This window comes from Molothrus aeneus, chromosome 24, assembly GCF_037042795.1.
Source record: "Molothrus aeneus isolate 106 chromosome 24, BPBGC_Maene_1.0, whole genome shotgun sequence".
NCBI lineage: Eukaryota > Metazoa > Chordata > Aves > Passeriformes > Icteridae > Molothrus > Molothrus aeneus.
In genome coordinates this window covers 4,402,282-4,474,370 of record NC_089669.1, presented here as the reverse complement: position 1 = coordinate 4,474,370, position 72,089 = coordinate 4,402,282, and the positions used below count along the sequence as shown (strand labels likewise).

Below are 72,089 nucleotides of genomic sequence, written 5' to 3'. Positions count from 1 at the left end.
TAAATATTCTGACACCAGAAACTCTGATTTTAAATATTCTGAACCAAAAACTCGGATTTTAAATATTCTGACAGAAAAACCTATGATTTTAAATATTCTGAACCAAAAACTCTGATTTTAAATATTCTGAACCAAAACCTCGGATTTTAAATCTTCTGACACCAGAAACTCTGATTTTAAATATTCTGAACCAAAACCTCTGCTTTTAAATCTACCCACACAAAAAACTCTGATTTTAAGTATTCTGACACCAGAACCTCTGTTTTTAAACCTTTCAACACCAAAAACTCTGATTTTAAACATTCTGAACCAAAAACTCTGATTTTAAATCTTCCGATAGAAAAGACTCTGATTTTAAACTTTCCAACACCAAAAATCCTCCTTTCACACCTTCCAACAGCAAAAACTCTGATTTTTAAACCTTCTGACACCAAAAACTGATTTTAAACCTTCCAACAGCAAAACCTCTCATTTTACACCTTTGGACACCAAAAACTCTGATTTTAAATCTTCTGACACCAAAACCCCTCATTTTACACCTTCCCACACCAAAAACCTCCCACACACCTCAAGGTTTGCTGATCCTGAGCAGACAAATTCCCAGTGAGAGGCTCCTTTCCAGCCACCCACGGGTACCTGAACCAGGAGAAATCTCCATATGAGGCACCCTCAGCGATCCTCAACGCTGATCCCAGGGGATACCTGATGTGCTTTGGGCAGAAATTAATATCATTCATATTTTTACCTCGTGTATTAATAAAAACTACCAAGCAGAAGTGTCCCAGGCCAGGTGGGCCAGAGCTTGGAGCAGCCTGGGACAGTGAAGGTGTCCCTGCCATGGCAGGGGTGGCACTGGGTGGGCTTCAAGGTCCCTTCCCACACAAAGCACTCCAGGATTCTGTGATCCCTGCAGCTTTTAACAGTGTCAATGCTGATGGCGCTTGGTGTTTCTCCTCCTTGGTGTCTCAGGGAGAGCTCTGGGGGCAGGAAGGGACCCCAGGTGCTGTGAGGTCCCAGCAGGTGTCAGGTGTTGCCCATTTCCCCTCTCAGAAGCTCTTTCCTTCTCTGCAGGCTGCCCTCACCTCCCCAGGTACCCCAAAGACGCCCAGGCCTGGCTCCATCCCAAGGCAGGTCCCACCTCAGAGCTCTGTGCTTGTCCCGTGTGGGATCTCCTCTGCAGAGAGATTCTCTCCTTTCCATTTTTAATGGATATTGGCACTAACTCTGTGCAGGATGAGAGCCAGATGGACATCTCTTTAATTAAATCAAAAATACAGTCTGAGAAACGTAATTAAATTAAAAATACACACTTCCAGGTGGAAGCCAGCCTTTATCTTGAGGAGACAAGGCACAGAAAGTTCTGACATGTTCTCAGTGTTAGGAGATTCCTGGTGTTTTCATCACAAAGCAGCTTTTCCTTTTGTTGCTGACACGAAGTGGTGGAGGAAGAAATGAAGAGCTTGGAGGGTTTGTGCCACACCACACTGACTCTGGAGTTGTCCACTCGCTCTCTGTAAATATTTCCTCCACCACACTGCCCCTCTCACAGGGTTACTGTGACATCAGTTCTGCCCAGATTTTGTGAAAAATCTGCAATAAAAATCACAAATTAGTGCAGAGAGGAAACACATTAAACAAGCTCTAAATATACAGATTATACAGAAAATAAAAGAGATTTCCTAACAGAGTTAGGTGGACATCCCAGGGCTGTATCAAACAATGCATTTTGAATTTGCTGTCAGTTGTAGAGGAGGCTCTGCATCTTTCCTTTGTGTTTGATTGGAGGTTGGTGGGGTTTTGATGTTTTACATGGTGTGATTTTTTTAATATGTTTCTTGCTTGCACCATCTTCCGTGCTTAGGAAACTCACCATAAACATTTGGGTTTCCTTGTAACACAAACCCTTTTCTTCTTCTTAAGGAATAATGAGCATAAGGAAATCATCACCAGTGGCTTGGGCTGAGTGAACTCAAACCCACTGCATCCACACCCTTCCCAAAAAGCCACTCCTGCACAGAAATCCACCTCATGTTCCATCCAAGGTTCTTCCTCCCCTCTCCTTCCACGCTGGTGCCAGATGGGGCAGCTGGAGCAGCCCAGCCCCACCTGCCCTGCCCAGGGCTCTGCCTTCCCTGCAGCACCACAAACACCACTGGTCCATACTGGGAAGGATCAAAAAGGGCAGAAGAAAAAGCTGGGGAGGAAGAAATGGCCCACCCAGGCTGGCCTGAGGCACTGCTGGGTGGTCTCAGCCTCCCTTTCCCCAGCACCTCTGCTGGGTCATTCTCAGTGGGTGGGAAAGAGAAATCCTGATCATGAAGGGGAATGTGTTTGCCACAGCCCTGATCCAAGGAAAAGCTGACCCCAGACTCCACCAAGGCTCAGTTTTGAGTGTTTTGTGCTTCCTGACCTAAAGGGGATCAAATAAACTCTGGGGTGGGTTGGATTGTTGGAATGTGGCTGGTGAAGAGGAAGGACAATATTGGGAGATAGGAAAGGGGCTTCTGGCCTGAGAGGCCAATTCCTCAAGTTTTCCTTCAAAATCATTGAGATTTTACAATTTCAAAGCTGTCTGTGGGTCCCTGTGGGTGAGTAACCACCACAAACCCTGGAGGTGCTGCCCTGCCCCATTCCAGGCTCCTGTATCTGGGCTCCCGCTCTGGCTCTGCAGAACCTCAGAAATGGGGAACCCTGGAATCCTTTGGGGTGGAAGGGACCTCAAAGCCCCCCCAGTGCCACCCCTGCCATGGCAGGGACACCTTCACTGTCCCAGGTTGCTCCAAGCCCTGTCCAATGTGGCCTTGGGCACTGCCAGGGATGGGGCTGGAATTCCATCCCAGCCCCTCCCCACCCTCCCAGGGAACAATTCCTTCCCAAAATCCCATCTAAACCTCCACTCCTTTAGTTTCAAACCATTCCCCATCATCCCATCCATCCCTGCCCATGAGGATTGATTTCCTCATGGTTTCCTCCAACAATTTAGGAATTTCCTGAGAGGTTTGAGTGTGGAATGACCCTGCCCAAACCTGAACCAGGGCACAGAGAGAGCCCTGGGCAGTGAGGGAGGGATTGCAAACCTTCCTTAGGGGTCAGAGTTCCAGATCTGGGTTTTTCAGGAGTTCATCATTTACTCTGGCAGCCCCCAAATGCTGAACATGGAGTGTGAATCCTACAGTGGGCACTGAACCACAGGGCTCAGCCAGAGCAAGAGCTCAGTCAGAAACTCCTGGCAAAGCCAACAACTCCTAAAACTGGGTGAAAACCTGGAAATGTTGTTAACAGTTGTTTTACAGCTACTTTGGGGTGATTTTTTGGAGGGGAGACAAGGCAGAATAGTAGATCCTGGCTGCAAAATGGGATTTCTGAGAAGTTTTTTGCACTAAAACCACATTTAACATGTTCACAATTCCAAAAATTCCCTCTCCTCAATTAAAGCATTGAGTGGTGCTTCCTATGATGAGCCTCAGGAAAAAAGGGGCCAAAACAGCCTTGAATATTAAAGGAAATCAAAGGTTAGTTTAGCATTCAGAATGAGCAGGTTCAGGAAGGCAGGACAGGGAGAGACTGAGAGCTCTGCTGGGGCAGAACTCTGGGATGCTGCAACATCTCAGGCAGAAAAGATTTCACAGTGAATATTCCTCAATGGGCTGAGGAGAGAAAGCTGATGACAACAACAAGGGGAGCAAAAACCCAACCAACACAGCAGCTTTAGTCATCCTGTGTAGCTGACACTTTCAAAATGAAGCTGAAATGAAAAATAAATATAAAATAAAGAATTGAAAATATAAAAATGGAATAAAATTAAATATTAAAATAAAAATAAAAATATAAATAAATGAAAAAAGAAAATAAGATAGAAATAAAAATAAAATAAAATAATGAAATTACATAAAATATTAAAATGAAAAAAATTAAAATAAAAAATAAAATAATATAAAAATAATAAATAAAATATAAAAATGAAATTACATAAAATATAAAAATCAAAAAATCAAAATAAAAATAAAATAATATAAAATAATATAAAAGATAAAAATGAAATAAAATATAAAAATGAAATGAAATAAAATAAAATAAAAAATGAAAATAAAAATATAAATAAAAAGAAAAATAAAATAATATAAAAATAATAAATAAAATAGAAAAATGAAAAAGCCTTTACCTTTGCAATAGGTGCTATCCCAAAGTGAACCTGATAAAGAGCCAGTGAGGATTTTTGGTTTTTGCTGGGTCACTGATTTATGCTCTGTGCAGCTCAGGCTTGGGGCAGTCTGACAGAGCTCAGGCACAAACCCCACATTGTGACCAACGTGAGGCTAAGGCTGAGCTGTGACCCCAGAACTCATCTGATGGAACACAAAGAATTCAGGCAGAGCCAGGGGTTTGCTGATGCTCCTTTCCCTCCAAACAATTCCTTCATTTTTCACCCAGCAGCACCATCCAGCCTCAACAGCTAAACTCGACAGGCATTTCTGCCTGCTGGGGTTTTGCAGGGGTTACTTTGACTGCTGATAAAGCCTTTAGTGTTATGAAATTAAGTCACATTAAATGGATTGAACAGAGAGCATTAATCTGGGCAAATTACTCCCAACCATTAGAAAACCACGGCTGTGGCAAAGTCAGACAATGGTTTCCATTAGAGAATAGAAAATTAATGCCATATATAACCTCCTTTCTCCTAGACCCTACAGCTCAAGGAAGCTTTTTGTTCTACTGTGATACAATTTAGAAAATATTTCCTAGATCTCTGGCAGAGCAGATGATTTGTTTTCCCTGCTCAGTTTCTGTGAGGGGCTGGCATGATGGGTGAGAACATTTTTCTTCTGGAGAGCCCTGAACTCCAGCTGAGGGGAGAAGGTGTGGGGAGCAAAGGGATATGTAGAATTCTTTTATTTGTTTTGTTGAAGTGTCACTGGAAGTTAAACCAGGCTGGTTTCACAGTCCTGCTGTGCATTTCCAAGCTCTCTTTGCCATCTGCAGCAACATCTGGGCAGGAGAGAGGTGTGGAAGAAATGATTCATTCTGCAATTAGGCTGGAGATAATCAGAAATAGGAGAAGTTTCCTCAGGTCTAAAGCTCCTCTTGTCCTCTGAACTCCCTCTTTTGAGATTTTTCTTCCATATTTCAGCCATCCAATAATCTGTTTCCAGCCAACCACTGTCCAAACTCTGTTTTTCCACCTATTCTTGTGTTCTTATCATTCATGGATCCTGACACCTGCTGCCTCCAGTGCTTCCCTCTTCTTTTCCCTGGAAAAATATCTTTGTATTCTGCTAGGAACAGCTCCCTTATCTCATAAAAACACATCAGAGACACACAACCATTGCTTAGACAGCCCTTATTTCTTCTTACAGTGACCCTTCCTTTAGTGAATTTGTAAATGAGTTTTCATTTCAATAATTTATCATCAAAAGGTTCTTTTTTTCCCCCCAGACTGAATCCATAGTGAGGGAGAAAGTTATAAAAAAAAAAAAAAAAGGAAGCTCTTATCACTGTGTTTATTTTCTCTAGGGCCCATATTCACAGGAAATTAAACATCTGAGCAGATCAGTGTAGACTGAAAACAGTCACCCATGTTATTTATCTTATTATCAAGAAATGCCTTTAAAAATTTTTTTGAGGAAAATTTACTGAAGGTCCTTGAGTAAGTGTTTCTCTCCCTGAGTTTCTCTGAATTTCCAAGGACAGAGTTGAGCAGTTAAATGCACTTTGTATGCAGTACAACAATCTCAAGCATCCAAAAGGGCACTGAAAAATCTTCAAATCTTACACAGAATATCAGAATAATCTTTAAATCTCAAGAATCCAGACGGAGACTGAAAAGTCCTCAAATCTTACACAGAATATCAGAATAATCTTTACAAATATTATAAATAATCATTATAAATAACATTTATAAAGCATCCTTGGTGGTTCATATGTAGAGGAAAAATCCAGTGGTTTTATCCAAGTGCTTTCCATCTTTCAGCTCCATCCTCAGTCAGAATATTCCTGTGCTGGCAGCCTGAGGAGAAAATTCCATGTTTTTCATTGTGATCATCAAAATCCTCATGCTGAGTGTTGAAGACCAAGACAAAGCCTTCATTGAGGCAAACAGGGAGAGTGCCTCATTCATTAGGGCAGGGAGAAGGAGTCAGGAAGATAAAATGACATTTTGCAGGCCTGTGGGCAGCCCTGAATGGTGGCATGGGAGCAGGCCCTCAGTTTCTCTATAAAAACAGCCCCTCAATTCCTCCATCCAAGTACACCCTCAATTCCTCTATCAGAACAGACCCTCAATTCCTCCATCAAAACACACCCTCAGTTCCTCCATCAGAACAGACCCTCAACTCCTCCATCAACTTTTCCATTTTCTGCAATGAACACAAGAAGAGAATTTGCATTGTGATCGTTCCTTCCAGTCTCTTGATTAACTTCCACTCAGCCAAACGTGGGTGAGCTTCCTCCAGCTGAGTTGTAGGAGTTGAATATCTCCTCTGGAGCCAGCCTGGAGAGCTGGGGGGGGCTCACCTGGAGAGGAGAAGACTCCAGGAGACCTCAGAGCCCCTTAGAAGAGACTGAGCCTTGCAGTAAATCAGTAATGAACTTGTCTGACCCATTTATTCATGACCCATAGGTGAGATTCTGCATTCTTCTGGAGACATCTCCCCCACACACAACCCCACAGTGGTGCTGCAAAACCCCCAGAAGGCAAAACAGACCCTCAGTTCCTCCATCCAAGTACACCCTCAGTTCCTCCATCAGAACAGACCCTCAATTCCTCTACAAAAACACACCCTCAGTTCCTCCATCAGAACAGACCCTCAATTCCTCTACAAAAACACACCCTCAGTTCCTCCATCAGAACAGACCCTCAATTCCTCTATCAGACCCTCAATTCCTCCATCAACTTTTCCATTTTCTGCAATGAACACAAGAAGAGAATTTGCATTGTGATCGTTCCTTCCAGTCTCTTGATTAACTTCCACTCAGCCAAACATGGGTGAGCTTCCTCCAGCTGAGTTGTAGGAGTTGAATATCTCCTCTGGAGCCAGGGAGAGCTGGGGGTGCCCAACTGGGTCACGGTGCAAGGAAAAGGAATTTCAGTGCTTGTTCCCAAATACACATGTGCACAGGAGCAGGGATCCTCACTGCCAAGCCTTGCAATAAACCTTGTGACTTTTATAAGAGATACAAGAAATTTCCTTTACAAACTCACTGTAATAAATAAACTTCCCATTGGTTTCAATTTTCAAATAAAATATGTTTGTAGGGGGTGTTTAAATTCCCCCATTATTTCTGTGGCAGTTTTTTGAGCTGTTACATAAAAAAAAACCAAAAAAACCAAAAAAAACCACAACAACCAAAAAACCCCTCAACAACCCAAAATCTCTTGTTTCTTGCTGTAAATGATGACATTATGCTGAACTGGCACTGATGAAAACCAGGATCACAGGTACTGAATACATTTGGTGCATGAGATTTGGCTCTGACATATTTATGAAACACTGCAGCTAAAGTGCTTCATGTGGGGTTTATTTCAGTCAGTGCTAGACTTCCAGAAAGCAATGGGATTTTGGGAATTTGCTGTTACTGGGAGAGTGCTCTGGTAAACTGGTCTGTGTCCTTTGTTAACTGCACCTGTAAACTCATATTTATTCAGGATTTCCTATAGGGAATGATGACAAAGAGGAAATGTCACTGGCAGAATAAATCTTGAGCACTGCAATGCAAACGTTGCTGTTTTCATTGGTGAAAAATACACATTTAAATTGTACCTAGCTCAGAACACAAACATCAGCATGCTGCTAAATCCCAAATTATTGATCAAATTGAAGCAAACTGGGGGTTCTGAGGAGGTCAGCCTGGCTGCAGCACGCCAGAGCAGCAGACAGCAAATCCAAAGCTAAATTGCTTTTTCCACTCAAGCGATCCCAGCACAGCCCATGGCCCCAGCAAGTGCAGGGTTTATTTAAAGTGGGTGTTTGTAAAGCAGTGGTCACCAGCTCTGGGAAAAGCCACAAGTTGCCTCAGATATTTAAGATCACAGTGAAAAGACAGCTTAATTAGCCCCAAATTGTGATGAACTTACAGTCTATTAATTCATACAATGGACACAGGATACCCCAGGAGCATCAGCACAGGCTCTGGAAAAACACATCTCTCACAGTGACCTGCTTTGATAGTTATTTTTGGCAAATCACACCTAATCCATAGACTGACAATAGTGAATTGACTCATGGATTATAACCAAAAATGGGGTTTGGCTACAGCTCTGCATCAGCAGGTTTTTGTGTTTAAAGCTTGGTAAAGGCTTATTTAATATCAAAATTTTAAAACTTGATAAAATTGATAAAATTTAAATATTTTTGATATGTAATATCAAAGCAGTTTGATAATTTAAATTTGATAAAATTGATAAAATTTGAGTATTTTTATATTGAATATCAAAATATTTTATATTTAGATTTTGATAAAATTGATAAAATTTAAATATTTTTGATATTCAATATAAAATATTTTGATATTTTAAATTGGATTAAATATATAAAATTTAAATATTTTAAATTTTAAATATTTTTAAAAATTGATAAAATTTAAATATTTTAATAAAAATATTTAACTACATTTCCTGTAGGATCCACAGTGGATGAGGAACTTCCCAGGTTTTATTTCCAGCCCCTGCCCTGGCAGTAGCCCCTGGCAGGAGTGTGGGGATCAATACAAACCCTGCCCCTGGCTGGCAGTTCCATCAGCTGCTCCATGCTCTGAGCAAGGCACAAAGCCATGGAGAGGCTGGAAAAGCACCCTGGGATGGATGGGAGGGGGGAAATGAGCAGAGCAAGAGGAGGAACCTTCCTGCTGGATATAAATCTGTGTGTGACCCTTCCTCCAGCCAGAGCTCAGCAGAGGGATGGACACAGATGAGGAAATGCTGGGAGAGCTGGGGGTGCTCACCTGGAGAAGAAAAGGCTCCAGAAAGAACTCAGAGTGTTGTATTGCAGTGGTTTCTTTAGTTATTGTTTTGCATTGGGTGTTTGGTGAGAATTTAGAGCCCCTTGTAGGGCCTAAAGGGGCTCCAGGGGAGCTGGAGAGGGATTTGGGACAAGGGATGGAGGGACAGGACACAGGGAATGGATTCCCCCTGGCAGAATGATGGGATTTTGGGAAGGAATTGTTCCCTGGGAGGGTGGGGAGGGGCTGGGATGGAATTCCAGCCCCATCCCTGGCAGTGCCCAAGGCCAGGCTGGACGGGGCTTGGAGCAACCTGGGACAGTGAAGGTGTCCCTGCCATGGCAGGGGTGGCACTGGGGGGGCTTTGAGGTCCCTTCCACCCCAAAGGATTCCAGGGTTCCCCATTTCTGAGGTTCTGCAGAGGAGCCAGGTTAAGAGTGGGAGCCCAGGCACACAGGGGTGGAACAGGATGGGCTTTGAGGTCCCTTCCACCCCAAACGGTTCCAGGATTCCAGGATGTTAAACACCCCTTTCTGAGCACAGTCCCACAAACCCCAGCCCTTCCATGCTCCCTGTTCCCTGCACCCAGCCAGGTCCTCCCAAGCCCAGAATTCTCATCACACTTTGCTCATAATTCACCCAGCACCTTCTCCAGCTGCTGGTGGAGCTCCTGCAGCTGCTCTCCACAATCCACCCTCCAGCCACACATCCCAGCAGGAAGGCCAAGTGTCTCCCACAAATCTCCAGTTTTCCAGGCCAAAACCAGCATGGCTCTGGGACAACAGCAGCATTTTAAGAGGACTTTTCAAATAAACCCATTTCCAGAGCCTTTCCTCAGGAGAGGAGCACGAGATCTGCTGGCCACAGTCTGTGCCCAAGCCTTCATTATGTTAATAAGGTCAAAAATAAAACTCAGGAACTTTACTACTGAATAATTTAATATTAAAAACTCATTCTTGCTATCAATAACCATTCAAAGTCCCTGCCTGGCATCAGTGCCCCTTCCAGGCTGTCCAGGTGCAGAGCCACCACCCAGAGCAGCCTCCTATGCTGACTAAATGAGGTTTAAATGAGTTTTCCAGCCCCTTTTCCAAGAGCAGAGCCTCCAGCAGTGCCTGCTCCTTCCAGGTGCAGCTCTGAGGGGCAGCCAGAGCCATTCTGCACCTACTGGCAAAGGGTTTTGAGCACTGGCTTAAATATTATCTCGTTTATTTAGGCAGGTTAAGTGGAGATGACAGCATAGTGTATATATATAAAGATATAAATACAAAATATATAAATATATAAACACATATATAAATATATGTTTAATGTATAATAATATGTATTAAATACATAGGTGTATATATATACACCCCAGCCTCAGGGGCTTCAAAAAACCTGTTAAAATCCATAAGAGGCCTTAGAACACACAGTAAAAATACAAAAATAAAAATATAAAAATATATATTTTATGTATAATATTATGTATTAAATACATAGGTGTGTATATATATAGAGATATAGATATAGATATATAGAGATAGAGATAGAGATAGAGATAGAGAAACACCCCAACCTCAGGGGCTTCAAAGAACCTGTTAAAATCCATAACAGGCCTTAGAACACACAGTAAAAATACATAAATAAAAATATAAAAATATAAATTATTATATATATTCAATGTATAATAATATCTATTAAATACATAGGTATATATAGATATATATATATACACCTCAGCCTCAGGGACTTCAAAAAACCTGTTAAAATCCATAAGAGGCCTTAGAAAACACAGTAAAAATACAAATATAAAATATAAAAATAGAAAAAAAATATATTTAATGTATAATATTATGTATTAAATACATATATACACACCAGCCTCAGGAGCTTCAAAAAACATGTTAAAATCCATAAGAGGCCTTAGAGCACACAGTAAAAATACAAATATAAAAATATAAATTATCATATATATTCAATGTATAATAATATGTATTAAATACATTGGTATATATATATGTACACTCTAGCCTCAGGGGCTTCAAAAAACCTGTTAAAATCCATAAGAGGCCTTAGAGCACACAGTAAAAATACAAATATAAAAATATAAAAATATATATTTAATGTATATTAATATGTATTTAATACATAGGTGTATATATATACACCCCAGCATCAGGGGCTTCAAAAAACCTGTTAAAATCCATAAGAGGCCTAAGAGCACACAGTAAAAATCCTCATGAAAGGAGCAGTGAGAGATCAGTGCCAAAGCTGTGGCAGGGAAGCCCAAAGGGAAGGAATGTTGCTGTTCCAAGGGCCCTTTTCCTTTAAGTGCTGGTCCCCAGCCTGGCCCGAGTCAGCAGGGCAGAATTCTCTGTGCCTTATATGGCTTGTTCTGAAATATTTTTTTTTTAATGACTCCACAGATATTTTTTTTTTTCATCCTATAATCACACAAAAAACTTGTTCACATAATTGTCTTCATTAAGTGAAATCATCAGGGCGCGTGAGAAACATCCTGGGCCTGACTGTGCTGTGGAAAACCTTCCCATGGAATCCTCACCAAGTGAATTTGTATTTTTTGAATCCTCACCGTGTGAATTTGTATTTTATTTGAATTTCAGTGCCTATCCCAGTGGCTCTCAGAGGGCCTTGCCCAGCACCCCACAATGTCCTGGGGCTGGTTCTTGAATAAAGGGGGTCCCAGTTATGAGGCTGCTGGTTTGGGGCTGTTTTAGGGCTGGTTTGGGGCTGTTTTGGGACAGGTTTGGGGCAGGTCTGGAGATGATTTGGGGCAGGTTTGGGGCTGGTTTTGAGGTTGTTTTGGAGCAGGTTTGGAGCTGGTTTTGGGCCTGTTTTGGGGCTGTTTTGGACTTATTTTGGGGCTGGCTTGGGGCTGTTTTGGGTCTGGTTTGGAGCTGGTTTGGGGCAGGTTTGGGGCTGGTTTGGGGCAGGTTTGGGGCTATTTTGGACCTGTTTAGGGGCTGGCTTGGGGCTATTGTGGGCTTAGTTTTGGGCCTGTTTGGGGACTGTTTGGGGGCTGGTTTTGGGGCTGTTTTGGAGCTGTTTTGGGACAGGAGATGGGACTGGTTTGGGGCTGTCTTGGAGCAGGTCTTGGGTCTGTTTTTGTGCAGGTTTGGAGCTGTTTTGGGGCAGGTTTGGAGCTGTTTTGGGGCTGTTTTGAAGCTGGTTTTACACCCCCTGCAGAAACCCAAAGGGGTTAAACCCAGCCCCATGAGGGACCCAGGCCTTGCCAGGCTGTGCAGAATCCCCTCCCACCACCTTGTTCAGAGCTCCAAGTGCTGAAAAGAAACTCCCAAAGTCTTCCGCTTGTTTGGCAAGCGACAGAGAAATATTTCTGTTTGCACTTAGCAACACCCCGAATCAGAATTTATAGTACAAAATCAGTTTAGGGAGCCTTTCCTGGTATTCCAAGCTCTTCCCAACAGTTTCTCTCTGGCTTCTTGCCTTTTAGAAATCTGCAGGGCTGAGAAATTTTTCAGGGGACTCCACTCAGGGAAAGATGTCCAGAGCTTCCCTTTTGCTCTTTCAGAGCGTCTTGCTTGGTTTTTTAAAAATAAATTTATAGGAAAGCCAGGATAGCACTAAAAATACCTCCAAATTAACATGGGAGCATGGAAATAGAAGTATGTAAAATGACTGCAGTATGTTGGGGTTTTTTTGCTTTATGACAGAAAACAGAGTTGTGCTGTCTGCACACAAAGATGGGAACTTTACTATTTTCTGTCTCAAATATGAGTTATATAGTAAGTATTTCATACTTTATATTACATACTAGAACAAATATAAATTATTGACTCTAAATACTGAATATAAAATATTAAGTACTCAAATAATTATATTGAACTGTTTCATATAATATCATAGAGTATAATATTTATATATGGAAATTATATATAATATTCTATATTTCCACATATAATATACAATATACAATATACAATATACAATATACAATATACAATATACAATATACAATATACAATATACTATATACTATATACCATATACTATATACTATAAGGGTATATTTTAATATATAATATATTATATTATAATATATATTATAGTATATAATAATATATAATATTGGAAATATTTTTAAATTATGAACTCAATTAACGCACTTATTAAAAGGGATAATGTAAAAATGGGTAAAGTTTGTACCTTCTCAAGGCAAAGTTGCCCTCTGAGCTGCCATCTGAATTCACACAGTTTCTCATCTACTTTGGCTTAGAATTAGAGCAAGGAATTTAAGAGCTGACCTTGCTGCAGTTCAATAGAAAAACATTAAATATGCATCCCAATCCTGAATATTGTCTGTAACTATCTGAAAAGTTCTTGCTTTATTAAAAAAACAAAACAGGGCTAAAGGGGAAACTGGTAAAACAGTTACAAGGCAGCTGCCTGGAATATTTCATAGTAATTAGCACAGTTTATAGACTTCAGAACTATAAACAAGACTCATTAAATAGAGCAGAATGGCATTGTCTAAATTTACAAAACTACAGATCAGCATTTGTGAGCCCTCAGGAAGGCATTTAGCCCTCATCCTAATCAGATATAGTGGTTTAAAACCCCCCAAAAAGGGTGAGGTGGATCTCTATTGTTGTTTTATCAATGATAGCATCTTTAATCAGAGTAAAATGATGCACACAGGCTTTGAAACACAGGATCCAGTGCTGGTCTCTGTAGTTGTGCCAGCAACAAACTCAGTTCCATGTTCTGGTGTTGCACTTGACTGCCTCTCTCCTCAGTTTCAGGGATGTGGCCTGAGGCCACAGCCATGATAGAGAACTATAAATAACCCTGGCAAACAACTGACTCTGGAATTCTCTCAGGAACTGGGAGAAAACAATTCTAGATCTGCAAATGCATTAAACTGCAAGGGTGAGCCTTGTGCTGCACCTTTGGTGGGACCTTTAGCAGAGAATTGAAACCTTGAGCAAGGTTCACGTGTGGGTGAACAAGGTTCACGTGTGGGTCACCAAAACATGGAATTATGGAATCCCAGAATTACAGAGTCCCAGAATCCCAGTCTGGGTTGGGTTGGAAGGACGTCAAAGGCCATCCCATCCCATCCCATCCCATCCCATCCCATCCCATCCCATCCCATCCCATCCCACCCCTGCCATGGCAGGGACATCTTCAACTACCCCAGGTTGCTCCAAGCCCCTTCAAACCTGGCCTTGGACACTTCCAGGGATCCAGGGGCAGCCACAGCTTCTCTGGGCAGCCTGTGCCAGGGCCTCCCCACACTCCCAAAAATACATTTTCTGGAATGTGGCTCTGTGTTTTCTGCAGGAAAATATCAAATATCTGTGAGGAAATGTTATATTTTTTCTATCCAGAGGCAGAACTGAGGAGCAGGAGCCATCATCAGGCTTCTCTTTTCCCCAAGACAGAAACTCAGCAGCTCTCAGAGAGGAGCTGGGCATCCCTCGGGCATCCCTTGGCTCTGGGTGTAGCAGCACCACTTCCCCAAACTGCAGAGTTCAGGGAGAAAAACTGCTACTGCAGGGCAGGGGACTATATTTATATGCAAGATATTTACACAATATTTGTCATTTAAAAATAAAAAATTACTGCAGTGGGAGCTCTGAGAGCTCCAACACTGTCAAAAGATTAGAAGCTAAATACATTTTGAGTAGAAATATTGGACTTTGATGAGCCTTGTGAGTCCCTTCCAGTTTGAGATTTCCTATGATTCGATATTTTAACTGTTTAATTTACCAAAATATTGCAGAAATGGCCAACCTAGCACAGAGCAGGTATGTTCCTACCAGAGCAGAGGCTTGGTACAGCTGAGCTGAGCTGAAATCCTGTGCTCTGATGCAGATATTGATCTATTGATCTATTGATCTATTGATCAATTCAGATATTGAGGAATTGTGTGGTCACAGGTGGGGCAGCTCAGACCCAAGGCTGTGCTTGCGCTGGTGGGTTTTAGTTTGGCTGAACTGGAGCAAAAGGAGAGGAAAGCCACAAGAATTGTTTTGAAATAACAATTTATAAGAGAGGAAACTGTAAATAGTGAAAGAGCTCAAGGTATTGAAGGGATAAAAATGCTAAAATCACAGAAAACTACAATCTCAGAATATCCTGAGCTGGAAGGGACCCACAAGGATGATCCATCCCAGCTCTGAGGCACAGGATGACCCCAAAGCCCCACCCTGTGCCTGAGGGTGTTTTCCAGTGTGATGATCTTTCAAAGGCTCAGGACAGGAACAGGTAGTTGGAGATGATGATCCTTATGGGTCCCTCCTAATTTGAGATATTTTCTGATGATTTAAGGAAAAATATTATGACTTGTGTGGGGGTCACAGCCTGGAGAAGACTCTTGGTATGGCCTTGCTGAGTTTTCATCAGGCACTTTGGGCCACTTTGATGGACACAGGTTGTTCATCAAAACCTCAGCACCATGACATGAAAATTAATTCAAAATTGGTATTGGAGTTGAAAGGATGACCTTAATTCAATAATTAATTCAATATTGAAAATTAATTCAATATTGGTATTGGAGTTGAAAGGATGACCTGATTTCTGCTCTGATTTCTCTTTATTAAAGCCCATCTAATTTCTCTCTCTCCTCAGTTTCAGTTGGATTATGATGACATTTCAAATCTCAGTGCTCTGCATGACTTCCAGAAGCAGCTTGTGCCAGTGGGAAGGAGAAGTTAGCATCTGAATGAATTTCAGCCTCCTGTTTTGTCCTGAATGCTTGCTGTTCCCTTTTCAGATCTGGAAAGTTGCAGAATGACATATCTCTGGATTTTTTATGTTGTGATTCTTTTCTCCTAGGATCTATGCCCTGCTGCTTCTGGGAAACTTGTGACCTCTGCATTTTTAATTAGAACTCGTGACTTTTTCCATAGCAACATATTTTGATGCTGCAAATACAGAATCTGTCAAATCAAACAGCTCCTGGTCAGAAGAAATCCAAATATATAGAAATGCTGAGCAGTAATAAGATGTAGGATATGGCACAGTTAAGGAAAAAATTATAAGAGAAAATAAAAGAAAGCTTTGGTTAATTTCTAAGTTTGATTTTAGTAATTAATTAATCAATAGAAATTATTAAATTGTTGTGTCAGTACCCACCTGGTACAAAGGAATGAACTGGTCTCAGGAAATATTTCAGATGTGGAAAAGTCTCAGTCACAGGGATGAGCAGTAGAAGCAGGTGGTGAAAGCAGAAGAAATCCTCTGAAACAAGTTCAGAATTTTAATTTCTGTTATATTAACAGAATAAGGGAATTCAATAGGATGGGTTAAGGCAAATAATTTAATAAAACACAGCAGTTCTAGATGGGCTTTTTCAAAACCATTGATTTATGGTGCATACCTTGAATGTGCCAGAAAAGCATTTCCTTCAACAACAAAGTTTTAGAACTCCTGTCATTTGGCTTTGCTGTTTAAGGTTACTGTAATTCATTCACTGATTCTCAATTACAGACATTTTTTGAGTATTATTTTTTTTACTATATTTATTTACTATATTTATATACTTTATACTAGAAGTATATACTATTTATATATTTATTTACTATTTTACTATATTTATTTGCTCTTTATTTATTTGCTATATTTACTATATTTATTTAATACAATTTGGTATTTTTTACTATAATTTGGTATTACTATTTTTGACATCTTTTTGAGCTTTTTAAAGATATTTCTGTGTCAACAGAGACCTGTGCAGAATATTGTCACCTGTTCCTTGAACTCAGTAGTAAGGCACTACTAAATTTCTTCTCTAGCATGAAAAGTTTTGGACAAAATGATTATTATTTTCTGATTAACCAGACTTGTGCTCACTCTCATAATCAGTTACTTGGGGCTCCTTTTCCTGCTTTAAGCAAAGATTTTGTTTCAGGCTAAGAAATCATCCTGCCTTTCCTAATCCCCCCAGCCCCTCACCCTTCTGCAGGGCCATCCCTGTGGAACTCCCTGTCAGGCCAGCAGCCAGGAGATACCCACGGGCTTGTTCAGGTTTTCAAACAAATGTTGAAGTGCAGGAACATCTTCTAGAAGCAAAAGCACCAATGTGGGAATGGCTGCTTTGGTTTCTTCCCTCTGGTTAGTGTTAGACACATGATTACTGTGCCTTTGTCTAGTCCATCTGTTTCCACTTTCCATAAAAAATGCTGGGATGTGAAGTTCAGCTTGGTGTGTTTTAACCTTGCTTTGCAAACGGGGGTTCCTGGGTGCTCCCTTCTCACGCAGGCCCCGGGGATGTGTCTGGGCAGAGGGTCACAAAACCCTAACATTTCCTCACAGATATCTGATATTTTCCCTCAGAAAACTCAGATCCACAGTCCAGAAAAAATGTCCTTTGTAGTCTGCAAGGCTGTCTAAACAGAGTATGAAAATAGATGACATCACTTACACAATTTGGGTTTTCTCCACCAAAATGAAAAGCTCCATTCGTGTGAACTCCCCGACAATTGTCAGAGGAGGGAACTTTTCAAATGAAATGCTTCATCTCACTAATTTAGAGCAACAAAAACCACAACACTGCTCTGAAAGCTTTGATTTCCAAAAGGCATGACGTTTTTTAATTTATTTAGAAGCAGGATGGAACAGTTTCATAAATCTCCTGCCACATATACCATCCACTTGGGCAATCTGACAGCTTGTTTGCCGGAATACATGAGGCACAGAAGGAGCATCACTATATTTATGTGTGCCCGAAAAGGACACAATATTATTTTTAAAAACCCAACAGAAAAAAAATGGGGAATGTTTTGGAGCTGGAGGAATGAAATTTCCTACATTTTGCCTTCCAAGTATAGATGGTTCAAGGTTTTGCCTGCACCATTCACTCACTCCCTTTGTGTGGCTGCAGTTTTCCCAGCTATTTCCACAGATCCTGGCTGCTCCTGGCCCCTGAGGATGCCACAACCCCAAAGAGTTTTATAAATCTAGAGGGGGAAATGATCTGTCTGTCGCAGCCAGCAGAGAGCCCACGAGAACGTCTGGGGGGTTTCACCATCCAAGCTGCTGAAAAAGGAGCCAAGATGGGATCCCTGACCTTTCCCAGCCCTCCTCCACCCCACAGCCTGCTCTGGAAAAGCTTCAGCTCAACCAGGCAGCAAAATTAGAAATCTTCTCCAGGGACACTCTTACTCTTACACCAAACCTTTCCTCAGTGAGATGGGGGATGGAAAGAGGGAATTAATTGTGAGTGCACAGAGTCCTGTCCCTCTCTGAGGGGTTCCCACAGCACACTGGGAATGCCCAGACACGCTCAGGCAGCTGTCGAGGGGTAGGAGCAGAGCCAAGCCCTGGCCTGTGATTCATGGAGCAAGAAAATCACGTTTGAGCTGAGGAACAGCAGCACTTCCCTGTGAGAGCTTCAATGAGAGATGCAGGACTCCAGGCAGCTCTGCAAAATGCAGTTTATTCCATCCAGGAGTCCAGTTTATTCCATTACAGCAGTCCAGGGTTGTGGGTGACAGAGCTGTGCCCACAGCTGTCAGCTCCAGCTGCAGGCAGGCCTGGAGACCCTTTGGCTTTGGTCACATTGCATTATAGACTTTTCTTTTGGTCACATTGCATTATAGACTTTTCTTTTGGTCACAATGCATTATAGACTTTTCTTTTGGTTACCATGCATTATAGACTTTTCTTTTGGTCACAATGCATTATAGACTTTTCTTTTGGTTACCATGCATTATAGACTTTTCTTTTGGTTACATTGCATTATAGACTTTTCTTTTGGTCACAATGCATTATAGACTTTTCTTTTGGTTACAATGCATTATAGACTTTTCTTTTGGTCACAATGCATTATAGACTTTTCTTTGCTGAGCATCTCAATACAGCAGAGCCAATCTATACCTTAACTATTATCTATAGCCTATCATAACTGCTGTAATTACCATATTCATGTTACTGTTCTCCAATCACTCAAAGTCAGTACATTACAGTTTAAGCTAGAAGTTGTTCTTCAGTTTTCTTGCAGTAGAAAATTCTGAGACATTTTTTCTACTTGCAACTTTGCTGCCTTGTTTGCCTGTGCTCTCTTTCTGCTTGGTAAAAACATCTTCTAGTTTAAAGTAAGTTTATCTTTTGCTCTAAGTCCCCTTCTAACTAACACACCTTTTGCCTCCTTGGTTATCCAGTAAGACTGGCTCAGCAATTCTTTTCTTCTATATCAAAACTTGCTTCCATCTCCATTCCTTCATCAGACTCTACATTCAAAAATCTTTCTGCCAAACACACATATCTGTGAGACTTTCTTGTCAAACTTTCATCCTTCCCAACACTTCACAAGTGTCCAGAACCTCTCATCCCCACTGCTCACAAAAACCTGACTGGCATTCCATAATGGAGTTGTTTTTCCAAAATTTTTTTGACTTATGACTGTTACTTAAGGCTTTTTGAAGGTTTATGATAACTGTGTAATTTCTTAGAGAAACCCTGGTTCTTATAGCCTCATTTTTATCCTAAGTCACTACAGCAAGGTGAAATAATAAACATGGAGAATTGTCCAATAAATTAAAAATCAGATATTGCAATGAACTAAACCCCAGGTATTCCCAACAAACTAAAAATCAGATATTACAAATAACCAGCTGCAGTACAGTAATGTTTTCAAGTTCAGGTCAATAGTTGTTGGGTTATGATTAGAGGTTTTAGGTGAAAGCTACCAAACACTTTGTCCAATTTTTGTGACCACTTCCAATTCCTGTCCTGCTCTGGGAAAATGCAAGGACTGGGGAGATTTTGTCCCACACAGTGCAGAACCTGACCCTGCATCAGCCAGAGGGAGAGCAGCTGCTCCCAAGGAGCTCCAGGTGTGTTTTGGAAGGGGAAAACAGAATCAGCAGAAAACCCCTGCAAGGTTTGGCAGCTGCTGCCCCACAAACACAGAGGTGCTGTTATTCCAGCAGATCCCCAGCCTCCACACCCTGGGCATCTCTTTTGTGTGCTCCAAAAGCTCTTCTGCAGGATTTTCCTGCAGGAATGTGGGAAACACAGGAGAAAAGCCACAGTGGCTCCCAGCTCATGCCTGGAGGGAACAGCCTGGGCTCAAAGTGCCTGATGAAAGCTCAGCAAGGCCACACCAAGAGTCTTCTCTGGGCTGTGACTCCATAAAAGTCATAATATTTTTCCTTAAATAATCATAAAATATCTGAAATTAGGAGGAACCCATAAGGATAATCATGTTCAACTACCTGTTCCATGTAGGGATACCTAAAACTAAGCCATAAGACTCATCCAGAAAAAACTAAAATAACAATATAAATTTATATAAAATATATACATTTATATATATATATAAATACATATAGCTAATTATATATATATATATATATATATTTATTTATTTATTTATTTATTTATTTATATAATATACTGTATTATGTATGCAATGCATTGCAGAATACATAAATGCAATCACCAGAATCCTAACAGGATGTAAATTACTCTCTCACCTTAATAAATTTGTATTACAGTAACTATCCACTGTTTTTCTGTACCCTTTTACTGATTTTTGTGCTTACACTCACAGTCTAAGGTACCTCAGGTAGGCAAGTGCTTTTGTCCAGAACTGGAGTATAAAAGCCATGCACAGTAAATAGCTGACATAAAAACAGGTTTCCCTCTTCCACTCAAACCTCTGTAAAGACAAAAAAAAAAAAAAAAGTAGAAATAAAATCTCTGCTTTCATCTATCTTGCTCAATGTAAAAACTTCAAAACTCAAAACTTGGCTTCCTTTCTCAATAAATTCCATGTTACACCGTGGCAGATAAATGTAAAAAATATTTAACACAAGCTGGCTTCACACAAGCAGTGGATCAGCTCAAACACTGTTTAATTAAATATCTCCCCTCTTAATTAAATGTCTTCCCTACAATCATCTTAAGGACATGGATAAGAGTAGGACACACATGTATTAAAGGGTTCCAGAGTATTCTGTCTTCCTCAGAAAGTTGCATTTTAGGGGTTTCTCAAATCAGAAATCACCATTGGTCCTGCCTGGGTTCATTTCCCCCCAAATCTACAGAAATTTCCCACATTCCCAACATTCTACAGCAACAGGAAGAAAGAACAGCCATTCATCCTCTTTCCTGAGAGTGGAATTTGTTGCCCCCTGCTTCCCATGATGTAAAAGCACACAGCATCACCTTTGCATTGGCTCTCAGGACTCAGTTCCATCAAATTCCTCCAATTTTTCCCATTATTTCACTCCTTTCCCCCACTATTTTACTCCTTTTCACCATTATTTCACTCCTTTCCCCCACTATTTTACTCCTTTTCCCATTACTTTACTCCTTTCCCCATTATTTTACTCATTTCCCCATCATTTTACTCCTTTCCCCATTATTTTATTCCTTTCCCCATTATTTTACTAATTTCCCCCTTATTTTACTCTTTCCCCCCATTATTTTACTCATTTCCCCATCATTTTACTCCTTTTCCCATTATTTTACTCATTCCCCCATTATTTTATTCCTTTCTTCCATTATTTTACTCCTTTTCCCCATTATTTTACTCCTTTTCACCATTTTTCCCCTTCTTTTCCCATCATTTTATTCCCTTTTCCCATTATTTTACTCCTTTCCAGACTAAAATATTCCATCTATTCCTTTCTTTCTGCATAAAAAACTGCATCCCCTTCACCTCCCCCTTGTTCAGACCTTTCCCAGCTCCCTCCTTTCCCCTGGAGCAGTGGAATCCCTGCACATGTGCCCAGGCAATTTCCACAGGCACAGAATTTATTCTGCAGGTTGCCTCACGTTAGAGACCAATTAAAAACAAATCATCCAAATGTAATTAATTTTCCTGGTTCTGAAGAGTCAGCTCAGAGCCAATTACTCTTAGTGCAAAAATATGTTTTTGAAGGGTTTTTTTTGTTAGTTTTTGTTGGTTTTTTTTAAAAAAAAAAGTAATCCTGGTTCATCACTTCACATCCCTACACTGACCTTTACCTTTCATTCCATTTGACAGAAAATGTAATAACATCCTCCTGCAGTTCCTCAGGGAGTTTGAAGAGCAGAGCCCACCATGCAAACAGAGTTTCCTTGCTATTTTCCCATTCCTAAATCCCTTCTGAATACCCCAAGCCCAGCTTCAGACCCCAGGACCTGCTGGAAATCAACTCTTTAATTCCATTTTTCTTCCTACTTTCTAAAAGATCCATAAGGAATTTCCTCTCCTGGACCAGGACAGCCCAGCAGTGTCAGCACAGAAATTGCTTTTCTGAAATGCATGGCTGTGATTTTGAGATTGTTTCAGACTGGAGAATTTCATCTTTTTATTTGGTTCTATTTAAGTGAAACCACCTAAAGAGTGGGAGCATTTCAGGAGGCTCAGGGGGAACTTCTGGCTCTGCACAATTCCCTGCCAGGAGGGGACAGCCAGGTGGGGACAGGGACAGGGACAGCAGAGAGGAAATGCCCAGGGGGGTCAGGATGGATGCTGGGGAATTTTTCTTCTCCAGGCTTGTCCAGCCCTGGCACAACTGCCCAGGGCAGTGGTGGAGTCTCCATCCCTGGGGGGATTTAAAAACCATGTGGGGATGGGGATTAGTGGTGGCCTTGGCAGTGCTGGGTTACTGAAAATGAGGAATTCCAAGCAGGCTGAAGAGGAGGAAAAGAGAGGGGAGTGTTCACTTAACCCAGATTTGTTGTAGTTTCAGTTTCTACAGTTCCTTACAGAACTTCTGTTTGAGCACTTTAAGAAGAGGGGCATTTCTGCTGTCTGAGGTTTGAGTGCACAGAACAGCATGAAATATTTCTATATGCAGGTACAGTTCACCTGCCAGCAGAATTAGATCAGTTCATGGAGAATCACACCAAGGACAAGTGAAATTTTATGTGAAGATCCCTTACAACAAGAAACAAAAACATCCCTTAGCAATAGATTGCTTTGTCACCACTTGAATAAATATTGAACATCCTGCTAGAGTCAGGGAGATTAAGGAATCATTTTTCCTGAAGGGAACTGATTTTACAGTTGTCAGTAAGTGGAAAATAAATAACTTTTTAAGAGGGGCTTTTCAATGAAAGCACTTGGATTCCTTCAGGCCTGGGGCTGTAGTTGGTGTTCTGTGGCAGAGGGGAAGAGGAAGAGGAAAGGAAGGGGAAGAGAGTAGGACAGGACAGGACAATGGAGAGGAACTGTGGAGCTCCTCTCCCTTTGCTGCTATTAGATTTTGTCAGGAAAGCAGAATACATAACAATTATCAACTTCAATTCTATGCTATAATTTTACACATTTTTATAAGGTAATTAAATCCTTAAACAACTTGATTAATAAAAAACAATGATACCAAAATTTACCAATGTTGTCAATAATTTCCAGAACATTTTGTCTCTCAGCTGATGTCAATAATCCTAGTTTACCAAATCCCATATATCATCATTTTAAACCTTTCCAGACAACTTGAAATCAGTGATGGAAACACTGAAGTTTTCTGTGGTTGATCTCAGCTGTGGAATTCTGAGCCATGTTTAGGAGATGGAATATACCAAATAAACCAGGGAATGAGACCCTCAGAGCAGGGATTGTGCCCCTCAGCCCTTCCAAGTCTGCTGCATCTCCAGGGAATTCATTAACTTGGAAATAAAAGAGCAGGATGACAGCAGATGGGAGTGCAGCAGATACACAGAGGTTTTTCCACATCACTGTTTTAAATTTAGGTGACCAAACTTCGACCTCTGGTTCCTGCACTCAGAGCCTGGCTCTCTTTGAATGCAAGAGGCCATGTACAAATGTCACCTTTTATCTGGGCTGGATGGGAGGTGATATTTTTGGCAGCATTAGGTTTTTTTCTAGAATTTCTTTATGTCCCATATTCCTCAGTATTTATTTTATAGTTGTGTGTCCCTGTCCCCTGGGAGCCTTGGTCTGAGAACTTTCTGCCGTGGTTTTGGTCGGTATTTGAATGAACATTTAGCTCCTTTTTTGTGTCATTCAGTCACGTTTCCCCCCTCCCAGGACTGAATTTGGGTTTCTTTACCCCTCTTTGGAGAACTCATTGTCTGACATTAATTCTCTGAGGCTGCAGATTAACCACCCTGGCATATTTAAAAATCTAAAGTTGGAAATCCAGTGAGAAATAAAGGTGAAAAAAAGACACAATGTGAGAATAAAAACTATATTGATCATCTGGCAATGTTTCAGGAGCTACATGGAATTTGTTCTCATCTCTTAGTGGCAGACAATACATCCTAGTTTTCTTTTCCAGGGAATGGCTATAGGGAATTATTTTTTAATACTAAAATGTCATAATAAATACCAAATAATATCCCATTATATTAATTTCAGACATAGCAGCCTATTAAAAGTTGAACCTAGTGATCTGCTGCTCTGGTGCTTAATTTTGCAGAAGTAAAATGGGAATGGCTATGGGGAACAATTTTTAAATTCTAAGATGTCATCATACCAAATAATATCCCATTATCATAATTTCAAACATAGCAGCCTATTAAAAGTTGAACCTGGTGATCTGCTGCTCTTGAGTTTAGTTTTGCAGAAGGAAAATCACTGTTCCTCAGGTACTGACTCCTCAGAAATGGCATTTTTGACTTGGTTTTTCCTTGCTGAGTTCCAGTTTTAACCAGCAGCGATCAGCCTTTGTTTCTCTGCTGGGAAGACCCTGCAGAATTCCCTTCACTCAGCACCGTGTGACAACAAGCAGCCAAACTCCAGAAAAAGGAAGAAAAATCCACACTTGGTGTGTCTGGAGAGCTGCAGGTCATGGAACCACTTCACCCAGGACAAAAAGATGGAAAAGAAATAGACTGCAGCAGCTGTGATAATAACCAGGCATTTACACATCAGTCCAAACAGTTTTGAAGAGCCACAGGTGTACTCTGGAGCACAGACTTCTCCTTTCCCCAAGAGAAAACATCCACAGAAAACCAGGGAGTGCTGTACATAAGGATTATGTCCTTAACTTCATAGAATATCCTGAGCTGGAAGGGATCACTGAGACCAACTCAGACACCCCAAATCCCACCCTGGCATCCCTGGAGTGGTGTCCAAACCCTCCTGGAGCTCTGGGATCCTTGGGCTGGGCAGTGCCAGCACCCTCTGGGGGAAGAATTCTTTAATTGCTCTGACTGCATCTGAAATTCCTTCGTGTTTTCCACCGCTGGCTGTTCTCACTTCTGAGAATTCCAAGGGACCCTTGAATACTGAGAAACATTGCAATTGTGGCGAAAAGAAAAGCAACACCTTCCAAAGAGGCTGGAACAGCTCTGGAACAGATGCTGATCTTTGCCTTAGGGTCAATATCTGCTGGTGAGTCACCAGGGCAGAGATTAGAACGCTGTGTTTGTGTTGAGATTATCTGCTGTAAACGCATCCGGGTGGCTGTCCTGGGATTAATGGAGGCTGACATTTGTGTGCTATCACCTCATTGTTATCTGCTCCTCACAGGCTTTGTTGGCAGCTCCATAACCACCTCCCCCATTCAGCTGAGGAAGGGGAATAAGAAAGTGGAAAAGGTCAGAAGTCTGAAGTGATCTTCACCATGTGCTTCACATTTCCATCACAAAAAATAATGGAGTAACTGCAACCCCAAAGCCAAAGGACAAAAGCACTCTCTCCTCTGGGCTGCAACCACCTTCGCACACAGGATTTGTGTCTGATTCTTCTCCAAGGTGTAAGACAGTAACAGAACGAGGGGGAAGAGTTTTCAATGAAAAGAGGAAGACTTAGATCAGACCTTGGGAAGGAATTGTTCCCTGGGAGGGTGGGCAGGCCCTGGCACAGGTGCCCAGAGCAGCTGAGGCTGCCCCTGGATCCCTGGAAGTGTCCAAGGTCAGGTTGGAGGGGGCTTGGAGCACCTGGGACAGTGGAAGGTGTCCCTGCCATGGCAGGGCTGAGGCTGGGTCATCATTAATGTCCCTTCCAACCCAAACCATTCCAGGATTCCGTGATTCTGTGATAAGATTTATTTCCAGCACCCAAGGCTATAGCTGAGGTTTGCTGAGACACTTCTGCTTTTTATTCTCCTGCTGGAACTGGAGCACCACATTCCAAACACCTGCTCTTCCCACAGGGAGAAAAATTCCAGCAGAGAAACTCCTGGAGGAACCCTGGAGTGGTTCCACCATGGGCAGGGACGGCTCCCACTGGACCAGGTGAGATTTGGGGTGCTGGAGAGCAGAGCCTGAGAGATTGGTGCAGAGCTGGAACTCCTGATAGAAACACATCTTCATCCAAAGCTGAAGGAAGAGAAATGCCCCAGCTGAGCACATCTCTTCCCAGCACAAAAGAACTCCAAATGCCAGGAAGCTCTTCCCAGAGAACGTGGGGAAATGAATTTTTGTATGCCTTTGGCCTCTGCTGGTGCCAGAGGGAGCTGCTCCCTTCAGTGACACTCACAATCTGAATTACCTCTGAATTACCTAAGAAAGAACCAGAATTGCTGGTTCTTTCCTATAAAAGTTCCCAGTGGGACCCTTTGGTTTTCAGCACCAACACAAGCAGCCACTTTCCAGAAGCACAATTATCACTTCATTCCACTGCTTTACAAGGCAGAACAAAGAATCTGAAGGGGAAAAGAACCCCAGTTTACACAATTCACAACAATACGCTTTAATAGAATGCATTAGTTTCTCCTCATTTGGTTCTAGAGAGGACAATGTGATTCCAGGAATGTTTGGGCCAAAAGTTTCAATGTCACTGAAAGCCTAATCCTTAGAAAACATTGGAAGATGAACTTTGACTGTATAGAACTTTAAATAAAAATAGCATTTTTACTAATGTATTCTTCCCAAGTGCCTGCTTCTTCCTAGCATGTTTCCCATCCCAATGCTGTTTTTGCAGCTGGCAAATGACACTGCCAATGAGTCTTTATGTTCAATGTTATTTAATATATTCCCATCAGAAAGCTATTTTTACTGTACAATTTCAATATCTTCTTGAAGTGTCTTGCATGTAATGTTCATATTTTAATTTACATTTCTTTCCCATAGGATAAGTAAATGGAGATTCAAACAACAATATTGAACCAATTTAGGTTTGTTTGCTGAGAGAAGGGATCTTATAGAATGGAAAATTATGGAAAATCTTATAGAATGTAAATTTTTGTTTTACTGAATATAAAAAGAAAAATGCAACTTTTTCAGGCAGTTATCCTGGAGATAATGGATAGACCACCCTCCTAATAGGAGATTTGCATTTCATTTTATAGGTTTGGGGAAATAATGTGGTCAATAATCATTTATAATGGTGGGATGGAATGTTCTCAGAGACCTGTCCCATTCATAGAACAACAACTTTGACAGGTACAATCTTCAGCCTGAGGGAAACAGCAGCCTGGCCTGGGGCTCAGAACAATTCTATTTGGGGTTTGAGGAGCAGCTAGTAGTTATACAGGTTTGCCCAGGACAGATCTCATCACACCAAGATATTCAGTCCCTTCCTGCTGTACTCTACTGTACAATAATAATAATTAATGCACATCCTCTGATCCATCTCTCAGACTGAGAAAATTTTTATTCACACACAACCAGTATAAAAATACTGTGACCTCTTTAACAATCTTCAAGCCAATACTTTCTGCTGAATTGGAAAAATAATCTTATGTGGCTACAGAAATAATGTTTGTGTTTTATCAGCGCTGTTCCCGCCAAAGGCTGGATTATCTGTTTCACATCCATTTAAACACAGGAAGGTTATAATGGGGCAGACAGCAATCTGGGCTTTATTGGCTGGGAAAACTGACCTCATAAATCTGATTTGATACATCTGTCCTTTGGGCTGTCTGCATGTATGCCCATGCATCCACTTGGCCATGTGCCTGCTCACTGGTGGATCAGCTTCTGTGGCTACTGCTCAGAGGATTTTCCATCTCCCCCTCCCTGATGCAAAAATAAATACACTGAGGGAAGTGCAGAAAGGAAGATGTGTTTATGGGTGCTTGGAGGTGCTTAAGAGAGATGAGATATTCTTGGAGGAACGCTCAGGAAAACATTGAAAGCACCCAGAGCAATGCTGATTGTCCATTTCTGGCTGCAGACTGGGGTGTTGCTCCCACTGGCACAGGGTGCCCAGAGCAGCTGAGGCTGCCCCTGGATCCCTGGAAGAGTCTAAGACCAGGCTGGATGGGGCTTGGTGCACCTGGGACAGTGGAAATTGCCCCTGCCATGGCAGGGGTGAGGCTGGGTCATCATTAATGTCCCTTCCAACCCAAACCATTCCAGGATTCCGTGATTCTGTGATAAGGTTTATTTCCAGCACCCAAGGCTATAGCTGAGGTTTGCTGAGACACTTCTGCTTTTTATTCTCCTGCTGGAACTGGAGCACCACATTCCAAACACCTGCTCTTCCCACAGGGAGAAAAATTCCAGCAGAGAAACTCCTGGAGGAACCCTGGAGTGGTTCCACCATGGGCAGGGACGGCTCCCACTGGACCAGGTGAGATTTGGGGTGCTGGAGAGCAGAGCCTGAGAGATTGGTGCAGAGCTGGAACTCCTGATAGAAACACATCTTCATCCAAAGCTGAAGGTAGAGAAATGCCCCAGCTGAGCACATCTCTTCCCAGCACAAAAGAACTCCAAATGCCAGGAAGCTCTTCCCAGAGAACGTGGGGAAATGAATTTTTGTATGCCTTTGGCCTCTGCTGGTGCCAGAGGGAGCTGCTCCCTTCAGTGACAATCTGAATTACCTCTCCTTGCTGGTTCTCTCTTATAAAAGTTCCCAGTGGGACCCTTTGGTTTTCAGCACCAACACAAGCAGCCACCTTCCAGAAGCACAATTATCACTTCATTCCACTGCTTTACAAGGTAGAACAGGATTATCTTTAAGGTCCTTCCAACCCAAAGCAGTCTGAGATCCTTTCTGATCCCGTGATTCCCTGTAAGGACACAGTAGAGTCCATCCTTACACAAGGCTGCACGTTAAATATCAACTCCCACATCAGCACCAAGGCTTGTGGCTGCCACCCGAACAGCACATCCCAAACCTGCTCTTTCCATGGTGATAAATGTTCCAGCAGAGACTCAGCTGGAGGAGCCATGGAATGGTTTGGATTGGAAGGGACCATGAAGCCCATCCTGTTGCATTTCCATCACCTCTCCCACATCAACACCAAAACATTGCCATCTGCCACCTAACCCAGCCAAAAATACCCAATTTTCTGTGAGCCCAAGCTGTGAGCAGGGACTGAAGTGGCCCTGGGTGTTCCAATTGGGGGTTCCAATCCTTGCAGGTGCATGGATGTGCTGGGCTGCCTTTTCTGCAGTGGAATGTCCCAGTTTGTCCATCACCAGAGACACCTGGGGGGTTGCTGTGCTCAGTGCAGATCCCTGGCAGTGAGTTACCTGAAGGAAACCACCACCAGTCCCTTTCCCCTCCTGTTTTCCAGCCATTCCACAAGTCAGGACTCCCCATTCAGCCTTACACGGTTTTCCACCAGCAAACCCATCTACTATTGCTACTGAGTAAAAAAGAAAGTATAAAAAAGAGTATATTTTGCTCTTTTCCTTTGTCTATTTAAACAGAGGTCCAGGTACCAATCACAGACTCATTAAGGTTGGAAAAGGTCATAATTGGTAGTTTTTGAAACAGCTCATACAAGGTCAAGAATGTGCTTGCTCCTTTCTGTTCTCTTCCCCTCATATCAAGGACCTTTGATGTAAAACTTCAGAAGTGCTCCTATTATGTTCTACATAAAAAGTGAAATTTATTTTAGAAGTAGGAACAAATTAAAAATGAAATATTCTCATTTTAGAACATTTCCCTCCTGCCTGAGGTTTTCTTTTTTGATAGACTCACAGGTAATTCAAGGATTGATAAACATTTCTGTTTATCAGTTCCAAATATCTGATGTAGTTGACAGATGCAAGAACAGCAGCAAAATATGTTTAAAAAATATTAAAACATTGTAAATATATGTAAACCCTAACCAGCCTGGCTTGGAATCTGTACTGATTTCTGCTTGTTCCAGGCTCTGTTGTTTAACTTCATAGTGGGAGAGCAGAGGATTAAACCCCAGATTAGCCTCCATTCTCTGGCTGGATTTGGCAGTCCAGCTGTTTAGAAGGAAAGCAAAGAGGAATAGGCTCAGGCTATTGATCCAATTTTCTGCTCTGTGCTGAGAGAACACAGCAGCCTGAGCTGATTTTAGAACAACTCCACTTCCCAACAGCTCTTCTCGTAGTGCAGGATAAGATAAGAAGATCATGGGAACAGCAGCTGATAGACTAATCCACCCATTGATTTCTCCTCCCTGCTTACTCCCTGTGTTTTAATTGAATTTTGTGGTTCAGCATTGGTTTCAGCCCAGGCTTTCCGAGTCAACCAGAGTACAAAGTAAAGCAATGGGAAAAATCAAATTCTTGAATTTTGTCCAAATGGAATTGGACAAAAATAGACTCAAAGATTCTCATTGCAAATTGGACTCTGGAATGAAGGTTGTGTTGGGGGGGGGTTTTTTGTTGTTGTTCTGGTTTGGGTTTTTCTCCTTTTCACTCAGCTCTTGCTTGCAACAAGGCCAATGTGAAAAGGAGAATGCTGGGAAAGAGACATTTGCTTGTTCCCAGCAAGCAGGTTAAAAAATTGAGGGAGCTGGAGGTTTTGAAGAACTCACTTTTGACACAGAAGTCACAGAAGAAACTTAGCAGACAGGGACAAGTTGCTGTCAGTCACCTCTTACACAAATACTTCCTTTGCCAGCTGTGCTCCAGCTCGTTTGCTGGCTCTCATCGGTGCTCTAAGTGCTAATAATTCAACTGCTGGACACCCAGAGGCATCACAGTGTTGAACATAATTCTAAAAGAAAGGGAGTAATTTAAAAATAGAGATGAACACTTCCACTGCAGCACTGGGCAGTCTTTCCATGCCCTGCCTGCCCTGTGCTTGAGACAAGTCAGAGATTTTTCCACCACCTTGAGGATAACTCCTGGATCCCTCTTTCTTTTTGCTTTACCTGGACAAGGCCTTTAAGAACTTAAAATAAGGTTTACAAATGTGGATGATGATTTGTTTGATCACTTAGAGCCAAGATTATGGATGGTAATTTCAACACCTCCTTATTCCCCAGCATCCCAAGCAAAGTGCAGGGAATGGATGCCCCCTCCTCATTAGCAGAGCTGATTCAAAGCCTGGTTCCAGTCCCAAAGGACACTGTGCTGTGCTCAAGTGGCAGAGGAACCCACAGGACACGTGGAAACAGAACATCCAGGATGGAAAAAGGAAAAGCACACGCACAACACAACTTTTCCCACTGACCACAGTGTTGTAAAATAACTCAGGTTCCACAAAAGAGCTGCAGGTATAAAATCAGCATTAGGCTCAAAGAATAAGGGAGGCATTCTTTGAATATCCTGTAAGCTCCCCTGGACTCCCAGAACTCCTGAGTAGTTGTTCTTAACAGGAAAACATAAAGCATATGTATTACCTGAGATTTCCAAGTGTGAGTTCTGCCCTCAATGTAGTAACAGTCAAAATTCCCAGGTTAATTCCCAAGCAGAATTAACCCATGTGACAGCCTGAATTTGGAATGACCCAGATTTTGGAAAGGCTTGTGGAGTGACAAATGCAACATAAAATTGTCTTTGCTTTCCTGAAAAGAACAGAACAAAGAGGACAACCCCAAACACCAACTGTCCCTTGGTGCATAACGAGGAACAGCTTCAGGACACAACGTGGTTCTGTGCTTCCAAGGAATGCCAGCCCAGCAAGGAGAAGGGTGCCAAGGCACAGCAGCATGGCAGGAGCTCTTGCAGAGCCAAGCCCTCAGCACATGGTGGGCAGCCAGGCAGGAGCCAGGCGTGATGCTCCCCACCAGGAGCTGCACGTCCCCATGGTGTCACCCAGGGCACTGCCAGGCTCCCAGAGCTCTGGAGATGAGGGAGAGCCCCCAGAAACTCTGAGCAGTGCCACCATCCAAACTCCTTTTTATGGCAATGACTGCTCCAGTCTTATCTTCTTCGTGTTTGGGAAGTGCGTGGCCTGTGCATTGCACTAAGGCAGGAAGGAACAGTATTGATGTCCAGGTTAGAAACAGTAACTGGTTTGGGGATCAAAACCCCAGTCTGTAACTGGTATGGGGTCAGAGTACCAATTAGTAACTGGTTTGGGGATCAGAACACTAATTAGTAACTGGTTTGGGGATCATAACACCAGTCTGTAACTGGTTTGGGGATCAAACATCATTCAGCAATGGTTTGGGGACCAGAAGCCCAGTCTGTAACTGGTTCAGGGTGAGAGCACCAATTAGTAACTGATTTTGGATCAGAAGCCCAGTCTGTAACTGGTTTGGGGGTCAAAAGCCCAGTGTGTAACTGGTTTGGGATCAGAAGCCCAGTCTGTAACTGGTTTGGGATCAGAAGCCCAGTGTGTAACTGGTTTGGGATCAGAAGCCCAGTCTGTAACTGGTTTGATCTAAGTGGGGCTTTTCCTGCCATCTATAACCTGGGCTCAAGGTGAGCTGGCAAAACCTGGTCCTCTCCCCCTGCTTCCAGAACATCCTGTACTTCCCAGTCCCAAGGCAGTACTGGAAGTTCATTAACCCATTGATTCCAGGCATGAACCACTGCAAATCCCACAGTGCCACCCCATCCCCTCCACCCATGGGCTCCCATTCCTCAAGAGCACAAAGTTTTGTTTGCTACACGACTGCATTATATAAAGCTGCTGCTGGCAATATCAAAACATATTAAAAGTTTAACTAAGACAATGTGTTTGAGAAGAATTTGCTCTCTTTGGAGCTGGAATGTCCCCATAAAAAGGCATGCTCTGTACAAGAGTGAGCTGTCCAATGATCTGTGTTGTGTCCTGGAGTAAACCCTGCTCTCCTCAAACCCAAATTGGTTTGGATTCCCTCTGTGCATGCAAAGAGCACTTCCAACTCCTGCTGCAGCTGCATGGCTTAAACCTGCATTGGGGGGTGGCTGATTGTCCCAGGTGGACTTTCCTGTCCCAGCAGGTCTGGGGACAATGCCACAGGGGCTCCTCAGGACACCCTGGGAGGGTGTGTCCAAGTGTCCCTGAAATCCAAAGCTGTTCCTGTTTGCAAGGCTTGATCCACTACAGTGGTTTGGCAAAACCCATAGAAAGCTATTTTCCTTAATCCAAAGTTCTCCCTTTTCCTACAAGCCCATTGAAAACACTGTAATTCCATTGAAAACACTGGAAATCAATGGAAAACACTAGAAATCAATTGAAAACACTTATTTCTGGCTGGTTCCTTGTGCCTCCTGCCCACCTCACCTGGCCTCTCACCACTTCACCCCATCTCTGTAGCATCCCACATCTCCAGCTGTTCTACTATTTCTCCTTAAAGCTTTGTGTTTTCTCTTAAAGCTTTGTGTTCCCCAGTCTCCCCCAGTCCTTGTGGTCCCAGGAAGGACCTGGGAAGGCCAAGGAAGTCCAGGATACCTAAAAGTTGCTTGAGAGCTTCACTTCACTGCTGATAATTAAGGGATTTTATTTTACAGACTATTTACCAGCCCTCCAGAGGTGGAAATCACAGTGAAGATGAGACAAAGTGTGTGATACTGAAATAAAAACCTGGTGTATGATGAGTGTGGCAGCCCTACCAGGGCCTCACTTCATGCCTAGTTTTCCTTCCAGAAAAACTGGAAAGCTTTGTTTTCATTCAGTTTTCAACTCAGAATAATTCTCACAGGCAGAATTTTGCCTTTTCCTACAAAACAGCTGAACACCCTGAGCACTCCCACACTGGCTCTGACCAGAAGTAGTTCTGGCCTGGAGTTCTGTCTCCAGCAGAGCCCAGAAGAAGTGTAGAAAACAAGTGTAAGAAACAGGGCAAGTGCAAAGCAATTCACTGGTGGATGTGCCCTCCCAGTTTACTGCCTTTTTTAGTAGTAAAAACAAGTTGTAACATTGGCAGGGAGCCACAGTGTTTTACACTTTCATTATCTCCATTGTTATACAATACACAGTCAGGTCCTGGAAGATGAGTAGGATATTAAATATTTCTTGAGCTTTGCTTTAAAAGTGATTATTTGCACCTTTTTTCAACCTTCCCCAAAGCCTCATTGAGGTTTATCAATATAGATAAGCAGATGCTGGACAGAGAGATGATGAAGGGCAAGTCCATCCTTTGAGGCCCTGGTGTCAGGGCAGGGTCCCTCCAACTGGGAAATTTTTTTCAGCTACTTTAAAATATCCCAACTCCAAAAGAATCATAAAATCACAGAATGGTTTGGGTTGGAAAGGACCTTAAGGCTCATCTCGTTCCACACCTTGTGCTAGACCAGGATGCTCCAAGCCCTGTCCAGCCTGGACCTGGACAATTCCAGGGATGGGTAAATTGTCAAATGCATCTCCCTCCAAGACTGATGTTATTTTATATTCCTAATTTCACAGCAGGACTTCCTCCTGCATCCCCTGCACCTGCCCAGGTAGTGCTGGAAGGAGGAGAGCTGAGTGCTGGAGCCTGGGTCAGACCCACACTGAGGGAGAGAACATTTACAAATGCCAGGACAACGTTCATAACTCTGATATTCTGATCCTTAGTGATAGAAAGGTGGTTTCACCAGTGATGACCACCCTAAAAAAAGGGGTTCCCTCCAAAAGAGACAGACCCAGCTTCTCTGAGCCAGGTGAGAGGTGCTTGGTAGGCTGGACTTGTGTCCAGGCTGGGACAGGACCCACATGCCCAAAGAAAACCTGCAGCTGGGTCTGACCTCCCTCTCCCTCTGTGAGAGCAGGAAAGCTTTTTCAGTATCTGCAGAATTTAAACCACCAGGAAAACAAGGGCTCAGCCTCACAAAGCAGTAGCACTGCTCTATTCCACAAATAAAATCCAGTGCAGAAAAGAGAGATTTCCCATGAGCTGGTGTGAGCCTGGTGACCCAGCTCTGGGCTGTTTCCCTCAGTCAGGTCAAAAACACCTGGGTGCCCCCACACAGGGGAGGCCTCTTCAAACACATTTTCCTTCTTAATTAAAATAACTTTGAAAATAATTTGGAAATTAAATTTGAAATTAAAATAATTTTGAAATTAAAATAATTTTGAAATTAATTTTGAAATTAAAATTATTTTGAAATTAATTTTGAAATTAAAATTATTTTGAAATGACAATTGGCCTGTGAACAGAACAAAGGACAGCCCAGAAGATGGGGTGATCAGATTGTAGAGACTGGAAAACAGGTCCCAGTGAGCTGGAATACAGCATGGAAAAGGATTTCTCCACATGGAGAAGGGATTCCTTGGGGTTTTTTAATGAACATTTAGTGCAACAGATGGCTTGATGCTGTGCACATAAAAATGGTTTTATTGGATATCATCACTGCTTGCAAATGAATCAGGAAATATGTGAGGCTCAGAAATCACCTGCACAAACCTTGGGGCACCTCTCTGCATCCACCACTGGGTCCATGAGCAGCTCCAGGCTCTGGAAGGGCACAGGGGAATGAGAAAAGGCTCTCAGAAGGGCAAATAAAGAGATTAAAGAGATGAAAGAGCTGCCTTGAGAGCCTGGGGCTCCCTGGGCTGGGGAGGGTCTGCAGGGGGTGAAGGTGATGGCTGAGGTGGGGTGCAAGAGCTGCTCAGGAACTCTGGCACTGCTGAAACCTGGGGCACTCACTGACAGCAGCACAAGGATTGACAGAGAGGCTGCAAACTCGTGGATATTGCTGCCAGAAAAGGGTGGGAAGCAAACAGTGCCTCAGGCAGACAAGTTCATGGACTACAGGTTCATCCAGATATAAATGGAATTAGGAAAGGGGTGTGCCTTCAACATCCCTCCTGCAACCACTGTGAGTAAATCTTACCTCCAGCTGTCACTTCTGGGCACAAAGTGCATTTTTTATTCTTTTAAATCTGCTGTAGTCACTAAAATTTTTTTTCTGTCCCTAAGGAAATACGAGTAGTAGTAACAATAATAAATAATACAAATAATAACAGCACAAAACCCAAACAATAATGGTAAGAAATAAATAAAATAACAAATAAAATAACAAGTAGTAATGGTAACAAATAATAATGGCAACAAACAATAATGGTAACCAATAATAACAATAATAAATTAAAAATAAAATTAAAATTAAAATAAATTTAAATAATTTTTTTTCTGTCCCTAAGGAAATACGAGTAGTAGTAACAATAATAAATAATACAAATAACAACAGCACAAAAACCAAATAATAATGGTAATAAATAAATAAATAAAATAACAAATAAAATAACAAATAGTAATGGTAACAAATAATAATGGTAACCAATAATAGCAATAATAAATTAAAAATAAAATTAAAGTAAAATTAAAATAAACTTTTTTTCTGTCTCTAAGGAAATACGAGTAGTAGTAACAATAATAAATAATACAAATAACAACAGCACAAAAACCAAATAATAATGGTAAGAAATAAATAAAATAACAAATAATAATGGTAACAAATAATAATGGTAACTAATAATAACAATAACAAATTTAAAATTAAATTAAATGAAAATAAAAATAATTTAAAAAATAATAATAGTAGTAGTTGTGGTAGTAGTAGTAGTAGTAATAGTAATCCAACCAAAATTCCAAGCCAAACCCAGCCAGTCCATTTCCCACTGAACTCAGCCCCACAGAGCTCAGCTTCCAGGCATTGGTATGTAAAGAGTGAATAACAGTCCTGGTTTTAATTACTGCCCTGCAACAGTGCTAGGAACAGAGAGCCATGTTTTACAGCAATTCCTAAGTGTGCTCCTTCTTGGAAACACAGAGAAGGGCTGGCCAGGGAGAATCCAGCAGATGGGATTCTTTTACAAAGTTGGAATTCAACTTAAGGAAATTAAATCTTGAATGACTGGGGGGCAATCTGGGGCTCTCCTCAAAGTGTGGCCTCCCTCATGTTTGCTGATTTATGGTAAAGCACAGGTAGCTGAAAAACTTTTACAGGGCAGAAATGTTTGAAGAAATTGGCTGATTTATGGTAAAGCCTGTCCTGGTAGCAGAGCCTGGACAAATCCTGGATGAACTTTAAGCATCCAGGTAATTCCTGTTATTGCAGGGTAATTGTTACCTCTGACAAATTACCTTTTTGTACCTCAATTCCACGGCTTGGTGACATTTTGCTAGTTAGTATTTCTGTCTCCTTTCCACAAAACTTTTCTTAAAAATTTCCAGCAAAACCAGTGCCTGTGAAGGAAGCTTTAAGCAGAGTGTTCACAGAAAAAGACCATGTTCAGACCAAAAAGCAGGAAAAGGTGTTTCATGAAAAGCCTAATTTCACGCTTAAAAATTATATACCAGCAACTCAAATGCCAAAGTGTTTGTCCCACCCCCTCCACAAGATTTAAGCAAGAAAGCAACATTCCCTGAGAGCAGCAAGTTCTCTCGTGGGGTCTGTTCTACAGCAGGAGGTCAAGGGGCACTCTGGAATGTTTTGGGGCACTCTGAAAAAAGCAGATTCTTCTGTGGGAGAATCTTTGGCCCAGTGGCCACAGTTCCTGTGGTGTTGTGTACATGAATTTGCTGTCCAGGGCCATGGAAGCATCCCTGGAGAAAATCCCACAGCTGTGGCCCCAGTGCTGCTGCACATGAGGATCCAGCCCTGAAAGGAGGAGGAATTGTGCCATGATCATTTGTCGTCTGCCCACTAACAGGGCAAAAAGGATCAGATTTTAATGCCCTGCAGATAGCAAATCCCTTAAGCAGCTGCCAACTGCCAGAGGTCATGAGCAAAGCAGGGTCCTGCAGGAGAACCATTCCCACTGTGCCAAGCTTGGGCTGGCAGAGCTCCTGCCAGAGGGGTGGGGGAGCACTGGGGAGCAGGGAGGGAAACACGAGGCCATTTCATCCATCAGAGCAGGGAGGACTCACTCCAGGCCAGGGATGCTCCTCTCTGCTTCCAAACCCTCTGCAGCAAGGAGAGGAGTGATGCTGAAGCCATGGATTCCCAGGGGATCTGGAATCATGGTCCAGCAGCAGGAGGAGCAGCAACTGACAGGACAAGAGGACACAGTCTCAAGCTGCACCAAGGGAAATTTAGGTTGGATATCAGGAAGAAGTTTTTTACAGAAAGGGTGATAAAGTTCTGGAATGTTCTGCCCAGGGAGGTGGTGGAGTCTCCATCCCTGGGGGTGTTTAACAAAGCCTGGATGTGGCACTGGGTGCCGGGGTTGAGTTGAGCTGTTGGGGCTGGGTTGGACTCGATGATCTTTGAGGTCTCGTCCATCCTGGTCATTCTGTGAGTTCTGTGAATTCTGTGAGCATGCAGACCTCCCCCAGAATGGTCCCATTTCATGCTGCCTTTGGGGGAGTGAGTCCTTGAGCTGCTGAGTTTCTCTGGCAGTGCTGGCACCTCCCAGAACAGGATCCCCCTGTCAGACTGTGGGTGTTTGAAAGATTGATGCTGGCACAGTGTTGGCAGACAGAACCGGGCAAAAATACCCAACCCCAGCACCGGGGAGGGATGGATTTTGCTGGCTCTTTAAAAGCCTCTGTCAAGGAGATGAATGTGAAAGGTACACCAGAGCAGGTGTTCTCCTTCTAAAAATCCATCAGAGCAGCTTCTGTCCAAGGAGAGAGACCTCAAACAAAATCCAGCATCAGCAAACTCTGACAAACAATGGTTTCCAAGGAGAATTCAGACTTCCACCCAAGCCTGACTCAGCCAAGCACAAAAAGCTCAGTCCTGGGGAAAAACTTTGCATCAACTCAGCAGAATTTCTTAAAAATATTCACTCTCTCATAGAAGAGCATGGAATAAACATCTGAGTGCTGATTCTCAAAATCCATAATTCTTGTAATATTTTAAATAGCATATATGCTCTCATTTGATCCTCTCTGACAATGAATGACTGATAATTAATCATAGAATGGTTTGGGTTGGAAAGAGCCTCACATCCCATCCCATTCCAACTCTGCCATGGCAGGGGTGCCCTCCATTATCCCAGGGTGCTCCCAGCCCATCCAGCCTGGCCTTGGGCACTGCCAGGGATCCAGGGGCCGCCACAGCTGCTGTGGGCACCCTGTGCCAGGGCCTCATCACCATCAGAGAGAATTTCACCCTAACATCTAATTTCAACCCACTCTCTTTCAGTTTAGAGCCAGTAATGAAAGCATATATTAAATAAAGTATGTATTGCCTGCAAGCCTGTGCATTCCAGAAAGAAATGGTTGTTATCTCTTCAAACAACTGTCAGGCAAATGTGTGCAGGGTCTGAAGCAGAATGTGGAGTTTTTCTCAGAGCTCTGTCTATATGTCACTGCCACTACAATTATGTTCTGTCTGTAACAGCACTTGAACCATCACCAGACATTTTAGTCAGCTCAGGCTTTTGAGATGTTTTCATTTAGAGTCAAAGGGTTTCTTTCTCCTGTACAGTGCAGAACCAAGCGAAAGAGAAAGAAAGGATGAGTGCAAATCACTTCAGCAGTGCAGCACAGATGAGTGGCTGTCCCTGCTCAGTTTGGATTGCAGCTATTGGAATTCAGCGTGTTCCCATTGATTTTCCAACATGCCCAAGCTGCACTCCCCATGTGGTATCGACTCAGCTGGGGAGCCATGAGACAGAGACAGTTAAGAAAATATTTACAGGAGACTGAGCCCTACAGTAAATCAGTAATGAACTTGTTTGTCTGACCCATTTATTCATGACCCATAAGTGAGCTTCTGCTTTCTGCTGGAAATGTCTCCCCCACACACAGCCCCACAGTGGTGCTGCAAAACCCCTAAAGGCAAAACAGACCCTCGGTTCTTCTATCAAAACAGCCCCTCAATTCCTCCATCAAAACACACCCTCAGTTCCTCTATCAGAACACACCCCCAGTTCCTCCATCAACTTTTCCATTTTCTGCAATGAACACAAGAAGAGAATTTGCATTGTGATTGTTCCTTCCAGTCTGTTGATTAACTTTACTCAGCCAAACATGGGTGAGCTTCCTCCAGCTGAGTTGTAGAAGTTGAATATCTCCTCTGGAGCCAGGGAGAGCTGGGGGTGCCCAGTCTGGAGAAGAAAAGGCTCCAGAAAGAGGTCAGAGCCCCTTCCAGAGCCCAAAGGGGCTCCAGGAGAGCTGGAGAGGGACTGGGGGACAAGGGAGGGAGGGACAGGACACAGGGAATGGCTTCCCACTGCCAGAGGGCAGGGATGGATGGGATTTTGGGCAGGAATTGTTCCCTGGGAGGGTGGGCAGACCCTGGTACAGGGTGCCCAGAGCAGCTGGGGCTGCCCCTGGATCCCTGGCAGTGCCCAAGGCCAGGCTGGACGGGGCTTGGAGCAGCCTGGGATGGTGGAAGGTGTCCCTGCCATGGCAGGGGTGGGACAGGATGAGCTTTAAGGTCTCTTCCAACTCCAACCAGTCTGGAATTCTGTGATCTCTTTCCACTCACTTTAGCCCTGGGAACAGCTCTCAGACAAGTTTACACAAGTTAACAATGTTCTGCTTCCTGCAAATGTAGAAGTGTAAAAGCTAAATATTCTTTCAGGTAAAACAGACACCATCTTCCACTCTGAGTGTTTAATTTCAGCTGTTTATAACTCTTCCTCACACTCACATCAAAGAACCCCCAGGACAGGCAGGGGAAGAGGGTTGCTTGTGATACAGCTTTTCTCATGTAAAGACTTAGCATTACAAGGAAATATTGAATGTAATGCACATAACATATTTAAATAAGTGTCTCTTAAGAAAATAAAACTTGTTAAGTTCATCCCATCCCTTTATACTTTTACAGGATCTCTGAAAACTGTTTGATGCTCTGTAGGTCCCTTTCTCAGTGACCTGACACCTCTCTAAAGTGCCAAGATTTTATGAACAGCAGCTGTACTTGCCCATGTTGCTTCCAAACCCACAAAGATTTCAGAAATAAATGAGGATTCATCAAAAACAACATTTTTCTTCGAAGGCTGTTTCTTCTAAACCAAAAGAACACAGACATTTCTTCTCAAATGCCTTGTCTAAGACTTTCAGCAGCACAAAGGACACAGATTCCAGGAGGAATCAGCAGAATCCTGTAACATTTTGGGTTGGAAGGGACATCAATGATCACCCAGCCTCACCCCTGACATGGGCAGGACACTTTCCACTGTCCCAGGCTGCTCCAAGCCCTGTCCAACCTGGCCTTGGGCACTTCCAGGGATCCAGGGGCAGCCACAGCTTCTCACAGAAGAAGCTCATCCAAGAGATCATGGGAGACTTTAAACTGTGGTAGAAGCAGAAAAATAACTGGATGCAAAGCAGTAATCAGGATTCATTCATCCTGTGCTCACAAGACTCTTTATCCAGCTGCCTCTCTGACTCCAGAGCACATCTTTTCCTTCTCCTAACACTCCAATCCCTCCCCTGGCAAAGCAAGAGAAGCCTCAGCTCATGGAGGGGTTGAGCAAGGCTTTCCTCCTTAAATCTGAGCCTCCAACCACTGCTGAGGGAGGAGGATTCACCTCTGAGCACAGCAATGCCCTGGGATCTGACATTCCTCTCCCTGCAGTGCTGCCACACCTTCCCCAAGAGCTGACTTGGTGTTTGTTTGGGTGACATGGGAACGTCAGGAAGAGCAGACAAGCTCCTGCTCCTTCCCTGCTACCATCAGCCTGCTGGGGTGAGCTCAGGGGGAATGAGAATGTGGGACAAGAGGAGGATTTCTTCTAGAAATTAGTGCTGGTGATACAGATTAAGTACAAACACAATGTATTGTTGATTACTGTGTCCAAAGGAGCTTTTAAGAAAAAACAGGCAGTTTTCTGAGAACACAGTTTTAAGAAAAAACAGGCAGTTCTTGCCAAGAAATACTCATAGAGATGCTCAACACAAGTGTGCACTAACTTTTATGTAAAGAAAAGAAAAAATCCTATCATTTTATAGCTCTCATCTGATGCTGTTTACTGCAGTCACAATGAGCTCTAAGGCTCTTTCCAATTTTCCAGCACCAAGTCCTAATCTGAGGATGTCCTAATGAGGCCAGAGAAATGCTCAGCACTGGCACAGCCTGGCAGTTCTGCCATGGACCCTGAGGCTTTGGCCAAATCCCCAGGTCAAGGTTTGCAGGCAACATCTGAAGAAACTCTCCCTGTGTAAATGAAGACACACTTTGGCCTGTGGCTGCCACCATGTGCAGAAGCATTTTTCTTGGAGAAAAACAAAGCAATCTGCATAATCCTGGCAAATGGGAAAGGCAATTTCAGCAGTCCCATCCAGCATTTTGTGCTGCAATTTCCTAAAGGATATTCCAGGCAATTTTAAACACACATCACCTCCAAGAATCAATCTAGCACTGAAGGCACTTTGGCTCTGTGGGGAAGGAATTTAAGGTTTTTCTGCTAGTGCTAATGAAACATGAGGATAGGGGTGCTCCAGGTTCAGAAAGCAGCACATCCCCATGGCAGAGAACTTGATTATCTCAAGGCTACTCTTCCTCCTTGCTCTTCTTTACATAGTGCCTTCCACACATCTTTCCCTTTCCCAAAGGATTTAAGGACCAGTCTCTCCAGCTGGCTGCCCTCTCCTGGATGGAATCAAAAAGTGTTTGATTACTTCCACTTAGATAAAATGCAGTGATCTGCTTTTAATTTTTTTTTTCCTTGGGTCTGCGTAATCACAAAGGTTCCACTGTGCCAGAACAAGAACTATGAAATTCTAAGGGGCTGCTTCATAATCCTCAACAGAGCTGCCAACTTTTTTGAGAGTAGAGTTTTTAGCCAAATTGCCTTTTATATATATATATTTTACAAAGTTTTAAATTTTTACATTTCTTTCCTGTATTTACCATTGCCCAAATCCCAGTGCTGTTCCCTTGTAAACTACTTAATCCCTCTCCTCAAACACGCTGGAAAACATTTCCATATCTCTTTGTTGCTGAAGGTAAGCGTGTTAAACACAGAATATTTCACTTGGAAGGATTCTTATATAATCTTTTTCTCTGCCTCAAGTCAGGGTCAAATATTTCTTTGCTACTCTCAACCAGTGCTTGGCTGACCCCAGTTACAGCCAGCTGATAATGGGGACTGCACGGTTTCTGTAGGGAACCAGTCCCCTCCTTCCCCAGTTAACCATTAGTGCTCCTACAGGTTTGTTCCCCACTCCTGAGACGAGCACAGAGCTCTGGAGATGATTTTCCCACCGGGGAGCTGGGAGTTTCCCTCTGGGAGCCCTCATCTTTAAATCGAGGGCAAGGATTAGGATGCAGAGAGGGAAGGCAGAGGACAAACCCCCCTCGCAGAGGGATTCAGTCGCTGCCAGCGGCACGGCCGAGCCGGAGCCTTCTCGGGGCGTTGTGCGAGCGCACTCCCAGAGCAGCCAAGGCTTTGAAACTTTCACTGCACATCTGTGCATCCCTGCCTGCGCTCGGCAGCGAGCCAAGCGCTGAATTCCTGCGAGCCCGTGCAGCTCCCACACGTCCACAAGCGCTAGGACCCAGAGGGAGCCGGCTCGCCGTGAATCAGAGCGGAGCCCCGAGCGCTGAATGAGGCTGCCACGGCAGCGGCGATGTGAATGGCTCACAGGGGCCGAGGACAGGGGTGTCACAGCAGCCCGGACAGCCTGGACAGCCTCGGGCAGCGGCGAGCAGCGCTGCGGCTCCCAGGTGAGCGAGCGGGGCGGGAGCGGCACCGGAGCGCGGCCCCGGAGCGCGGCCAGCGCCGGCTCCGCGCTCCAGAGCAGCCTCCGGAGCCTCCTCCGGAGCGATGCGATGGGGCAGGATAAGGTGGGATGCGGTGGGATAAGGTGGGATGGGATGTCTGTGCAGCACGGAGCGCTCGCTGCTTGCTTGTGGGTTGGTGGAAACGAAAATCGCATCTGCTCAAGGCAGGTTTGGCCGCACGCACATCTGGAAGGTGTTGGTGGGGCAGCTGTGGATAAGCTTAGAGCTTGAAAAACATCTTTAGCCAGAGCAGCTTAATCTCAAGGAAATGCAAGTGCTCTTACTCTTTTTATCCAGGTATATGGGAACTTAGTTTTATTTGCATTCTACAGCAGTTGCACCTATATGAAAATTCTTTACTGGCTTTGTTCTGAATATTGAGGCTTTCTTATTCCCTTTTTTCCTGCCCTGTGATAATTCTAGTCTAGATAAAAACTCCTTTCTTTCTTTACTAATATAAATAAATAGGAATTCTGCTAAATCAAAGCGTGACTGACCCAAGGCAGGATCCTTTTAGCTGCAGACAGAGCAGTGCTTCAGCAGAGACCATGGATCCTCTGGGATGTCCACTTGGAAAAGCTCATGACCTCCCTGCTGCCTGTGTGTAGTGACAGGATGGAGCTGACAATGTTTATTGATTTATAGCTGGTGATAACACTGTTTTAGCTGAGACTCTGCTCACAGATAAAACCAGGGACCCCAGGCAGGGAGACAGAAGGAATTTGTGTGCTGAGAACAAAAAGTGTTTGTGCTTCGGTTCTTTCTTCAATTTAAATTCTCCTTATAAAGCTCAAGAAGTTTTAGAAAAACACCAAAAGTGAGCGTGCTTGTCAGGCTGGTTTTCCAAGTTGTCACAACTTGGAAGTTGCATTGTGGCTGTTAGATAATTTATGGATGTTTTCATGCATTAGAGTATCACTATAAAGTTTTTGGGGCACTTTTTTTACTAAGCCAAACTAAAATGTGACAATGATCTGCAAGAAGACAGAGAGGGAGCTGATTTGTCTGTACATTCCTGCTTGTGGCACTTCTGAGCTGGTTCAGATATTGTGGCAAACAGCCTTTTAAAATCCCCCTGCCAAATGCCATTTCAGACAGTTTTGTCTGAAATTCAGAGGGTTACAACATTTTCTGCACTTCCCCAAGAGATTACAGGGATGGAACGAAGGGATTTGAACGATGAATCAAATATATTGGAGAGTTCTCAAGTATGATAAGAAAGACTCTAAAGGCCTTAGAATGTATTAATAATCATAGATATGAATCATTTTAAAACAAATCTCAGCGAGGTCTGGAGAGGAGCCCCCTGACACATCTGTGCAGAACCAGTGATTTCACAGCTTGATCAATCCCAGCCACTCACCCTGGAGGGGTCTGGCCCTCCCAACAAGGTGGTAAAGAAAGTAACTGTGGCTCTATTTCCTCATCCTCGTAGCTCAGCAGTGCCCCTTTTCCCCACCAAGGTCTGAAATTATATTTTTAGATGTCTTCATTTAAGTTCAGTGGAGAGTTACAATGAGCACAAGCATCATTTTAACCCATATGCTAAATAAACAATTACTTCATGGGGTAACTGAGCAGCCTATGAAATAACCACAAGATATTAATTGAAAAACTAGTTTAGAAAAAGACCTAAAATACGTATTCAGATTAGCATTTTCAAGTGTAAAATATCTTTATTTGATGGGATGTCTAGAACAAGGGTCAAATAGAACACATTAAAAACTAGATTGTTTCAATCAATAGAGTAAAGCCCACAAATTTCCCTACTGCTCCATGGCTTTGGCCATATAAATGTTCCTTCAAGCACAGATTCTATTAATTGGTTTTTTGTTTCCTTACAAAATTCTTTTAGGACTAGGAGAATATTACATATGTACTAATCAGCATTACTGACTTAAATTAAAGGCACGTGGAAAAATACTGGTAGTTTTAAGAAGTTAACAGAAATCTTTGATTTTTTTCATCTACATTTTACAAACAAACTGCTGATAAAGAAAAAAAAAAAAGATAAAGGGTTACTAAAACCCATGGTTGCATTCCAAAAGATTCAGTGCTCTAGCAGCAACAGTGAGCACTGGATTGGTGGGGTAGGAAATGTTTGTCAATCCCAAACGTGGGGCCAATAAAAGCCAGGGAAACTCAACCCCTTCCAGCCCAGCTACAGCAACGCTGACCTCTGCCGGCAGCTGCTTGGGCAAAGGATTTGTTACACCCAAATATTTATTAAATCTCATTCTATTCCCTGAGAAAGAGGCAAGACCTCTTCCCACCAATTTATCTCGTGGAAAGAAAGAAAGAAAAAAGACTTGTCCCAGGGCAGTGGGGATGGAGAAGGGGCTGGAGCTCCAGGAGGGGCTGAGGGAGCTGGGAAAGAGGCTGAGCCTGGAGCAAAGGAGGCTCAGGGGGGACCTTGTGGCTCTGCACAACTCCTGACACGAGGGGACAGCTGGGGCAGTCGGGATCTTCTCCAGGGAACAGGGACAGGACAAGCAGAATTGGCCCCAAGTTGGGCCAGGGGAAGGTCAGGTTGGCTATTATGGAAAATTTCTGCCCTGAAAGGGCTGCCAGGTATTGGGACTGAGGGCAGGTCTGGAGTCACCACACACCCAAAGTGTTCGGAAATGCCCAGGTGTGGCACTCGGGACATGGCTCAGTGGTGCTGTGTGGATTCAATTTTCTTAGAGGTCTTCTCCAACCTGAAAGATTCCATGCTCCTGTGGGAGCAAAAAGCCATCCACCAATGCTCCTACAACTGCATTCCTGCCCTGGCCAGAAGGAAATTCTCCCTGTGCTGTGCCTGACCTGGGCAGGGTCACAGAGGCCAAAGCATTTGAGAACATTTCTCCAACCAAAGGTCAGGGACAGATGTCCTGTGGGATGTGTTGTGGCTTTTTCTCTCCCCACAATGCCCTTTGTGCAGCCCCACAGAATTCATTAAATATTTGTGTGTGTGTGTGTGTGTGTGTGTGTGTGTGCGTGCGTGTGTGTGTGTGTGTGTGTGTATGTGAATTTATTCACAAAAATTATGTGGTCAAGCAAAGCAAGATCATTTTTGCTGTTGCCAAGAAATCACAGTATCAATCACTGTGAGTTATGTGCACTCTTGTCTGCCCAAGGCCACTGATACTAAAGGAATTTGGGGGAAAGAAGATCTCAGACCCTCAATATAAACCCATCCCATCCCCAAATCCTGGGCACTGCTGGTACCTCTGGTCACTGGTTACAAGGATAAAAGGATAAAGCAAAACAAGAAAAGGTGCAGGATGATGAAAGCCTGGAACATTTTCTGTATTTAGAGAAACTACAGAGATTATGATTTCTAAGTCTGGAAAAGAGATGGCTGAGCAGGGGTGTGAGGGAGATATTTATAGTCACAGTTGTCCTTAAGATGTAGAGAGGAAATGGCTGTTGTCAAAATCGAGGAGCAGGAAATAAAACTGGCAGGTGGCAAAGTCAAGGCAAACAAAACAAGGTGTTCCTCCCTCTGGGCATAAAGGAGCTCTGTAATTCTTCCCCATGGATATTGCAGGTCACAGGCCTCAGGGAGCACTCAGGCACACTGAGAGCAAAGCTGCTGCCTGTGGTTCCATCAGTCTGTGCTTCCAGAACCACCTCGGGGTGGGAGAGCAGCCCAAGGATTTGCTCCCCACGTGTCCCCCCCTCCCCAGCCATCCCCAGGGGCTGCAGGAGGCAGAATTCCTGACCTGCTGCTCTAATTCCCTCTCCTTGGTGCTTCAGCTGTCAAATACTCCACCTCACTCACCCCAAAAAGGTGACACTAATATTTGCTGCAGGTTACCAGTTCATTGGTGAAAGAATGGCAAGAGGTAAAATACATCTCTCATTTTGGTGTTTGCTCAAGGATTACGTGTAGGCCAGTGTTCATGGATGTTACCAGTACAGAAAGACATCAGTGATGAGATTTACAGCTCCTCAGGCAAATCAGTGTCTGAGACAGTGGAGAAGGGCCGGTGAATCCTGAGGCATCTTGTGAAATTCACTGAAATGGGGAAATACCATTTTATCTCATCTCAATGTGGCCTTCATAGGGAGCTGGCATCTTATTTGAAAATTTGTACTGAACTCAGGTCTTTTCTAACAGCTTCCACAAAAAATATTATGCACAAATAAATCTCAAGTAAAAAGTAGCAGGGCAATGCCTCATTAATTACACTGGCAAAACCTTTCACTCTGAGAACTGCATCACCCTGAGAAATGCAGCAGAGAATGGCAACGCCAGCAGTGAATCCTGGATGCCAAGAACCTGAGTGCATTGGCAGAGAGCTGGGGAGTCACCAAGGACATCCAGAGCTGGCTCCAGCAGCCCAGAGTCAGAACAGCTCCTGGGAGAGACACTGAGATCACACCAGGGCTGGAGAGCAGGAGAGAATCAGCAAAGTGCTGCTCAGTCCTTGGAGCCAGCACACAGCTGGAAGCTGCCCAGTGCAAGGAGAAATCAGGCCCTGAATACACACCAAGGAGGCTCTGCCTTAATGTCTAAATTCAAATGACTGCAGCAGGTAGTTTGAAATAACATTTGATGGCTTTTCTGCCATCCTTTGAGCTGCCTCAGGCCACTGCTGACTGAATGAAACACCTCTGACTGTTCCTTATCTTGGAGGCAGCTGTTTATCACCTTTCTCCTTTATTCCCCCAGGCTCCAGCATTTCCAAGATGCTTTGAGATTTTATGGCACAGTGCTTGACACCACCAGATAACCCAAATCAGGATGTATCAGGCACACAGTGTTGCTGGGATGGGTTTTATCATATAAAATCCCAGGATGGTTTGGCTGAGAAGGGAATTCATCCCATCCCACCCCCTGCCATGGCAGGGACACCTTCCACTGTCCCAGGCTGCTCCAAGCCCTGTCCAACCTGGCCTTGGACACTTGCAGGGATCCAGGGGCAGCCCCAGCTGTTCTGGGCACCTGTGCCAGGGCCTGCCCACCCTCCCAGGGAGGAATTTGTCCCCAATATCCATCTAACCCAGCCCTCTCTGAGTGTAAAGCCATTCCTCCTTGCCCTCTCTCATGGACGTTACTGCCACATTTCACAGTGGCATTTCCTGTGGTGACTGAGAGGTGGTGACAATGCACGAAGGGAGAAGGTGACAGTGCACGAAGGGAGAAGGTGACAGTGCACCAAAGGACATGGTGACAATGCACCAAGGGAGGTGGTGACAGTGCACCAAGGGAGGTGGTGACAGTGCACCAAAGGACATGGTGACAATGCACCAAGGGAGATGGTGACAGTGCACCAAGGGAGGTGGTGACAACGCACCAAAGGCCATGGTGACAATGCACCAAAGGACATGGTGACAATGCACCAAGGGAGATGGTGACAATGCACCAAGGGAGGTGGTGACAATGCACCAAGGGAGGTGGTGACAGTGCACCAAAGGACATGGTGACAATGCACCAAAGGACATGGTGACAATGCACCAAGGGAGATGGTGACAGTGCACCAAGGGAGGTGGTGACAGTGCACCAAAGGACATGGTGACAATGCACCAAGGGACATGGTGACAATGCACCAAGGGAGATGGTGACAGTGCACCAAGGGAGATGGTGACAATGCACCAAAGGACATGGTGACAATGCACCAAGGGAGGTGGTGACAATGCACCAAGGGAGATGGTGACAATGCACCAAGGGAGATGGTGACAATGCACCAAAGGACATGGTGACAGTGCACCAAGGGAGATGGTGACAGTGCACCAAGGGAGCCAAGGGAGATGGTGACAGTGCACCAAGGGAGCCAAGGGAGATGGTGACAATGCACCAAAGGACATGGTGACAGTGCACCAAGGGAGATGGTGACAGTGCACCAAAGGACATGGTGACAGTGCACCAAGGGAGGAGCTCCCTGGCCTGGACTTCCAACCAAACCCTGACACAATCCCCTCTCAGTGTGACAGAAATCAAACCTGCAGTGATCAGACCACTTGAGGTAGTTCAAGACTTCTTTAATTCAGGGTTTTCTAAAACTGAGCATCAACACAGACCATAAACTGGTTCCAAAAAGTCTTTCCCTCGTTTATCTTCCTGGCTCCAAAATCCAATTTCCTGTCCCCATGGGGTCCATAACAACGTGCCAATAAAAGTTCAGATTCTGCTCCTGTTGACTTGCTAGGAATCAAAATCCTAACTGGCATTCAAGCACAAAAGACAGACAAAAAACAACCAGAAAGTAAAACCAGTTCTTTGATTTTTTTTTCTGGGCCTTGGTTGACGTATTATTGACAAAATCACAGAATCATGGAGTCATTAAGGTTGGGAAAGACCTCCAGGGTCAGCAGGTCCAACCTTTGACAAACACCACGATGCCCACTAAACCATAATGACCATTTATGTTATGCAAACATGAAGCTCCTCCAAGAATAAAATCAAAGGAATGAATTAAATGAATGACTAATGGATAAAATGAATCTGGTTTGGAACTCAGGACTGGTAATTTCTTTTGATCTGCCATATTTGTGAGAAATGTTGCTGCCTTAAAGAGGATGCAGTGAAAACTGCCTCCATTAACTTCTTAACTGCCCAGGAAATTTAAAAAGATTACACTGATTCTGACAGTTCTGGCCTCCAATGAGTAAATTAGCCCAGTGTAAATACAGCTGGGAAGCAGATTATGTGTTTGATAACTTTCTATTTGCCAACTATGGCTTTGCAAGGTGAAAAACTACTATTTTGATTTTTCCAGTTCTTAATCACTTTGTATTTCCCCTTGTTGTATAAGTAGAAAGGTGACACAGATTTTTTTTACTGGTCTGGTTCACTGCTTCACTTTGACTATTTTATTTTGTTCCTGACACAACCATATGTGATCCAGACTGTTTTAAAAAAAAAAAAGAGTTCTTCAGGAATTTTTGTGATGGGGATTTGCCAGGCACCTCATTGCTACGTAATATTTTGATTATGATACATTTAAGAGCTTTGGCTCACAGAATATATGTTTTTCTATTTTGAAATATAGCTTTTATTCTTTTTCTTTGACGACTTTATGTGCTGGATGAGTCAGGTATGAGAAAAGACCTGTGCTTGTTCACAAAGAGCTTTGCCCTGTGGTGGATGACACAGCCTGCATTTTCCCAGTGCATCATTTCCTGCCCATTATTCCATGATCCTTTTGGGACATTCTACGTCCCAGCACCAGACCAGCAAGGGGTTTGAGGTGGGTGCATTCCCACAGCCATACAATCTGTTTATGTGAATTATTGAGATTTTGCTCACCTTGCTCTTAGAATCTTCTATTTGCCCCTGCCAGAGACATCAAGCTCTTCACCTGGTCATTGTCCTGTGCTGAGAGGACATTGAAGGGTTCTCTCTAAAAAGGAATAAGTTGATTATTTTTGTTTCTGCTCAGTGTAAGCAATTTGATCCATATCCCTCAGCAAAACTGATCACAGTAACTGCACTTCTTAGCTGGGAGGAGAAAGTACATGAAGTGTATCAAGAGAAACAAATCAGCACAGAATAAGCCACTGAAGTGAGGTGTGGGTTTATGTTCCATGTCAAAAATCTTTTCCATCCCTTCCCTCATTACTGGGGACAGGGGAAGGTGTTCCTGCCTGTGGAAGGGGTGGAATGGGATGAGCTTTGAGGTCCCTTCCAGCCCAAACCATCCTGGAATTCCATGATTGGTGTTATCAGTGCTCTGAACATTCAACATCCACGTTTTTGTTCTGCTTGGATCCAAACACTCCCTGCCCAGTCCCTCCTGCCAAACCTTCCTCTCATCATTTTCTCAGGCACAAGCTGTAAAGAGGAGAGTGCAAAGGGTCACTGCTCAGCTTCACATTCCAGGACACTTTATCTATGCCAAAAGTGTGAGTTTCTGGTTTTGGCAAAGCATCCAGAATCCAAAGCATCAGAGGGAGTTTGATCCATGAGCTCTGCCTGGGTGCACGTTCCTGGTGCTGGGCAGGGCTGTTCTAGAGACCATTTCTTTTTTCTGTGTGTTCTGAGAGAGAAAAGTGTGTGGCCCTTTCCTTCTCATTTCTTCCCTCCTCTTTGAAAGCAAAGAAATTAGAAAACAATTTAATGACCTGCAGAATGTCTCCCCTTTGTTCAGGATTTCAAATTTTAAAAAGAATTCGAGTAATTTGAATTCAGTCTTCAGCACTTGCTTGTGCCATCACTTGAAAGCCAAAGGAAATGCTTTCTGTGAAAATAACACATCTCCAGTGCCACAGGAAAACTGATGTGAGGTTTAAAGTTTAGATTTGAAGTTCATCTCTCTCCCTTTGAATTTGCAAAAGCTCATTTCCAGTGACATGTATTTAAACTCTGGCATTGTGCACAGAAATGAAATACACACCTAATCAGCAAAACTCCCCTCTGGTTTTCATTTTAAGCAGGCAAAAATGATCTTGTGAGGCTTAGACCTTGATTATTGCTTTGAACCTAATACTAATGCAAAGAAACCCCAGAGAAAAGTTGAAAGATGCAAAATTCAGTCACAATAGGCTTCTTTAAAAGATGGTTCAGTTAGAAATCTGCTAGACATATGTTATTTTAAAAAACAGACTAAAAAGCCAATTTTTTGTGTTAGACAATGTAAAATTTTCATGTATTCATCATCTGAGGAAAATTGTAGCAAAAATAGGCAAATACCAAAGAAAATTTATTCCTATTGCCACAATTATGTCAATAATCTGTGGAGTCCCACTTTTCAACAGCATTTAATATTTTCATACTACAAATCACATCTGGCTACAAATGTCATCTTCTGTCTCCTCCCACTCCATCTTTATCCATATTTTCTTCCTTATAGTTCACAATAAAACTGCTTTTTTGTAACCACAATGATTCTTCCTGACAACTGATTCACCACACAAAAGCATTAACAAATAACACTGTAATAAATACAAGGTGCACAGCAAGTATCCAGACAAGGAAAATACTTGGTTACATATGGGGTGAAGTGTTATAATGACAGCTAATTTCAAATATATCAGGCTATTTGTACTAATTAATATTGGCACAACCCCCATGGAAATTCAGATTTGGGAGTTTTCTGGATGTGTTTTGTGGAGGTACAGAAAAGGTGAAGCCTGTGGCACCTGTGTTCACGTCCTGCTGCAGAAGAGTGATGGATTTTTAAGTGAAATCCAAACCAGAATTATGATTATGTGGGGAAAAAGAGCATGGAATTTATTACAGAATCATTAAGGTTGGAAAAGACCTCCAAAATCATCAAGCCCAACCTTTGCTTGAACACCACCACACCCATGAAATCATTCTGCAGCCCCTGTTGTGACCAATGCCCCACAACAAAGGTCAAAGCCACATCCCAGGGCTGGGAGGTCCCAGCAGGACCTTCCCAGAGGATCCCAGAAACTGAAGGAGTGTTGGGGAAGATGAGACAGGAAAGCCTTATAAATGTGATTGTCTGGCAAAAGATTTTGAGAATATGGAAACTATAAGTGAGATTGAAATGAAAGCAAGCTTTGAGATCCCTCAGTTACTGAACAACTGGAAAACAATGGTGTGGCCAGCTGAAGGTGATCCCCTTCTGATGGAACAACACCCTCTGCTTGCAGACAGGCCCAAGGGTCAGAGCAGACCCTGCCAGCTTGGCAGAAGGGCCCAAAGAGGAGTTTGTAGGGTTTAAAATGTAACACAGTATGGGAATGTAATGATTCTTATAGGCTGTATGGAAATGCTATAGGATTTGTATCTTGTACTAGATTGGTCAGTGAGAATCAGAATATTCAACACAGAAGAAGATTTATTGTATTGTAACAGGAACCTCTCTCCCTCTCTCATCCTCTCTCCCCCTCTCTTCTCTCAGTCCTGCTCCAGCTGTGCCTGGCAGCTCCCAGCAGGGCCCTGCACCCAGGCCCTTTGCAATAACCCACAAGTTCCAAGCCCTGGCTGCAGAGATCTCTCCTCTCCATCTGTCCCCACTGTCCCACCCCCGGTGCTCCTACAAAGGAGAACTTCAGAAGTTCTGGATTGAGCATTCCCAGATTCCTTGTGAAACCCAAACACTGGCTTGGACAGAAAGGCTGAAAGGTTTAGGTGGGATATTGGGAAGGAATTCTGCCCTGTGAGGGTGGGGAGGGGCTGGAATGGTTTCCCAGAGCAGCTGTGGCTGCCCCTGGATGCCTGGCAGTGCCCAAGGCCAGGCTGGATGGAGCTTGGAGCAATCTGGGACAGTGGGAAGTGTTGGAGTTGGAGCTGGATGAGCTTTAAAGTCCCTTCCAACCACAGCATTCCAGGATTCCATATTGATTCTTTCAAATGCTGGGCCTCACCTGAGGTCCTGTGCCACCTGCTCTGCACACCCAGCCAGGTGAGGAAATGTCCAATCCAGCTGCAGGGTTGGCAGCCAGATGTTGGTGCTGTTACTGCAGCCCTGCTATCCCTGCTGACTCAAGGCTGGCTCACCCTGTGTGCTGCTGCCCTGGGTCACAGGAGGACTGTGGCTCGTTAACTGTGACATCAAATTATGCTGTTAATCGTGCTTGGAATTTCTGATATTACAATGGGATGGGATAGCTACACATGACAAATATCAAATATTCATCAAAGCAAGCAGCTGATAAAATTGTGCAACCATGTGCGTGCAGGGAAAATGATGATTCATTTACAGATGTGCTGCTGATTTTTCATCACTGCACACAACCTGGGGCACATCAGACAAATGTTTAAACTCCACCGTTATTTTCCACCAGACAAACTCTTGTAACAAGTCTGACATTTCAGCTCCTCTTTGAAACAGTTTCTGCTGGATGTAAGAAACAAAACCCATAGAAATATCCCTCTGGGATTAATTCTCTAAACATAATGACTAAAGAGCCTACTGGCTTTGCTCTAAAATACTGCAATTTTTAGTGCTAGTACTAATAGCTGCAAGAAGTTGATATTATTTATCTTTCTAAAACCTTCTAAAAAGTTGTTTTAACTCCTGGAGGCTGCAAATTTTCTGTCTCAGAGACAAGGCAGCACTGCAGCATCATTCAGAAGAAAGGTGAGAGGGCAAGTGTCTTGTTCCAGTCTGTTAATCTGTACATTGCACTGTAAGCCTAGGGAATAGAAATAAAAGGGAGCACTGGTGAAAATCTCCAAATTATTGCAAAGAACAGGTTTCCAGGAAGCAATTAACTGTCTGCCTGGGAATATCCCTGCTTTTTATTTGATGTCAAACTCATGGGTGGTATTTTGAAACATTTGATTGAGCTCAGTCAATTAGCCTTGATTATGGTTTGGCTTTTCCCTCAGAATAGGCTGATCCATAGGGAATGCCACTCATACCAGCACTGAGGCAGAGCAGGATGACTCAGCTGATTAATCAGCTTTCTTTTCTCCTATTAAGAAGCAAGACTTTGGCTTCCCCAGCTGCTGGAGTGATCACTATCGAACTCGTGTTGAAACTCCCACAGCTTTGCTCACCCCTGACTCACATTCTGGGAGAAGGAAAGTCACCTGCACCCCTGACTGTTGGAGTCCTGGATGAAAAAAAACCAAAAACCAGCACCTGACCTGTCAGAGAATCATGGAATTACAGATCCCACCCTGGTCTGAGCTGGAAGGGACCTTCAAGCTCATCTCATCCCACCCCTGCCATGGGCAGGGACATTTTTCACTGGACCAGGCTGCTCCAAGCCCTCCCACACCTCTGGGACTGAGGGACACACTCAGAAAAGCTGCACCCAGGGATTTCTGTTCACACAAAGTCCTTGTTTGCAGGAGAAATGTTCCCATTCCTGTTGCTTTCTGTTTGAGATGTGTCCCTAATTTGGAATCAACCATAATTCCCATGTTTATGGGTTCTGACAATTCCTTCCAGACAAGCAGGTATGGAATCCTCACCTGTATTTTGCCAAATAAATCTAGTAATTTCCTTAGAAACCCAGCACAGAATCCGCACATGAGCAATTTTTTCCAGTCCAAAAATTAGGTTAATTTATTAAATAAGTAAATGGAAGAAAAAAACAAAGGCTACTTGTAAAAATCTTAAGTAAACACAGAGCTTTTTTCTCTTTCTTTAATAGGTAAATGGCATAAAACACAGCCAGGGTACAGTCACAGTGTGTAATCATGGTCATGAAATGCCTACAATGTAAATGGACTTAATGACAAAATTAAACAAATCTCAATTAAAGGCACAATGATTCCAGACAGGCAAAACCCATCACTCTCCCAGCTTCCCACTAAGTAGATCTCCAAGCATGGAAAGATTGCCAGCTATGGGGAACAGTTTAGAAAGTTAATGACAGTACAAATGGGATTGACTGGAGACTGTAATCCTGGCTCTGTAAGCATTGCCAGAGGCCTGACATGAAGGAACAAGTACTATTTCAAGCAGACTGCAAAGCCAAGGCAAAGATTAACATCTGTCAGAATCAGCTACAGATGAGATTCTTATTGATCCTTGAATGTCACAAGAATTTAGAAGGGCTCAAAGAAACTTTAAAGAGAATATTCAAGTATCTGTGGATTTGGTTTGTAAACCTGAAGTACCTTTCCCACATTTCAGCTATTTTTTTTCACACAGCTGTGTGTGATGTAGCTCAGTGCTACAAGGCAGAAGAGCAATTTCTTCCAACTTAGTCAGTGTCAAGCTTAGTCTTGCAGGAAAAGCAGTGGCAGGGAGCAGTTCTGGTGCTGTTACCAACATCCAAGACAGCTTTTTGTGTTTGGACTGTGTTGCTGTGGATTTTGTTTCTGCCTCATCCGTATCTATCCCTACTAACAAGATTAAGGCTTTGCTCACATTCTTCTAATTAAAATGCTGTAATTCTGAGAAGAGATTCCACGTCTTCTTTTAGCAGGGTAATCAGTACATCTGTGAGTTCAAGTTACTATTTTTTAACATCAAAGCTTGCACAAAGATAGCTCTCCTCCATGTAGGCCATGACTTTTTATCCACACTGGTTTGAATAACAGGCTCCATTTTGTACTGGGATCAACATCATCTCCTACAAGGGAAGGCTGGGAGAGCTGGGAATGCTCAGCCTGGAATAGAGAAGCTTCCAGGGAGACCTGAGAGCCCCTTCCAGTGCCTAAAGCGGCTCTGGGAGAGACTCTGGACAGCCTGGAGTGCCAGGAAAAGGGGAATGGCTGCCCACTGCCAGAGGGCAGGGATGGATGGGATATTGGGAATTAGGAATTGTTCCCTGGGAGGGTGGGCAGGCCCTGGCACAGGTGCCCAGAGCAGCTGGGGCTGCCCCTGGATCCCTGGAAGTGCCCAAGGCCAGGCTGGACAGGGCTGGGAGCAGCCTGGGATGGTGGAAGGTGTCTCTGCCAACCAAAGGCTCCCAACATCTTGTCCTGTCAGGAGCACTCGTGCATTTTTCTGCAGCATTTTTCCCTTATTAAACTGAAAGAAGCATAATCTGAGTGGAGCATGTCCAGGGAAGGGAACAGAGCTGGGGAAGGGTCTGGAGCACCAGAAAGGGCTGAGGGAGCTGGGAAGGGGCTCAGCCTGAAGCAAAGGAGGCTCAGGGGGGATCTTCTGGCTCTGCACAACTCCTGCCAGGAGGGGACAGCCAGGGAGGTTGGGCTGTGCTCCAGGGAGCAGGGACAGGAGGAGAGGGAGCAGCCTCAGGCTGGGCCAGGGGAAGATTGGATACTGGTGAAAATTTCTTCACTGAAGGCATTGCCACAGGCTGCCCTGGGCACTAGTGGAGTGGAATACCTGGAAATGTTCAAAACACATGAGGATGTGGTGCTTGGAGACGTGCTTTAGTGGTGGACATGACAGTGCTGTGTTAATGATCTTAAAGGTTTTTCCCAGCCTTAATGATCCTGTGAACTTCAAGCTATATTTCACTTACCAGGTGCAGCCTTGACATTTTATTCACAAAGTTTTTAGTTCTGTAGCTTCTCCTTGCTATATGAAGGTACCACTCCACAGCTTTCAGAAGCCCCTCCTGCCCTCACTCCTTCCCCCTATTTTCTCTAAGGCTGTGACACAGCACTAAATTTTGTTTAACCAACTTCTGCAAGATTGTTTTGGTGAATGTAGATTGAGGAAACTCACTACAGCAGTTTAATTCTCCCAGTCCAGGAGTTCCCACATTCAATCCACTGATTGTTCTCACTGTGGAAATGGGGGAAAAAAAGTTCATATCTAATATAATAAAAGCTAGCAAGGAAAATAATATGCTGGTAAACACAGGAACAGTAATCTTCTAATCTTAGCTTACTTTTTTAAGACTTCCCTAATTTCCACGTCCATATAACAGGGAAGTCAGTGAGCCCCACAGAAAGATGAAGGATGAGTAGTTCAAAGATGTCCAATGCTATCAGTGATAGCACTGTGTTGCAATTCAGGGTTTCAGAGCTGCTCAGACTCAGAGCAGGGCCAAAGAGAGTTCTAGAAAATGTGACAGAAACACTCAAGGGCACAGTTTAAAGGAAAAAGAGGCATCTTTCCCATTATCATTTGTACTGAAGCAAAAATGCTTTCAACCACCAGATGATGCCAGAAAATGTAAAGACCCTTCAAATCCTCCTCACACAAGTGAGCTGCCAAACACAGATTTATAAGAGCTGCTGAGAGTGCCAGGTCAGTCCAACTCCCTGTTTCCTGTTCTTAAGCAAAGGTTGCTGAACTTCATTTAAACTTCTTTGCTGTCTGTTCTGTGCTTGAAGGATTCCCACAGCACAGACAGGATCTGATCTTTCCTTTGCAGACACTCTTCTGTTGAGCTGTCCTTTTGCACAGAGGGTCTATGTGGCCAGGAGAGCTGAATCAATGTTCAAAGACATTTATTCCAGCCACAGCTGCAGGCTCCCAGCAAGGGAGCATCATTCATTTCTCTGTGTGTTACACCCTTCAAGCTTTGTGTGAGGTGAGGATATTCCAGAGCTGTCAGGCTCCAGAGGTTCAAGATCCAGACAAACAAACCCCATCCCACACTGAAATGTCACCTTAAATTTCATTTCACCTTAAATGGGTGAGCAGGGAATAAAAACCTCCTATCTTAAAACATCCACAGCAGCTGCCTCCCCTCAGACTCTGACATAATACAAAGATGGAAAACTCCTACTCCCCACTGCTGGCTGGGTCTGTGCCCAGCAGCCCACAAGGTCCAGCTGAAATATGAAATATGGCCCCAGTTCAAACTGTCTCTGCTCTCTGGGAGCATGAGCAGATTTGTTGTGCAGCAGCTGCCTGACACACTCAGGATGCTGAGAGTGCTGAAGTTTGGGCTGTGCTTCTCTGGCCTCAGGTTTGGTGTTGGGGTGGCAGCTGAAGCAGAGCTGAGATTCTCAGAGCATAGGAATGAAGTAACACCTAAATCAATCTCTGTGCTAGCTCAGTGCAAGGAAACACTACTTGGATTAGTGTCTCTGAATATATATTTTGGTGCTAATATACAGAATCCATCACATTTTGTTACCACCCCTCTTTAGAGGTGTCTGGCATTGTGAGTTAAGGCAGCAATGAGTTCAAACAATCCCACAGCAAGGAGTAAATACCTTCCACAGCAGATGAAAGCCAAGATGCTGAAGAGGTCCCAGGTGTGCTGCAGACAAGACTGTGTGGGGCAGCAGCTCTGAGGCAGCTGGACTCAATGTGTGACAGGAGAAGGCAAGAGCCTTGCACATAAAGAGTCAGAGAGCACGTGGAGCAGCTCTTGGAGCTGGAGAGGAAGCAAAACAGAGGATGTCAACACACAGGCATGACCAGGGGCAGGAGTGAGAGAGACAGAGAATAGGTTTTGAGGGATGGCTGTCTCACTCTCCTGCTGCTTTTTAATCCATCTACTCCATAAGCAAAGGTGCAGAAAAGGGTTTTGGTAAAGAGAGAAGGAGCTGGTACTCACATGGATTACAAACACTGGCAAAACCACTCTTGTTTTTCTACCACTTGAGGCATGCAGACACTAAAATACAATGAACAAATAAGGACAATAAGGCAAATAAATGCATGGGAAGAAATAGGATCAGTTTCCCAAACATCCTGAACACTTGTGCTTTGCAGTGGTTTACTCTGCTGCCAAGTAATCAAGATGATCTCCCAGGCTGAGCTCAGAAAAACATACAGGGGAAAATGTAGGTATGGAGCATTTTGCATGGTGTCAACACACTTCCACAGAAAGCAGGCTTTAATCCTCAGTAAGTGCTGAGTACAGACCTACAAAGTATGAAAGCCCAGGGGTAAAAATTCCAGCAGCAGCACAGTTTCCAAAGCAGCTCTGTCCCTTCATGGAAAATGAAGCAGCACTGTTGTCTGGAGTGCAGGAGCTGCAAGGTGAAACCCCCTTTGTTGTTTCCTTCTGATGGTGCTCAGATGAGCCACAGCATCAGGAGGAATATCTGAAAGGTCTAAGCAATTGTAAAATCCTCATGTTTTTCTTGGTAAACGACCCTAGATGACAGGAGACTCCTATTTCTCCTGCAAGAACTACTTGTGCTTGCAGAGAACATTACAAGATGACACTGCAATCTGATAACTCACTGTTTCTGTGGTTGCCTTTGTTTTATTTGGTGGTGTTTCCAGATTTTTTGTGGAAATCTCTACCCTGTTTCTTAGGAGGTCTTTACCCTCTCATTTCAAAACTACACCACATCTAAGAGGTTCCTGCTGTGCAGGGAAAGAAAACCCTTTTTTCCACCTCTTTGGTAACTAAATTTTTAAGCCACCAGCAAGTAGCAAAAAACCTTCAAAGCTGAAAGTTTTTCTTGCACCCAACTGAAGTATTTGCTTAGTTTACATTTAACACTAAGACTGTTACTTAATATATTTTAAAATGTTGTAATATATTAGTATATCACTATTTATTTACATCGGCTCAGTTTAAAACCCACTGTATTTCACACCTCTGTAGTGGAGTGCTTAGGAATTAAAAAAAAATTGTTTTGAACTCAATTTCAAATGGGAAAGGCAGGTGGAGTACAAGGGTTTGGGCATTACCACATCTTTACAATCTGCAGAAAAAAACTCAGGCTTTAAAATGAGCAGACAGACAAATATCTGCCCAAATCCTGGAGGTCGCCTCACGTACAGCAGGACACAAAATTTATGTTCAGTTGTCCAGAAAATATGGAAATATACTTCTCAAATGTACAGGATATGTCAAAGAATACAGAAATCAAACAGCTAATGAGCAACAGTCCAATGATTGAGGTTTTTTGTACACACAATTCACCTTGGGGTATGCTAGTTGAAGGAAAAATATTAACATTTTTCTTTAGTTCAAAGTACTATGCCTATGCCTTGAGAGTTATAATAAGAAGGGCACAGAATGACTGTGACTTCTCTGGGGTCAATACCTATTTCTAGCTGCAATAAAAATAAGGAATTTCTATTTCTAAAGGTGTCATTTTAGGGGTTTTTGTCATGATTTTCCTATTGTAATGTAAAGTAAATCATAAGAGAGGGAATTCAATCCCTAAAGAAGGCAATTGAATTCTGTAGGTCTCATGAAAGTAAAATAGATTTAAAAATGGGAAAGAACATCCTAAAAATTAAAAAAAAAACAACAAAAGGAAGGTGAGCAGTGGAGAAGAGGAACATTGCTACTGCTTGGCAGGAATCCTGTGTTATTCTTTGGGTTCTTCACATGCTACACAAGTAAATTCTACTGACCATAAGTGAGTGGGGAGGATCATTTTATTAAGTGTTTGTAAAACCACTCGACATTTCTGGATGGAAAAATCCTACACAAGCAAAGCAATATTCCATTCCAGTATTGATGTTTCTTCCCTATCTCAGCACTCTGAGGGAACACAAGAGCACCTCCATGTCATAAGATTTAATTTTGGAGATTTTTGTCTATATCCTTAAGGGTTTTTTTAATGGAAAAAAAAAAATCCAGCACATCAGTTTGAATTGCTACAGCTACAGAAGTTTTTATCAGGTGCAGCCAGGCCCTCAGTTCAGCAGAACAGAGATTTTAAAGTTCTCTCAACTCCATCCTTTGCTGCATCCTTCTGTACTCTGACTTGCCAAGCACAGACACCCTTCAGCTTCCCTTTGGAACTTCTCAGAATTCCTGCCCCATTAAAATATTATTGAGTCATTGAAAATAGTTGTAAACACACTGGAAGATTTGTAGAAGATAAAATTCCTTTTGGATGTAAATAATTAATAGAACGGGAAAGTCTGAAAAGTCATGGCCATAATTTATGGCAGCTCCTTCTCCTTACATAATGTTCTTTTCCAAATTCATGATCCAGAGAAACTCTGAAGATGATGGAGTCTACCTTTGGGAATGTGATCATGACATCCCAGCTCATTTTTGTTTTCTACCTCATTTTTGGAGGCACTACACTGATGCCTTACACTACAACACATGCAATTGCTAAAATCCCTGTGTTCAAGTTTGTTAATGCAGTTGTAGAAAAGTGAAAAAGGAGAATATAAATGAAAATTATGGGCCTGAATAAAAATGAAATGCTAGCATTGCTGCTGGGATTCAGCTGGTTTTTATTAATCAGGGTTTGGAAAAGAATCAGGATTTATATTCCCTTCTGAATAGCTGGAATAAGATCACTAGTTGGAAAGGTTTACTGGCCCTAAAGATATTGTATTTTTCTGCCTTAACTACTCTTGGCTGTAAGAGGGGATGTAACATCACAGTCTGACTGCCCTCATACTTTCTGTTCCCAGCTGAATTCCAGTTTGGTTTTGGTAGTGTTGTGAAGTCTGAAATTCCAGTTCTTTCATTCCTGGTAATTTTGTATTGGAAACCTTGGGACCAAATATAGCAAGCCAACTATTCCCAAATTTAAATCCATTTGGGAAGGGTGTAGAGGGGAGAAGGGCAAGCCATGCTCCAGCCCCAGGAAGGTCTCTGGACTCACTGTTTTAAGCAGCAGTAGGGAATGAGTCCTGCTGTGTTTGGACAGGGATTGTAGGGAGCAGCAATCCCATCCTGGCTGCAGCTGGGTAGGATGGAGGCAGCAACTTTATATGGATGGATTTATCCCATTTATCCTGCAGCAGTTTTCCTGTCAGTTAGTGCCTGAGATCTTTAGTCACTCCTTGGTGCCTATGAATTAGGATATATGAAACCCTGGAGTCCTATAAAATATATACATCCAGCTCCAAGGCGATATGGAAAGTTCCAAAGCAATCATCACATGCCAATCATTGATTTTAGGATTTGCTTTCTGGATAATAATATAGGGATGATATACAACCCTGGTATGCTCCAATAACTTACTCCTGGACAGGATTTTTATTTCTAGCTCATTTAATTTACCAGTTTTATGCCATTGAGGTTATTGACTTCAGGAGAATCAGATTCACATGCTCCTCCAAAAGCTGTTTTCTGCCATTTATTTTCAGTTTGTCACTAGTTTTCTAAGTGATGTGTTTCCCTTCACTTTACTTAAAGAGATTTTTATCTTGACAGAGACAATTTCTTTATCTTTTATTTAACAACTGTCAGTTTGGTTTTGTTATCTGCAGCAGGATAAAGCTTTCTGCTCTGTCAGGGTGGCTCTGTGCATGTTTAACACTCACTAACAGCCACTCTGTCACAGCAAGGGCTGCATCCTGTCACAAGCCTTTGCTGGTATGGCCACCCTGACCTAAGAGCATGGGGTTTTTCCCAAAGGAATCACATTTTACATGACTGTTGATGCCTCTGAATTCCCATGAGCAAGTTCTACAGGCCAGAGTATCATGATGCCAAACACTGTAAAACGAACTTGAGAAGCAAAACAAATTATTATATTCTTAGAAGTTTTGATTTTGTTTTACCACTCAGGAGTTTTAAAGTGAAGCTTCTAAAGGTGAGCTGTGCCTGTCCCATGTCACCAGACTGTCACCCTGAGTTTTTAAGATTTTCTAAGCCTTCTGATGTTGACATTCTTGTAGTGAATTTTCTCACACACTTTCTGTAAATAACTCATTGTTTTGCATTCCTTTATAGAAGAAGAGAGAGTTGATAGACTGTTAGTTTAACCAGTGGCATTGGAGAGGTGCCACTGTCACCCTCCAATCCACTGTCACTTTTGGAAAGCTATAAATGTTGGAGTCAAAAAATAAACAGCCCTTTTTTTTCTCTTTCACCTTGAGAACGGTGTGAGCGTGTGTTCTTTTGTGTCCTATAACGACACCAGACCTGCCTCCTCCTGTCAGGAACCTCCAGCTGTGGCTCCAGGCTGGATCTCTCCCAGCAGATGGCCTCACTCAGCACCAAATGCTCTGAGGGAATGGGGTGTCAATGAAGGTGATGGGAAAGACACTTTTCATCTATTTGGACTTCTCTACAGAGAAACCAGCAGGTGAAATATTGACAGACTGGTTCAGGATGAAAGAAGGGATGAAATTAGGCCCTTGCAAATAAGCCACTTCCATTACTTATACCCCAATAAATATAGAATAAATATTAAGAAGTGTTAAGAAGTGTTGGATTTGGTGCATCCCCACCCTACAAAATCCCAGCATGGTTTGGTTGGAAGAGACCTCAAGGATCCATGGGCAGGAATATTCCACAATCCCAGGCTGCTCCAAGCCTGTCCAGCCTGGCCTTGAGCACCTCCAGGGAGGGGTTGAGACTCATGGAGCAATTCCCCCTTGAGCACCCCAAATTCCCAGAGGTTCAGTGGGCTGTGAACCATCCCTGTGATTATCTTTGCCTGGGCCCAGGCTGAGTCAGAGCTCTGGAGGCAGATGCTGGGTGCACATCCTGATGACGAGGAGGATCACGGTGACATGATGATGCTCCCTCCTGCAGGGCAGAATTTTTCTCAGTCTACTGCTCTCCCTAGAAATCCTCAAAGGAACATTTCAGTGCTAGAGGCATTTGAAAAAAAAAAAAAGAAAAAAAAAAAAAAAAGGAAGTGTATGAGACACAGGTAGCTTCCAGCTGGCTCTCCAGCATTCATAAACCTCTTATTTACAGGCTGAGTCACTGCAGATATAATGGAGGAATGAAATGTTGGGTCCATTAGAGATTCCCATTTTCTTGCTCATCAGCTAAGATCAAGGCAAAGCTGTGCCTCTGACACTGCTCTTAGTCATAATGGCTTCAGGATTCCCTTCAAGGCCTCCCAAGGCTCAGAAATCTTTTCCTTGAGTTGCTACTGCTAAATTTTAATTCCTGTAACTTATATACTGGTGAAAATGTTTCCATTAGAGATGTGCCAGAGGCACTTTCTCTTTACCAGCAGCTCCAGCAGCAGCTGCCTCCCTCATTTCTCTCTCACTACCAGAAGCAATGAGAGAAAATTAATTCACTACTTGTTGCTTATTTTGGTGACCTCCACGATCCCACTTGCTGCACTGACAGCCAAGCAGCTCTGTTTATTTTTTACACATCCCTAAAATATGCCAACAACTTCAAGAACGACAGAAAACAACATTCCAAATTGTATAATGCCTTAGATTACAACATTCTATGCTTATGTTTATTGACTATGTTCATTTTTATTTAGAAAATAATTTACTTGCTGTGCTTGACTGAGATAAATAAGCATTAATTTATCTTTTCTCAGTGTAGAAGCTGCTTTAATGGCATCTGGTCAAGTGCAGTGAGAAGGCTGCACTGACTGCTGTTCTCATTGGAAGCAATTAATTTAGTAAATTTATTAAATTCTCATTCCTAATAACTCTCCAGGCAACATTTCCTGTTTGTCCATTTCTCCTTACATTCTGTGGGTAACTTTAACAAAAGGGGAATCCCTAAACATATTTTGTTTGGCACCTTTTGCACTTAGAGATCCTGCAAGCAAAGAGCTTTTCAAGACACAGAACCATTTGCTTTTTGATGTGATCCATTTCCCCACTCTCCAGAATTATGGAATCCTGGAATCCCAGAATGGTTTGGGCTGGAAGGGACCTTAAAGCTCATCTCATTCCACCCCTGCCATGGCAGGGACACCTTCCCCTGTCCCAGGCTGCTCCAAGCCCTGTCCAACCTGGCCTGGAACACTTCCAGGGATCCAGGGACAGCCACAGCTGCTCTGGGCACCCTGTGCCCAAACAGGTCTGGGAGTCTTTAATTCTACTCTACATGTGCTGAGACTAAGAAATAAGACTGAAGTGAGTTTTTTTACCCACCAGGTCTGCCATCCTGTATACAGGTACACCCTGAAAAAAGACTCACTTCAGTAGGATATTTTATGAATGTCTGGGAGTGGTAGAACAGAGGAATAGTCTATGGATGCTGAATAACACTGCATCATTTACTGGATTCCACCACAGCCAGGAATCCGGGAAAAAGACAGTAAAAGAACTTTTAAAAAAAGTCCTGCTGAAAATAAATGCTTTTGTGGTTAAAAACCAGCCAGTTGGAACTGAAACAGTGTTTTCTTAGGGTGGCAGAACAGTTGGAAAAGTTGTTGGATTATTTTTGGCAGTGGCCAGCACATTATAGCTCTATCATTACTGGTACTCAACTCTCCAGAGTTCACTGAAAGGGTTATTACTTCACTTGTACATTCCTGCAAAAACACAGCATACTCCATCTGTAGCATGAACCTCTGGATTCTGGAACTCTGTGTGACCTTTCTGACACACTGATACGAGTGGAAGCAGCTCAGCTCCCAAACCCTGCAACAGCCAGGGGCAGCCTGAGCCACAGCCCCAAGCAAGGCAGGGTGCCCAAACCACTGTGCACGTACCAGGGTGACTCCTGTGCCCTGCTCTGATGGAAACAGCCTGGGAAGGTTTCAGCTGGAGGTTTAAACATCAAGGAACTTGTACCTGGGTGTTGTAAGAGCCAAACCCAGTGGCTGCCTTTGCTGGCAGCCAGTGCTCCCGCTGACAGACTGTGCAGGTGGAAAGTGAGTCCAATTCATATTTTTGCATTAGCAGCTTGTTCCCCTTAGCAAATGCACTTCAGTCTGATGCAGCAGGATTTTTGCAGTGCAGGAGTACCTTATACAACCTCTATTTACCTTATCCAACCCCTACCTCCCTCATGAAATGGAGTAGATGAGCTATTGAATAATAAGATTAATAATATACTATTTCTATCCCTTTCAGTGGCATGAATTTACAACCAGAAAATGTGTTTTGCTGAGAAGGTGTCAGTGTGCTGGATTTAATTGGTGAAGAAAAGAATGGTTTTCCTTTAGCTGGGGTCTGTATGACCATTCCCAATGTAGTGATTAAGACTGGAGTCATTGCTGCCCTTACAGCAGCAACACAACAAACACCTAAGGATTTGCTTTTATGTGCCTGTGAGTTTTGTATCTTCAATTCCTCTCAAACATCAGCCACAATCAGATAATTGTCTGCCAATAAATGGCAATCTGTGATTCTGCTCCTGAATTTAATTGTAACCGGATTTGCTTCCCAGAGTAGATGTTGGGGCTGTGAGCCCTGGTTGGTGCCTGGCTGCTCTGCCTGGTGCAGAGCCATCAGCTATTGCTGCCCACTCCTGGTTTGCTGAGCCTGGAAGGTGTCTGAGAGGAGTGGGAAGCAGTGGATCAATAATGACAGTCTAGTAAAGGTGCTGAGTAAAGGCAGCCCTGTCTTACAAATGTGCTGCTCTGCAAAGTCTGGAACTGCTTTGGACAAGAGGAACAAGTTTCCCTTGATGCTGTGACAGGGAAAAGGCACAGCTCAGAAAGCCAGGGGGGTTTGTCCCTGTGCCCCTGCTGCCATGGGGGGATGGCACTGAGAACTCTGATTTGTGGCTGATTACTGACACAAACCCTTCTGCCCTAGTGACCCACAGCACACACAGCTGGCAGGAGCAGCAGGGCCCCATGGCAAGGTGCAGCCCAGCCCGGCTCAGCTCTGGATGAAATAAGGACCTTGCTGGGGGAGCAGTTCTTCGTGCAGTCCACTCACAGGTAAGCCACACTCACTGCCCCAGCAGCCTGGGGTCACCCAGGGCCAGGGTAACAGAGGAAGGGTTCATGACACTGGCCAAGCACAGAAGTGGGGTTAGTACAAGTGGTGTAATTTTGACATTACAATGCCTGTGATAACCTTTGTGTTGTCATCTTACTGCAAAGCTCCCATACCTTCTCAGTGATTTCTCACAGGCAGCTCCATGCAGCACTGACTCCTTCCTCACAGCACAACCAACAAACTCCAACTCTTTTGTAGCACTCATCTTCTTACTGGACACAGCTGTGGCCTGTCAAGGGCAGGCCTGTTCCTAATCTTTGGTGATTAGTACAGCTGCAACTCCTCAGGTGTGAGATTACCTTCTGCACTATCTTTATCTTCTTACACTCCATCCCTCCACACCTTTGTGCCCAGGGTTCCCATCACACACCCATGGACCCCCAGCACTGGAACTGGCAGCTGCACATCCCTGCAAGTCCAGGTGGCTGCATGAGGCATCCACTGGGAGCATCTCCAGAAAGCACCATCAGAGACTCTAATAATTAATCATGGGACAAAGTTTGGAGAGACAATCATAGAATCCCAAAATGGTTTGGGTTGGAAGGGACCTTAAAGTTCATCCTGTTCCAACCCCGTGCCATGGGCAGAGACACCCCAAACTCCCAAAAATAGCCTGTGAAATACCTCTGTGTGCTAGCAAAAGAGTTCACAACCCTCACAGCCCAAGGCACACCTATTCTTTAATGTTAACTTCTCTTGCCTGGGTTGTCATCAAGTTGAGTTCACTTTTTTAATGTGTCACTTTCTATTCTCCACTAACTCATTAATTGATAAAGAAATTCTATTTTGAATTTTCAGAAAAGTTACCACATATCCCAGATACATTCTGTCTGTTTGGGCCACACTCCACAGAATGATTTAGCACAAGGAGAGGAAATACAAGGCAATTAAAGAAAAAAGGCAAGGTCTTTCTGCTTTTGTGTTAATGGCCTTAAATCAAAAATCTCAGCACAGGCCACACAAGAAACCCAGGGAAGGGAGGTAAATGTAGCTGCATTTTAGAGCAGCAAATCTTGTATAGCACAAAACCAGAACCAGCTCTTTGCTGACATTGCAGCATCTCTTTCCTATAGAAGGAAATAATAAAAAAGGGCTTTATGCATAAACACAATACACTGAGGCTGCTATTGGCATGGCTAAATTGTGCCTGGATTTTATTCTGCAAACCTTTTCCATTAACATTTCTGTCGGGAAAGCTTGACTTTTGGGAGATGTAATGAACCATCTGACTTTAGTTTGGTTGTGGAGCAAGGGGTTACTCTCTGGAGGGTGCACAGCCAAGCTCTGAGCTACACCCAGCTCTGTTTCCTTATACAGAGGATGACGAGTGCTCCAGCACCAGCAGCACGTGGGAAAGCAGCAACCCTCAGCCTTGCTTTAAACAAATTTAAAGTGCCTTTGGAACAGTGAGGATTTGCTCTGTGACAAACATTTGACTCTCCTCGTCATCATTTTGTCCCCAATGCCTCCAGCCCAGCAGTTGCACAGACAAGAGCTCACACAAAGGCTTTTGGCCTTTCTCTTCCTTCCTCCCCTCCAGGGCTCTGCTTCTCCTCCCTCCTCAGTCACTGCTTCACTTGGTGTCTCCTGCTGGTTCCCTGAATGTTTGCTCAGCCCTGCACAAACCTTGCTGTTTATGTCATTTCTGCTCCTGTCTGAGATAAGACACACCAGATCCTGTGGGACATCTTAGGGTTGTTCTGCATTTTCCACAGGATTATGCTCTGGCATAGCACCCTGGTGGAGTCCTTTAGTGCTGCTTGGGATTCTAATCTGACAAAGCTCCACAGAGAGGGGGAACTGCAACCATAATTGACCCACACCCAGCAAAAACACAGAGAAATTCTGGGAAATCACAGTGGAACTGCAGAGCCTGATTCCTCTGGTACAAAACCCTGTTTGTCCAGTGGCTTTGGGGCTCCCTGCCTGCTGGCCAGCCACGGCAGAGCTCGGGGCCAGCTGAGACATGTCAGGAAAACAAGGCAAAGAGACGGGGAGGAGCCTCACTTGGGCTTTTCTGTTTATACCCTGTCTCTGCTTATTAAGTCTTTACAGAGGAAATACAATGTCTGCCCTTCACTGCAATTCCAGAGCATTTCTGAATGTCTCTCATTCCCAACATGTGGCTGAATTAGTCAGCACATGGTAGTTGCCCAACGAGGTATTGCTGCTGCTGCTCTTCCTGCATGAAATGGGTCTTAGCAAAGGTTTAGACATTTGGCTTGCATTTTTCCACACTCAAACAGATGTGCCTGTCCTCTGGGTTTAGGAAGGACCAGCACTGGCACTGTATCTGCTCTGCAGGGACTTTTGGGGAGTTCTTGCTCGTGGCATTCTGAAAAAAAACAGGTGTTTCCCTGTCCAGAATTTCCAGTACTTTGGCCACAATTGCTGTAGCTGTGCTGTATCCAAGCTGAGGTAGTTTGGTATCCACAGTGCTCCCATATTTGCCCTTGAATGTGGAAAAATCCCACCTGCCCTTGTGACACAGATACCTGAGCTCTTCAAGGAAGGAGCCTGGGCTTTATCTGCCCTAACTCAGTGATGTAGTGTGTCCTGAAAGGGCAGCTGGGAGAGCTGGCAGCTGCTGGAGGCTGCTGAGCCAGCCTGCAGCGAGGCCTGGCCATGTGGCAGGTGAGTGTGGCTGCTGAGGGTGTGATAATGGCACGAGGTACTGGCTTGGTGGCCTCCACCATAGCCCCAAGGACACCTCTGCAGACAAATCTAGGGAATGGACAGCTGTTCTAGCCAAGGGACTGCTTCTGCTTTCACTCCTGTGCAGCCAAGAGACCGGCCCTGGCCAAAAAGGTTGCTGCAAAACTCACTAGAGATCTGACTCCTGGGAACATGCTGTCACCATATGGTCTCCACATTAATAACACCAAACAAGTGCTTCATAAACAGTGCTCTAACGACAAATACCAGAGGAATTAATAATAATCTAGCTATTATTTTCTAATGTTCTCGCTTTATTAAGAACACTGATGCTGTCTGAATGAGCTCTTCCGGAAGAACAACATCTGGCACTCACATGAGTACCTGATGAAATCCGTATGATCCCCGGTATCTGATAAATTTATGGCCAGAACAGCAGCAGTTTGTGCCCTCCTGCCTCACAGTAACAGTGCCCTTTTCTCTCATTCTAGTCAGAAGGTAATGCTCATGCTGTTCTACACTCTGACTGCAGTAACAGTGCCTTTCTCTCTCATTCTCGGTCAGAATGTAATGCCCATGCTGTTCTACACTCTGCAGTAACTGTGCTTTTCTGTCTTGTTCTAGGTCACAATGTAATGCCCATGCTGTTCTACACTCTGACTGCAGTAACAGTGCCTTTCTCTCCTGTTCTAGGTTAGAATGTAACACCCATGCTGTTCTAGACTCTGACTGCAGTAACAGTGCCTTTCTGTCTCGTTCTAGGTCATAACGTAATGCCCATGCTGTTCTACACTCTGACTGTAGCTTTTTTGATCGGCACACAGGCAGCTCCCAAGTCAGAGGACAATGCCCCACTGGAGTTTCCTGCAGAACATTCCCTGCTCAGCACCCGGAGCGACCGACACCGCATTGCCCAGGAGGCTCCGCAGACGTCCCACGGCCACACCACGTGGAGCCCCGGCAGGAGAGAAGCTCTAAACATCACCGTGGACCCCAAAATCTTTCGGAAGCGGCGTTTCCGCTCTCCCCGGGTGCTGTTCAGCACGGAGCCCCCGCCGGTGGCCGGGCAGGGCCGGAATTTGGGATTTCTCAGCGGCGTGGGGGCTCTCAACAGGACTGCCAGGAGCAGGAGGAGCACGCACCCCGTGCTGCACCGCGGGGAGTTCTCGGTGTGCGACAGCGTCAGCATGTGGGTCGGGGACAAAACCACGGCCACCGACATCAAGGGCAAGGAGGTGACGGTGCTGGGCGAGGTCAACATCAACAACAACGTCTTCAAGCAGTATTTTTTCGAGACCAAGTGCAGGGACCCCAAGCCGGTGTCGGGCGGGTGCCGCGGCATCGACGCCAAGCACTGGAACTCGTACTGCACCACCACCCACACCTTCGTCAAGGCCCTGACCATGGAGGGCAAGCAGGCGGCCTGGAGGTTCATCCGCATCGACACCGCCTGCGTCTGCGTGCTCAGCAGGAAGGCGGCCAGGCCCTGAGCCCGCGCCCTCCGACCCCCCTACCTCAGCCTGTAAATTATTTTAAGTTATAAAGGACTGCATGGTATATTTATAGTTTATACAGTACAGAAAGAACCTCATTATTTATTAAACTCTTTTGGAAACCTCTGGTGTTTTGTAAGTTATTTACTGGCAGAGCTCTTTAAAATGAGTGTTTGTTTTAGTGTCATTCACCTCTACAACTCTGGGGTGTTGAACGAGCTTTCAGCAAAAAGAAAATATTTTCCACACAGTTTTCACAGGTATTGCTCTCCTCTACAAGAAAATTTCCCTGCCAGTTTATTGTAGGTTTATTTTCAATTGAAATTTTTTGTCCAAATACCAAGAGACCAAAACAGAACTTTCAAAACTTGCTTCCAGTGTTACTAATTATTCATAAAGGTATTAATCATATATAATTAATCATCTTAGTAAAGTCCTGTTAGAAACGCTAATTCTTCATTGTTGCCAGATCAATTTATAAGTAAGAATTTATAAGTTCTTTATAAGTAAGAACATTAGTGCATATTTTAAAATTGCCCACTGTTACTTTCATTGCAAAAATAATCCATTCTGAATTATTTTGGAACATTTGTCTGCACAAGAATAGAATCTCAAAGTATGTACTTTTGTGTTAAAATGGTATTTTACAGCTCATTACTTCAGAACTATATCAGAATGATGGGATTTCAAATGTCAATATACTTACATAAAT

The 72,089-nt window shown here is 43.6% G+C and overlaps 1 protein-coding gene across 2 annotated transcripts; it reads left to right on the top strand.

Annotated features, from left to right (window-relative positions):
• Positions 1-43,014: 43,014 nt before the first annotated feature.
• Positions 43,015-71,465, top strand: NGF (nerve growth factor). 2 transcript variants are annotated; one of them, XM_066565468.1, is made up of 3 exons: positions 43,278-43,389; positions 67,041-67,168; positions 70,647-71,465. In XM_066565468.1, exon 3 carries the CDS (start codon positions 70,658-70,660, stop codon positions 71,372-71,374), a length of 717 nt encoding a protein of 238 aa, XP_066421565.1. In that variant the 5' UTR covers positions 43,278-43,389; positions 67,041-67,168; positions 70,647-70,657; the 3' UTR covers positions 71,375-71,465. The 2 variants fall into 2 exon arrangements, with proteins under 2 accessions (XP_066421564.1, XP_066421565.1); XM_066565467.1 differs by lacking the exon at positions 67,041-67,168 and having other exon boundaries at positions 43,015-43,389.
• The last annotated feature ends 624 nt before the right edge of the window (positions 71,466-72,089 follow it).

Bases quoted from the DNA above. Each gene is read 5' to 3' on its own strand.
- NGF (XM_066565467.1), top strand. From the start codon at position 43,299: ATGGCTCACAGGGGCCGAGGACAGGGGTGTCACAGCAGCCCGGACAGC. The intron at 43,390-70,646 runs GTGAGCGAGCGG...GTCTCGTTCTAG, and splicing joins AGCAGCGCTGCGGCTCCCAG to GTCATAACGTAATGCCCATG.